The 72,089-nt window shown below is 41.8% G+C and overlaps 4 protein-coding genes across 7 annotated transcripts; 2 read left to right on the top strand and 2 right to left on the bottom strand.

Annotated features, from left to right (window-relative positions):
• Positions 1–12,736: 12,736 nt before the first annotated feature.
• fxn (frataxin) lies at positions 12,737–20,319 on the bottom strand. The gene is made up of 4 exons (XM_032516138.1): positions 20,219–20,319; positions 20,009–20,118; positions 15,332–15,430; positions 12,737–13,207 (listed from the first exon to the last, which is right to left on the bottom strand). Exons 2-4 carry the CDS (start codon positions 20,020–20,022, stop codon positions 13,069–13,071), a joined length of 252 nt encoding a protein of 83 aa, XP_032372029.1. The 5' UTR covers positions 20,023–20,118; positions 20,219–20,319; the 3' UTR covers positions 12,737–13,068.
• A 5,089-nt stretch (positions 20,320–25,408) lies between these two features.
• On the bottom strand, positions 25,409–36,761 carry LOC116689589 (3-hydroxy-3-methylglutaryl-coenzyme A reductase-like). Its single transcript, XM_032516139.1, is given in 22 exon segments — positions 25,409–26,438; positions 27,467–27,621; positions 27,732–27,890; positions 27,986–28,126; positions 28,835–29,005; positions 29,093–29,198; positions 29,311–29,468; positions 29,644–29,802; positions 30,700–30,894; positions 31,588–31,748; positions 31,829–32,082; positions 32,609–32,769; positions 32,856–32,923; positions 32,926–32,974; positions 33,160–33,230; positions 33,233–33,283; positions 33,788–33,893; positions 33,985–34,069; positions 34,154–34,241; positions 34,363–34,474; positions 35,041–35,217; positions 36,508–36,761. Coding segments are annotated over 21 exon segments (2,670 nt in total). The 5' UTR covers positions 35,206–35,217; positions 36,508–36,761; the 3' UTR covers positions 25,409–26,383.
• A 2,706-nt stretch (positions 36,762–39,467) lies between these two features.
• On the top strand, positions 39,468–54,683 carry LOC116689823 (ankyrin repeat domain-containing protein 31). Of its 4 annotated transcripts, XM_032516457.1 has the most exons (14): positions 39,468–39,814; positions 40,383–40,550; positions 42,397–42,598; positions 44,940–45,235; positions 45,992–46,153; positions 46,292–46,431; positions 47,351–47,522; positions 48,178–48,332; positions 48,429–48,525; positions 48,724–48,820; positions 49,755–50,274; positions 50,993–51,133; positions 52,872–52,986; positions 54,233–54,683. In XM_032516457.1, exons 3-14 carry the CDS (start codon positions 42,483–42,485, stop codon positions 54,385–54,387), a joined length of 2,166 nt encoding a protein of 721 aa, XP_032372348.1. In that variant the 5' UTR covers positions 39,468–39,814; positions 40,383–40,550; positions 42,397–42,482; the 3' UTR covers positions 54,388–54,683. The 4 variants fall into 4 exon arrangements, with proteins under 4 accessions (XP_032372348.1, XP_032372349.1, XP_032372347.1 ...); XM_032516458.1 differs by lacking the exon at positions 40,383–40,550 and having other exon boundaries at positions 39,469–39,814; positions 45,995–46,153; XM_032516456.1 differs by lacking the exon at positions 40,383–40,550 and having other exon boundaries at positions 39,469–39,814.
• A 696-nt stretch (positions 54,684–55,379) lies between these two features.
• Positions 55,380–57,730, top strand: gcnt4a (glucosaminyl (N-acetyl) transferase 4a). Its single transcript, XM_032516460.1, has 3 exons — positions 55,380–55,626; positions 55,875–55,932; positions 56,238–57,730. The coding sequence occupies exon 3, from the start codon at positions 56,239–56,241 to the stop codon at positions 57,526–57,528; it is 1,290 nt and encodes a 429-aa protein (XP_032372351.1). The 5' UTR covers positions 55,380–55,626; positions 55,875–55,932; position 56,238; the 3' UTR covers positions 57,529–57,730.
• Positions 57,731–72,089: the final 14,359 nt, after the last annotated feature.

Here is a 72,089-nt window from a genome sequence, read left to right as displayed (position 1 = left end):
TCCACATAACACAAAGCTTCTGTGAACCTTCCATGATGTATAATTCATTATATATATAACTATCATCCAGGTGCACACACTGCATTCTTGCCATTGCTATCTGTATGTTGGCAGTGTTTACTGTCAGGTGACCTTGCCACACCTTAGCTTTAGCTGAATCGATGCCTCTGGGCTGTGCTACAGTAACAACTACCTGATAAATAGCGCAGGATTGACGATGTGTTACTCCAGCTGTGTGTGGACAGAGAGGCTGCTGTAGTGTTTGATTGGTTTATCAGCGACAAATCTGCAGCTGCCTCTGAACTCCCCCGCCGACGCCCAGCACTGAATCTAATACTGCTCCAGTCCTGGGACAAACCCATCAATCTCTCACACACACACACACACACACACACACACACACACCACACACACACACACACACACACCACACACACACACAGAGCTCCACCTGAGTAACATTTCAAGCAGCAGTGTCACTGTTAAATTACATTCACAAATTCAAGTCTCTCTATATATCTCTGTCTTTGTCTGTTGTCTGTTTATCCATGATTCTTATGCGCGCACACACACACACACACACACACACACACACACACACACACACACACACACACACAGACATACAAATGGTCTGTCAATATGAATAAAGTCATCTCTTTATCTTCTTGCCCCCATGATCACAGATACACTCTGCATCTGTCGTTCTACACTGCTGATACTGCTGATAGACCTTTGAATTATAAACAGCCTTGTTAAGCAGCTGAGACACAAACAGGAATAATGAATATGTATTTTTACAACCAAACAACGTGTGACATCCTTTAATTGCATGCACAGATGAACTCCAGGTGGCATTCACTTCTAAACCCAAATGAAAAATTCAAAACTTTACTGGAAAACTCATCCAGCTACAGTAGCTATAGATTATACATTTGTGTTCCAGAAAGTACTGGTGACCAGCAGACCAGACCAATGTTTAATATACGTACAAAACTAACATAATATACAAAACGGTTAAATGTGTGCAATGATACAACCTCATTTAGTTTTGAAGTGGATTGAGATACATTTGTTTAAGTCTGTAGTCTGATATTTTGTCAAATAAACCCAGATGTAGTAGAAGTACAGAGTTAGTTTCAGGATGTGTTTGGACTAAAAGAAATGTAACTGTGACCATCAAGAGTCTACAGACACTGGAGTGCCTTGAGCTAAATGCTAACAGCTGAATGCTAGGCTATCCGCATGGAAACCTAGTAAATATGTATATATAATATAAAGAATGTAAATATGCTGATGTTCAGCAGGAAATGCTGCCCACGTTCACCATCTTAGTGTACACTGTTAGCATGCTAAGTACAACAAGTATAACTAACCTGATGGGAATGTCATTGGGTTGAAAAACCAAAATGTTGGATTGTCTGATATTGGCGCTGAGAGTCAGAGTAATTATAATTCATCCTGAAGAAAACTCAGCTCCCAGCAGTCATTAAGATATTTCATCCTGGACCTCCTGTTTTGACCCACAACCGCTGGGCACAGTGACTGGATGCATCATAGAGGTCTGCACGAGGACCTGAGTCAGGACCAGGTCCAACTTAATGTAATATTGCAGCGATTTGGCTTCTGGGAGTCAGTATGGTGTATTACATCATCATTAGTGATTAGGTGAAGCTAACAAGATACAAGGGGTTCATACAAGAGATTTAACTTGCTGTATTTTTCCACTTTTGACACAACTATGAACTGCAGTTTCTCTCTTTGTGCTGAGATAGACTAAAGCCATCCCAGACACCTTAGTACTGGATGCATAGAGATGAAACTGACGAGAACAAAGGTTAGCCAACTAAAACCATTTGTTTAAGGCTAAGGTAATGTCTTACTTATATTTCAACGGATAGAAACAGAAGAAGGATAGTAGGTCTATTTAAATGCAACCGTCTCCATCAGCAAATGAGGATGCTGGATCTTTTGGCTAATACAGGAACACCCCAAACTGCAGTAGCCTCTCTGAACCAGAACCCCTGCACAGCCCCTCTGTCACCACACCAGCAGACTGTCACCAAGGCAAACACACGTAGATGCACAAACTTGTTCTACATATTGTAACATATTGTAATATCAACTCAACCAATCCAATAGTAAACAGCTGAGCAAGCCAAACTTTGACAATAATGACACACAGAGCAAACTCTTAACACAGACACACACACACCTACACACACACACACAGCAGAGAAGAGCCACAGCAGCCCACTGAACATCAAGTAATTGTGTGTGTAGGTGTGTGTGTGTGTGTGTGTGTGTGTGTGTGTCCAGCAGCACCCAGAGGCCCCACCACTGTTGCTGCCTTGCTCCAGAGCACAGCAGCAGGGAGGTAGAGGGGAAGTAGCTTTGACTCTACCTTGCCCTCGGTCCAGCAGAAACAGATGTTACTGGAGGTGCTCAGGATATCCGTAATGAAGGAGGAGATGCCGAGACGCATGGTGATAGATGAACGCCGGAGAGATATACAGATAAAAAAAGAGGAGGGATAGAGAAAGATGCAGGAGCTGTTGACAGAGCAGAGACCAAGCAAGACTGAGGAGAGAGAGAGAGAGAGAGAGAGAGAGAGAGAGAGAGAGAGAGAGAGAGGCTGGAAGGGAGGAGAGATGAGAGATAGAGGGAGAGAAGGAGGAGGACGGCTGCCCTGCTACTGCTGCTGCATTCAAGACCTCTGTGAGTGGCTGTGTGTGTGTGTGTGTGTGTATATGTACCTGCATGTGTGCTCTAATGTGTGTGTGTGTGTGTGTGTGTGTGTGTGTGTGTGTGTGTGTGTGTGTGTGTGTGTGTGTGTGTGTGTGTGTGTGTGTGTGCATCTATTGCTCAGCTTTAGGATGACAAAGCAAACAGGTATACATTAGAATGAAGATGTGTCCACTGTTTCTATTCTGCTTACACCCAAAGACTCGATACACAGCAGCACAGAAACCAGCCAGGCCAGGAGAATCGCCAGAATTTCGGAGATGTGTGTTGCCGTTCTCAAACTCTGTTCTCTTCGGGAAACAACAACTAACTTCGAGCTAGCGAGCTACACGCTGAAAATATTAAGTTTTTGTCTCAAAGAATGTGTTGGGGGCATCTACTTTTTAACTGGGACGTTGTGGGACTGAATGGGGGTGAGAAACGTCCAAGACCGTTGGGACTGGTTTAAAGCAAGGGTCTTCAATGACCAAGTTAGGACCCCCTACCGCATATAGTGTATACAATTGAGTTGCATATTTAGCTGTGCAGAAGAGATGAAGAGAAATGCATATTATTTATGCATCATAAACATACATCTGAAAGGCACAGTGACGTCTTGAGTTTAACTGTATGGCTACCAGTGTTACCTATAGTACCTATAGTACGCTTATCTTTAATGTGTAAATCTTTCTTTTTTTCATAAATAGGCCTAATTATCTTTATACTCTTAAACTTTTGCATTCATATTGTTTATTTTTAAACTTATTAATTTTTAATTTTATTAATTTTAGAAATAAGAAACTTTAAAAAAAATATACGCCCAGAATGCACCTGAACACATCTCCCTGTAAGACTAGCACGCCTAGAATGCACCTGAACACACCTCCCTGTAAGACCAGCACGCCCAGAATGCACCTGAACACACCTCCCTCTAAGACCAGGACACCTAGAATGCACCTGAACACACCTCCCTGTAACACAAGCACGCCCAGAATGCACCTGAACACACCTCCTTGTAAGACCAGCACGCCCAGAATGCACCTGAACACACCTCCCTGTAAGACCAGGACACCTAGAATGCACCTGAACACACCTCCCTGTAACACAAGCACGCCCAGAATGCACCTGAACACACCTCCCTGTTAGACCAGCACGCCTAGAATGCACCTGAACACACCTCCCTGTAAGACCAGCACGCCCAGAATGCACCTGAAAACACCTCCCTGTAAGACCAGCACGCCCAGAATGCACCTGAACACACCTCCCTGTAAGACCAGCACGCCCATAATGTACCTGAACGCATCTCCCTGTAAGACCAGCACGCCCAGAATGCACCTGAACACATCTCCCTGTAAGACCAGCACACCCAAAATGGACCTGAACACACCTCCCTGTAAGACTAGCACACCCAGAATGCACCTGAACACACCTCCCTGTAAGACCAGCATGCCCAGAATGCACCTGAACACATCTCCCTGTAAGACCAGCACACCCAGAATGCATCTGAACACATCTCCCTGTAAGACCAGCACACCCAAAATGGACCTGAACACACCTCCCTGTAAGACTAGCACACCCAGAATGCACCTGAACACACCTCCCTGTAAGACCAGCATGCCCAGAATGCACCTGAACACACCTCCATGTAAGACCAGCACGCCCAGAATGCATCTGAACACATCTCCCTGTAAGACCAGCACACCCAAAATGGACCTGAACACACCTCCCTGTAAGACTAGCACACCCAGAATGCACCTGAACACACCTCCCTGCAAGACCAGCACGCCCAGAATGCACCTGAACACACCTCCAACCCAGCTAACTGTAGCTATATATAATTGCCTCAACAACTACAGCATCAAAACTCTTTATGAATGTAAGGATCAGCTCTCCTTTAAAAGACAATATGACAAGCTAGATTCAAGAGAAAGGTCCACCCCTGTGAAAACAAGGAATATAATCAGTACGGCTTGGCTGCTTCATGTTGCATGGCTACATGTACTGAAAAGTATATAATATTGATGTAATATTGCAGTAATATTTGGCTGTGTCCTGTTGCCATGCTTGGCTTGTGCACTGACAATGCTTACTGGGTTTTTGTCTTCTGTTTGTAAATTCTGTCACCATATTTGTTTCAAATCACCTCGCTGAAGACTGCAAAATTAAGCAGCTGGCTAACAATGGCGCATTAAGAGAAATGTTGATTAATGTGCGTTGACCTTGACATGAAATTGTAGTGTTAGTGAAAAGTAATAGTTCTTCAAGGTAAGGATACCTTGGTTGTGCTGTATATTATATAGCTGTTTTCTAGTCTTAACAACTACTCAAAGCACTTTTACATAGTACAGGAACCATTCTGCTCATCAGATAAACACTCACACACATTTGTGGTGATGGCGCAGCATCGGGGGCAACTCTGGGTTCAGTTTCTTTCCCAAGGACACTTCGACATGGGACTGCAGGGCCAGGGATTGAACCACCAACCTTCCAATTGGCAGGCAACCGCTCTACCACTGAGATGTGGTTTTGGTCATGGTTAAAAGAAACGGTCAACAGTGACTGTCAGTTGGAGACTAGAAATAAACAGCTGCTTCCATGTTTTTTTCCATCTACCCTACAGGGGCCCTATAATAACACCGCCTGACTTCTTTCTCGTTCCCGTAATACTTGCTGATAAGTTTTTCTTGGGAGGAACGTGTATTTTCAGCAAAGTACCATGGCCTCAGACTATGAGATGCTGACTCTTCACTCTCAGCTGCAAACTGTCCCAGTGAGCCCTGGAGGTCACGGTCTGAAGACGCCAGCAGAACCACATCATCCGCAAAAAGCAGAGAGACAATCCTCATGCCAGCCAATACTGACACTCTCCACATCTGAGCTGGGCTTAGATACTCTGTCCATGAACATCAAGAACAATCTGTGACAAGGCATAACTCGGACACTGAGAACGGGATCGACGTCCAGACAAGAATGCGGACACAGCTCTCTCCCTTTGGTTATCCAAGGACTGCCGCATGGCGCGTAGTAACCGCCCTGGCACCCCACACATCAATCTAGGAAATAACAAATGCCCAGAAATAGTGTTCTGAAAAGTGAGGGGAACATGTCCTCACAATCCCCAGAGATACAGACACAGACACACACACACACACACACACACACACATCATTATGTGCATTTTCTAAACACACATGCTAATAAATTAATCAGTTTGAATCCATTTATTATTCAGACATCACTAGCCTGAATGAGTAATGTGATGTGCCCACCACATTATGGAGGAACTATGATGCACACGCACACACACACACACATGCACACGCACTGTTAAATACATTGTTTATTTTGATATGTTATTTTGTTATTTTGAGATGTAAGTGTTGTGATTGACATTTCCCGCAATGCCTTTCAGCATGCCAGCGGGGTGTGATTTTCTTGCTTTTAATCAATGTTGAGTGTACGAGTGTATAAAAATAGCCGTCTGGCAGCAACAATTACGGCAGATAAAAATGATTACAAATGTGATATATCGTCAATAAAAACAAGGAAAACACAGACAAGACAGCACATTCTAAAAGCTCAAGAGGTTTGTTGGTGCTGCTGAAGCCTTGGAGTAAATCAAGGGATAATTTAATTTTTTTTTTTTTTTTTTTTAATTTAATTTAATTTTTAATTTTTTTATTGATTTTTTAACTGAAATTAAAACTTACACTCTGTGTCCACACTTTGTTAGTTACCACACACAGTCCTGAACTACACCACCACCACACACCACACACACACACACACACACACACAAAAACACCACACACACACACAACACAACACACACACACACACACCACGCGCTCAGGATCTGTACATGCACTAATGGAGAGATGTCAGAGTGAGTGGGCTGCCATCCAAACCAGCGCCCTGAGTGGTTTGGGGGGGTACAGTGCCTTGCTCAAGAGCACCTAACAGTGTCCAGGAGTTGAAGTGCCATCTCTCCAGCCACTAATCCACACTCCGTACTTTTTGGTCCATACAGGGACTTGAACCAGTGACCCTCCGGTCCCCAACCCAACTCCCTACAGACTGAGCTACTACCACCCCATAATAATCATATGTAGTGTTCAGTATATAGTCTATACTGTGCTGATTTTATAACTGCCATAATTAGTGTGCAGCGTGCATACTGTGCTGTACTGTATGTCATGCCATTCAATTATGGCTGTTCACAAACACTCTGTAAGGGTGGGCATCTGGCTGGGCTCCAGATGTTTAATCTACTTCTGACATGTGAGTGTTGTGAGAAATACTATATAAGAAAATAATGGATGAGGTAGAGGTGTTCCATTCATTTTATACCACAGCGATTTGGAGTGGTGTAAGACTCAAAAGAGGATCCTGAGTAGAATGTGTCCCCCGTTGTGTCAGGGTTGGAGTTTTAAACCCTGAAGCAGGAGGGCTGCTAACACTGGACGTGATAATGTGGTCAGGTGAGAGTGAGCACACGTGCAAGGAGTAGTTTCTGTTCAGGTTTTTATATTAAAATATATAAAGAAACACCCCCACCAGTCAAGTATAAAACTGCATTTACGTTAAAGTGACAAGAAATATAGAGAAGAAAGTGCTTATTTTACAAACCACTACCGGGATTTTCTATGATAGTCATCATATCAGCTCACATTTACAGAAACAATTGGAAATATATAGAAACAGATATATGAAATATTGAATATATAGTCCTTGGAAGTAGCGACAAGGCAGACCCCCACATTTTCATGGACCCTGAACGCCCCCTGTTCATTGTGCCAATCACTTTGAAGGTGATTTGATAAAGTGCAGATTTGTTTGGGGACTTGCTTCAACAAAAGCTGAGTATAAAGTGACATGAGAAGGGTCTAAAGGACGCTCCTGCAATTACTTTCACATGTGGCGCATGCCATGTGTAACTGGTTTTAATGGGATTAATTGTTCACTAAGTTTACAGTAATAATAAAGCTGTGCTGAAAATGAATCAAATCATGGAATAGTATGAGGTTCTTCTCTAAATCCTTAATCTTTTTAATAAGACATCCCATGGTACTGTAGACACTTCATAACCAGTGAGAATTATCTTCGTAAATGCATTAAAATTACAATCCTGCCGCCCTGTGAGCTAGTAATCATGCGTGGAGCTTGCATTAGCGAAAACACGTTTGAATGGTTGAATATTAATGTCTGCTTTTGATTTGAAGGTCTGCAGGGAGCTGAGGCATCATTAACATAAACTGATTCTCTTTGATTTTACATTGATGTCTTGAACACCCACTCAGGCCTGTTTCCAATGCACTCACACTCACACACACACACACACACACACACAGAACAAGAACTCACCGTGCAGGTTTCCAGAGTCTGCGTGGGGGGGGGATCAGCTCTCTCTTGTTTAGGGGGGCGACCCCGAGAGCTACCTGCATGATGGTCATGAACTTCTTGTACTTCATCTTGTTGCTCATCAGAGCTCTGTAATTAAAGCAACGCCAGTCAGTCAATCTGTTGCCATGACAACGCTTTGCTTGCAGTGGGTCCACCCTCGTTGTCAGTAGGTGTTTGCGGTCTCGGCGCTGAGGAGTGGAGTGTGTGTCGTCTGGAAGCCGAGCGCTGCACACAGGAGACAGAGCAGCGGCGGAACAAAGCCAAAGGACAAAACAGCCGTGTGCTGATCTGTGTTGAAGCATTACTGTTACATAATTCACATAGAAAATCCCACCACAGGAGGATAATAGTGGCACTAAGCCGCTGGGCGCTTAGAGTGATAATCCGCCACAACCACCTCTGTTTTCTTTTGGGGGGGTTTTGAGCTTGGGGAAAAAACTTTGGTCAGTGTTCAGTCTCTGCTATGTAACATTACAAAAAAGAGCACAAATTTCTCCTGGACTAAGAAATCTGGACCGAGCCCTTTAAAGGATGCATCCATCCTAGTGGCTTTCGTGAAAACCTCTAGAGACATCCTCAGAATAGAACATTTTTGGTAGTCATTGTGCTGTTTGCCTAGTGAACATTGGCTTCCAGGGATCTAGGCCTCATTGTGAACAGTTTTCATTGACTGTCAGTGAGGCAAAAGACAAAAGTAGCGTGACATTATTAAAGCACCTTAAAAACCAACTGGTGGTGAGATTACATAAAAAGTCAATGCAAAGAGGATGCAGAGACAAGCAAAGAGCCTGGAGGACATTTTGAAAAAGAACTGGTGCTCTCTCTCACACACACACACACACACAACACACACACACACACACACACACACACACACACGTAAGCCAGTGTTCATTAGGCAAACAGCACAATGACTACTAAAACTGTTCAATTCTGAGGATGTCTCTAGAGATTTGTACTAAAGCCACTAGGATGCCTCCTCTAAAGGGATCGGTCTGGCCAGATTTCTTGGTCCAGGAGGAATTTGTGTTCTTTTTTGTAATGTTACAACTCCACTGGCTCCCCATCTCCCACCGGATCACCTACAAAATCCTGGTCCTCACCTACGAAGCCCACCACCATGTGGCATCTGGGACCCTCATACCTCACTGACCTCCTCTCCCCCCTACCAACCCTCACGACCCCTCAGATCCACGTCAGCCGGGCTCCTCTGCACCCACGAGTCCAACCTCCGCAGTTTGGGGGACAGAGCCTTCTCCAGGGAAGCTCTCAGGTTTTGGAACTCCATCCCCCCCCCCCCCCCAGAGATTCGCACCTCTGAGTCCCTCACCATCTTCCAGTCCCGCCTCCAGACCCATCTCTTCATCTCATCCATAGCCCCACGCCCCCCTCCCTTTTCATCTGTGCCTGAATGTAGTTTGTTTTATTTAGTTGGCCATTGTTTTCATTATCTTCCTGCCCTGTAAAGCAGGTTGAGTTCATGAAAAGCGCCATATAAAGTCAATTTATTATTATATTATATTATTATTATTACACACACAGAATCCCATTTTTGTCAGACTGAATGAACAATCCTGTGTATATTAATTGTCATTACAAATCATCTTCTAACATTTTTCTCTACCATTTTTTACCTTGTGGTTTGGGGGATTTGGTCCATGTTGTTAATATAATATTAATCCACAGAACTCACTATCTACAACTTCAGCAAGAATATTTTTTATTTTTTTTGGGGGTCTGTGGATCATTTATTTGTTCCTTTATATTCTTCCCTTTGAGTTTCATTGTTATTAAATAATGCGCTGAGGGACGGGAATATTAAATTGTATTACATATAAAATAAAAAAATGAAATTCATGATTCATTTACCCACACATTTTTGGCAAAATGGATTACACTAGTACATTTCCCCTTATGATTTCAGTGTAAAACAGATGAGAAAGGACGGAGGGAGCATTAGTAAGTTGAGGAATCAAAGCAAAGATCTTTGTTCTATTGTTCCTTGAATTAATGGAAACAGGGATACGTGTGCAAACACACACAGAGACAGAGAGAGAGAGAGAGAGAGACAGAGAGAGACAGAGAGAGAGACAGACAGACACACACACACACACACAGACACACCATGGGTGAACATGTTATCTGGTAGATCCTGATCATGGAGTCTGCAGTGGGGATGATGAGGACTGGTGCTCTGTGGGATTGAGTCAGAGTTGCATCATAAGCTTCTGTGACCTGATTCACCCGTCACCATAACATCACCGTGCACACTTTGAATAAGTGATTTCTGGGAAACTGAGTGCGTAACGTCGCATCAGGAGAAACCTGCTGGTAAAAACATAGTGTAATGTGTGTTAACTATGGGAAAAGGAAAATGTCATTTCGCATCAGATCAGTATTGTCAGTCTTTATATCCTCTTTAACCGGCCTGGCCTTTAATACTGTGGTGTACTTCTGCTGATAGGAATCTAACAACATAACGGCTCTTCTGTTTCTATTCAGATGACCATATCACTTCGATATGGGAAGAAAACTCCAGCAGTCAGTTTCAGCTGTCCAATGCAAGAACAAATTCTCTGAGAAATTCCCTTATACACTAAAGGTCTTCCCAAACCGTTGCCGTAGGCGACCATATCGGCCGTGCAGCACAGGCATGGTACAAAGTGAGAAGTTGAAAACCAAAAAAAATGTGTGCAGCGTGCATACTGTGCTGTACTGTATGTCATGTCATCAAGTCTATCTTTAAATGACAAAATAGTTTGTAACTGCCCTTTAGAACAACACATGAAGCGGTCTGTGCCTTCCTCAACAAATCCGTCACTAAAAAATAAATAGGTTTTATGATTCACACTCACACCAAGATATGGTTATGTTTAGGTAAAGATCATGGTTTGTATTAAAATATATAAGGGGAGCTTCATCACTTGGTTTTGAACCAAGGACCCCTTGACTGAAAGAGATGGAGCGGGGACCCCCTACTACACACGTTTATAATAACTAGGCCTACAATAACCTGTATATCAGCCTTTATGCTTACCTTTTTATGCATAGAATACTAAGCTATTAAAATACTGATTACATAAATCATGTTTTTAATGTTATACATGCATGTGGAACAGTGAATCCTTATTACCTGTATCCGTGGATTGCCTTAGCGACAAAAAAATAATAATTTGGTTTCCCCCTGCATTGACTCCCGGACCCCCATTTGGAGATCTCCGTTTTAACCATTGCGTTTTCTTCCCATTGACCATGCAACTTTTGTTTTTCTGGGTATGAACGTAGAAAGAAAATTATTTGGTTTTCTTTTCTCAACACTTTTGTCACTTTCCTGACGTTTTTGTCACTTTTTCCGATGTTTTTATCTACTTTTGTCTGCGCTTTTTTGACTTTTTTCCCCCACACATTTTTTAAGCTTTATTCGGACATTTTCCGATTTTCTGATTATTTTACCATTTTCTTTCCAATACTATAAAATTGATTTAAACTAAATGTAATGAAAGTAGTGTACTGATCGTTTATTTTACTTGTCATGACCGTTGTAGGGAATCATCCTCGTTATTTTTTTTCATTTTTGACAATTTGGTTGACAGAAACCCAAATTTCTTATATGGAAACCTTTTGAAAAATGGGCCAAACAGGAGGGTTGAGGGACACAATCACTAACTGTGGGTAAAAAAACAGGAAATGAACAGCTGTGTCCTGTGTTGTGAGCATCCCTCCACCCCGACCTTTGCTCCGGTCATAATCCTGACGGCCACTAGAGGGCCCTGTCACTGGTTGGTCCTTCATGGAGGACAGTGTGTTGCAGAAACACTACACTGATTTGAAACCAGGGTTTTGCAGAATCAACTAGTATTGAAATGCAAACCCTGGAGCCTTTAATGTGGAAGAGCATAACAGGAAACATGTTGCTGGGCTCTGAGGATGGATAACACACGGCTCTGTCCCAACACAGGCACCATTAAAGTTCAGTGTGGCCCCCCTTCTGCAACAGGCCAGGTCCCTGTTAGCCCACAGTGCCACACAGTGGCATGCAGAGCCCAGTCCCACACCAGTCCTGCTGCTGTGTCTATGAAATATGAAGTCATTCATAAAGAAAAGTTAGACAAAAAGACAGTAAGGTTCAGGGGTTGAAGCTATATAAATGAAATTGGGCTGGCACAAAAGAAAAACTATATATTTTTATAATTTAAAGCTATATTGCATAGTGTCTGCCGCCCACATGAGTAATTTTAAGTAATAACCAAACTGTCAGCGCGCACCTCTAAATATTATCATCAATGGTGAAAAAGTTACTAAATTTAGATATATTGGAGTAATAATGGATCAAAATCTTACATTTCAATAAATGTGAAAAAGGTAAAAAGCCTTCAATGTAAAACGTGGACAAATTACAAACTTGTGGATAAAAAGCCAATTCTGTATGATACTGAAGAAACATGGTCTTCTGGGTTTTGAGAGATTTAATTGTAATATTTGATAAGCTCTATAAAAGAGAGCTGAGAGGTGATACTGCCCCCTTGGTCGCAGTCAGCTTTCTAAGGGAAACCAGACAGCATCAAGAGTCGGGCTTACTGACCAGTTTATATAGAACCACATCTACATCTGAAGGGTTGACACACATTTAATAACATTACAATATCTATGCACATATCTGTTTTATGCCTGTATACATACATATAGGTCTGTCTTTGTGAAGCACTTTAGTGCAAACCCGTTTGCTTTTAAAGTGCTGTAAATAAAATAAACTCAACAATCCGTTGTTATAGAACACATATAGATCACTCATTAGATCCAGCTGTTCCCCTCAGGGCGTTTACTGTAACGTTACTGTACAGCTGTGCATAAATACTGTGTCTTTGGCTCCTATAGGATCTGACAGTGGTTGGATGAGTCGCAGTAGTCACACTGTAGGCTGTCATTAGTGGCTGTGGTACCTCAGGAGTATGGCAAGCCACATAAGTCCATGGTTTTACTGAAGATGATGGAGAACTCTTTAGAGAGCAGCTGGTGGAGGCTCAGACCATCATGAGAGTACACCCAGCGTTCACCTGTCCAGTCGTAGCGCTTCGGTCCACTGCAAAAAGACGAGCAAGGAAATCAGCTCACAGGGGGTCATTTCAGATAATTTTTTACAGTGTCAATAAAAAGAAAGAAAGCAAACCCTTTAGAACGACCCATTTCAGTTAGGAATAATTCATACGAGACACTTGGTTTAAACTACATCAAAATCCCTACCATAGATAAACACTTCCTACGTAAACTAAAACTTGTTTTGTGCTTCTTGTCAGCGTGGTCGGGCCGGTGTGGACGGCGAGGTTATGCAACTGTGCCCTGGGCGACTGTGTGTGAGTGTGTGCAGAGGGTCCTAGCACTGAGCCATGCACCTTCAAGGTGTTGTACCAACGCAGACACAGCGTGGCAATGACTGGCTAAAGAAGACCGCGACCAGTCCTTCTAGAGGGAGTTGAGGTGGAGGCAGTTCAATCATACAGATACCTCGGGCTGTGGCTGGACAACACACACCAGCCACCTGGACAGGAAGACACAGAGCAGGCTGCACTTCCTGAGGAGACTGCAGTCTTTCAACATCTGCAGCAAACTGCTGTGGATGTTTTACCAATCTGTGGTCACCAGTGTCCTTTTCTACACTGTGGTGTGCTGGGTGGGGCAGCATCTCCAAGACGGACACCTCCAGGCTGGATAAACTGATCAGGCCGGCCGGCTTTGTGGTCGGCATGAAGCTGGACTGACTGGTGACGGTGGCAGAGAGGAGGACACTGGACAAACTGCGGGACATTACTGACAATGCCAGCCACCCCCTGCACACCGTCATCAGCACCCAGAGGAGCCTGCTCCTTCCCAAGTGTAGGACCAGCAGACTGAAGGACTCCTTTGTCCCTCATGCCATTACTCTCTACAACTCCTCACTGGGGGGGGGGAGGAAATAGAGCAGAGAGGACAGTACATATACACACCTGGACTCACATAAATACCTGGACACTTTAACACTTGACTCTACACTGACACTTTGATAATTTATTGTAAATGTCTTGTTTTATAGCCAAAGTTTTTTTTAATTGTTATTACTATTACTGTTATATTTATACTGTCTTCCTCTTTTTTCTCTCTATACTTTATCCTTCTTGCTAAAAACGGATGCTAGAAATTTCAATTTCCTTGTGAGAGTCATCCCAAAAGGATTAATAAAGAGAAGTCTAAGTTTAAGAGAAGAAGTCCATTCTTGGAGCTCTGACCGACACTGACCACCTCTTTGACCGCCGCTGTGACCAATGCCAATAATTTGACCCAAAATATGGATTTGAAAATGGTCCTCCAGAGTCTATGGTCAGACCTGCATCAACAGCAGCGGGCCTGCTATTCAGAAAAACAAACCATAGAATGTGGTCATTGGGTTAGGGTCAGGCTAGGGGCAAAGTTCAACTCTTTGAAATAATAACTAGGGAAAAAAAAGCCCTACTCCATCACATTGTTTACACTCCCATTCACAGACACAGCTGTGCAAGCTTGTGATGCTGCTTAACACAAGCTTTAATGCGATGCATGCTAGGAGCTTATAGCAGGCCTTCAATGCCTCTGCAAGTGGCCCAGTGAGGTCCATACAGACCCCCAGCTAGTTGGTGAAGCTACTGCAGGTAAAGGCAGTACCTGCCCCCACACGCCACATGCCTGGTCAGCTGCCCTCCTCACATGCTGTGCCAGACAGGCACTGGTTGCTGGGATCTGCCTGATCTGCTGTCATGAAGCAACAAGCCATTTCAGGTCCAAGACCCTCTAAAATGTCATGTGCTGTAAAGTACCAGAAATGTTCTGTTCTGGACAGTACCTTCTTGAAGTCTTGCACCACAGCAATAACGAGCACAACAACATCTAAATCACCAGTACAAATCAATATTGTCTGATGACCGCGAGTGACATTCGACTGTCAGCCTCTGCATGGCTGCATGGAGACAGAGAGGACAAATCCTGGAGGGACTGCTTAGAACTCCATTACCATGTTTGGTAACAAAATACTACCTTAACTAATAATTGTAAAGAAGCATCAAACATATGCAACACAATGCATTTGTACATAAAGCAGAATCTGCTTTGAAATCATTTGTTTATGTGCTAAAAGTGTGATTTAGGGACCTGTCTCACTAGCAATGGGAGTGAACAGAGAGAGAAAAACCAGTCTTACCTGGTGGGAGAAGACAACCAGATCTGTCTGTTTGGCGTCTGTTTGTTGATGACGTAGGTGCCGTGCTCCCTGCCCAGCTTCACTGTCAAAACGCCACTCTGTACATCCAACACAGACACAACAGAAACACATTAACGCATTTCTTGTGACAAATCAAATGTAACAAGCCAGCCTCTCAAACATACTGGAATGATCTGAGGCTTCACACGACGCTCGGATTCTATCTGCTTTGCCTTCCCACACTGCTCCACCCAGCTGTTATATTCAACATATTATTTTATTCAGAGTGTCTGTGTGTTCGGCACAGACCTCGAGTCAGGACGTGGTTAGCCTAGCTTAGCATAAAGACTAGAAACCGGGGGAGGGGGGGAAAGGCAGCACCTCTGCAGCTCACCGATGAAAATCCTGCATCTTGTTCGTTTGATCTGATGTTAAAACGATTTAAGGCATAGGAACGTGTTGAACTATTCCTTTAAGCATGCCAATACCTCGGCCATTAAAGCCACTCTGTGATAGGGGTGGTACTGTGGAAGAGGGAGGATTGCGGGCCTGGAAACCAGATGGCTCTGCCGGCTCGTGTGCCAGATAGTCTGAGAGTCATGCTTGAACCTAGTTACTGGACCAAACTAGCATTCTCTGTCCATCACAACGCACCAGCCTCACCAAACTCAGCTCAAACTGTCAAACTAGGCACTGCTGATCTAATGCGAATCAAGATTCTGTTACGTTGTTTCCTTGCTCTGATTAGTTGTAGGTTGCGTTTCATTGCTGTAATTGGTTGTAGGTCTACTCAATTGCATGCAGAGGCTTTTTGGTTTGTTCCTTGAAAATGTAATTTTTTTTTGTGATCATTCAGGATTGCATTTACAGGTTTGAAACAAAAAACACAAAGCAGAGATCTGAATATTCCATAAAGATTTACACCAGCTTCTATGAGACCCTCTGCAGTACTGCTCCTGGTATATGTGTGTGTGTGTGTGGTGTGTGTGTGTGTGTGTGTGTGTGTGTGTGTGTGTGTGTGTGTGTGTGTGTGTGTTTTATGGCCTCTTATGTCACTAGAGCCAGTTGAAAAAAGGGGTCAGCTGCCAAGATTGGAACACTGGCCAATCAGTCAGCGGAGACAGCTGCTGTCCAACCAAAACAGATTTGTGGAGGGGACATCCCAGAGGACATCTCACAGTGCCAGGACAGACATACTACAGACAGACAGAGGACAGTGCAGTGTGGTAACAGGGAGAAAACAGGAAACAAAATGCACCTTTCCCTCTACACATGCACTCATCTGTCTAAAATCATTCTGACAGACACACAGACACACAACACACACAGACACAAACTGTGCGGCGTCAGAAGGATTTATATCCAGTTCGATCTTAATGAATCAGATCCTAAACAAGAGTTCCTGAGTACGCACTGTGAGGCTCTGAGATAAATGTTATGTTTTATTTAACTTTCTTAAGTTTTTGTCCCTTTTTTCAACACTTTTTTCAATGTTCAACACTGTAACACTAACTTATTAACTTTAGTTTTACAGTTATTTTTGGAATTCATGGTCAATAAACCTCACGATACCTAATGTTTGAGTTAGAAAAGCAGAAATTAGGAATTATTTAGACTAAAATTAAAGGAATGGATGTTGATGGATAATCACAGACTGGAATAATTCAACTTTTACTCAATACCATTTCAATTTTGTATATATATATATATATATATATATATATATATATATATAATATATATATATATATTATTTTACTCAATATTTCTCACAATGACAACGCAAACATACTGATGTATAGCAGCTTACCTGTGTAAGCAAGTTAACTAATGAGAACTAAAACTATATATATATATATTATATATATATTATATATATATATATATATATATATATATATATATATATACATATGTACACAATTTAGTTGTTGAAATGTTTTTTTTTAAAAGCCAATCACCCTCATGGTGGCGCTAGAGGACAGGTCAAAGAATGACCACAGTCAGTGAAGACAAGAAGACAGACCTCTCTATGGAAGACCATGAGATGGCAGCAACGTCAAGGTGGTGTTGAGCAAGAAACACTGCCCTCCGTCCCACACGGCTGGTGCTGGTCCAGAATGGGAGATCATCTCTGTAAAGCTCCATCTTATTCTTATTTATTGAAGCTGAAGAGTTTCAGTGGGATTATCTATTAACCATAAATGATTTTGATGTCAGATTCAGACTGGCTTGTGTTATCAATACGGTGAGTGCTGTAGATCACATCAGGAGAAGCATGCAGCGCTGCCTGATGGAGTCTCATTAACACACACACTGTTCAACGTCACATGTGTATCTTTTCCAATGTGTATGTTAAGATAATATGATTTAACAGTTAGAGTCCTTGTGCACGCAGCTTTGTTTCAGAGCAAAAGAGGTGGTGAGTATCATGATACCCAAAGAGGGAAAAATAACATCGGCTGCTCTGACTTCTCAATGGCCTCCTGCTCCCCGGTTATCTCGCAGCCAGTCGGATTCTTGCGATATCACACAAATCTAGTCAGGCTTCAAGTAATGTGTTTGTGTCTGAGCCTACAGAGGTTAGCATAGCCGCTGCAGTCGCATCACTTCTATCCCAATTGGAGAGGATTTCTTCATTAAAAGAAGAGCAAAGACCACCACTGAAGATTGAAGAAAGAAAAGATGTTCTCGTTGTTACCTGACTTTTACAGTAACAGTAATGTTATCTCCCTGGTCCTCTCTACCTGTCCCTCTGTCCTGAAAATGTATCCTCCTCTCTGATAGGTCAGGCTGTGTCTCTCACTGCTTCTGTGTTACTCCAGAATTTACAGCTTTTAAGCTTCCTGCCAGATCAACTAAAGTGTCTGCCAACAAGAACAACAGTCTCTAAGTGTGTCGATTCTGCTGGCAAGAAATCTATAAGGCAGCAAAGCCCAGCAGCCAAACATCGGGGGGGAGCACATCTACAGCCTCTGCTGTAGTCCCTACACCAAACAGTCAGAGCATAAAATACATCACACTTCTTCTCTCTGGCTTTTGAAAGATTATAACTGAATTTAAACTGTGAACAGCTGTCTCAGAGTTGATTTTTTGATTATTTCTCATGTTGCTATCACTTGTTATTACCTTATGAACCCTACTGGAAGGGGGGGGTATCAGCGCATTACTCAAACCTAAAGATTCTTTATTCAGATACATTTTCCCACAGTCACACCAGCACCACCTCTCGTACCTTTACACCCACGGGAGGAGGGGCAGGGGTGGGGGAACTATGGCTGAGTTATATGTGAGAAAAGCAATTATCACCATATTTTTGTCTAAATACGTCAATATCGATACCACAACAATATTGTAGTGTTGACTATTGGTGCTTTCGCAAAATATTTACACAATGAGATTTTTGATAAATAATCATCAGTAGGGTGGATATAATGACTAAGTGGGTAAAGGCCAATGATAGAACAGTTACAACAGTCTGGTAAGTTCAGAAAATGACATCACTTTACTGTAATGCAGTCTTTCAAACCAGGAAAAGACAACACTTATGCTGTATTATGATATCCTAAATCTAAGACGATATCCAGTCTCATATCACGATATCAATATAATATTGATATATTGCCCAGCTCTAGAGGGAACACTGAGAAACACAAATTTAGAGGAAGCCGGGAATACAGCTTCCAGCGTTAATCCAACTGCAATGGGACACACTGACTAAATGGATGAAGAGCCAGGGAAAGGAGCAGTCCTTGTTAATGTTTTGACACTTTTTCGGGATGTGAATCCATTGTAGCTAGCGTAGCTCTTGCTGACCAGTGAATTAAGGTGCACTTTAATCACCAAGTGGGCTTTCTCCAGTTAGCCGATTTCTTAAACCCCTGTCATGTATACTGGTAGCCAGGTTTCTAATTGGAGATTTACATGTGAGCATGTGCAGGACAAAGACTTCAGACAGAGACGGGGTCGCTATACACGTAGCATTACATTACACCTAGCAATACATCCAAAGTCAGACTACACCTGAGAATGACACAAAAAGAAAAAGATGTGCTCTTCTTACTGAAGTCAGTCAGGAGTCATCTTCCTTTCATTTGTCTTTTATCTAATAAGAAACCATGCTTTCAAATAAGGTTGGGGGAAAGGGAGAGAGTCTGATTCCTGACATCTTGCATGTATGCATTTACTTTGTAGTAACCAGGTTACTACAGTGCATGTGAACACGTTCTCTGATCACCTTCTTAACCTGGTTTCTCTAAAAGCATTATGGCTGTCAACAAATATTTATTCCTTATAATTGTAAAAACAATCAGACATTTGAAAAAGAAAATGTATATTGATATATTGGGGGGATGGGGGTTTTTTTCCCCCCCGGAAATCGGTTGGGAATGCCCCCTAAAGGGTTCCCTCTCCTCCCGGGGTTTTTTCTGATTAAACCCCGGGCAAAAGTGGGCGGGGTTGAGGGATTTTTCTATGATGGGGCTTTTCGGGTAAAATCCTTTAGGTGATGTCACACAAAAAAAATATAACCACGATAATAAGCCAGTTACCTTGCTCTCAGGTGAGCGGCCTGATCAACTGAAGCCCATCACGCTGTTATAAGTGTGTAACAACAACAGTTACTGCAGTCAGACGTGCCAAAGTGGCAGTGAACGGGGAAAGACCCTTTGCTTCCCGGAAAAGAAGCCCATCGACTCGCTCCAGTAAAAGGGGTCATCCTCAGGTCTTCGAAATAGTCGCCCAGAGGTCCGGGTCTGTCTCCCAGCCTCGTACGTGTTTAAGACGGGAAAATGGAAAAACCGGGACACAGTTACGGGTTAGTCAAAACCATTCAAGCCCCGGCCCCGGACAGCGATGTTTGACAAAAAAAAAAAAACTGGGGGGTTTTCCCTCCCAATAAAACAGCGGGGGGTTTCTCTAGCCTTAGTGATTTTTCACAGGGGGATTTTTTTCCTCCCCTGTCACCATCAACGTTCCCTATCAAACCCGGAAAAAAAAAAAAAAACAGCTCAAACCCGGACCTGGTCATCCAACCCTTTATCAAACCCTACGGGTTTGTTTTTATTTTCACATTTTCCAAATGTACCCCCTTTATAAAATTTTTTCCACCCCTAACACCCAATGTTTTGGGATTTATAAGAAGACAGCATAAAACCATAGACTGTATATGCCACAAGGGGGTTACTGTGAGGTGTTATTAAATGCGCGATTTTTAAAGGGAGTTGGTGGGGGCCCAGAATTTACTTTTTTGTGGGCCGCCCGAGGGGTGCAGCGGTGCGCAGTGGCCGGACGAGAAAAACTCCTAAAGGGTTTTTAAATTTTAAATGGGTTAAATATGCGAGGAAATTTCAGTGTTGGGTGATAATAAATATGTGAAAACAACGGCTTTACCCACAGGGTAAAATTGCAAAGGGGCGTCGCCCGCCCGCTCCTAGGGAAACCCCCATAACTTTTGTTAGATAGACTTTGCATGCTATGTCTGCTTGCTATGAGCTAGGTCCCTGGGTAAACGGGTTTCCTGAGTGTGGGGGGGTTCCCGTGTTGAGCCGTGTTTTCGTAATTTGGGACATATCTGCCAATAAATACATGGAGATTTAAAGTGAAAAACCCGAATGAGGGTCCACTGTAGCTTGAAGGGGGTCCCCCACGTGGGGACTGGGGCTGCACTCCCCGATGTAAGTAAAGTGCAGAGGGTTTTTGTCGCGCAGGCGCCCAATTTGGACAAGTAAAGATGTGGGGTTCCAGCGTCACTTTGCGACAAGTAGCCTCAAGGCTAACGCCCGACTTTTTCCCAAATGTAAATTTCAGTAAAATTGCCCAAAACTTAACGAAGTTCTTTCCCAAGGGTTGACTAAAAAGTTACCCAAAAAACAAAAAAAGGGCTGCCAGGGAATGGCGTTTTGGGGCTAACGTTAGCAATAAAAAAGAAATTAGATAGCAAAAACGTTTTTGAAATCCCAAAATGCTAGCCAATAGCAGTCAAACACAAAAGGTGTCACTTTTTTTTGGCTTTTTTGAGCAAAGGGTTGGGCAATGAAACTCTTAAAAAGCGGGGGACTTTTTTTTGGAAATTTTTCCCATCTTCTTTTATTATTGTAAAAAAAAGGTTTTTACAAAATTTCCCCTTTGGGGGTACCAAAAATGTATTTCTGATTCTGATTTCCCTTATGGGCTTGTGCTGTGCGTCCTGCGTCGGCTTCTTTGAGCCTTATTGCCGGCTGGTAAACAACGAGTTGGCGCATTACCGCCACCAGCTGGTGTGGAGTGTGAATCACAACTTAGTTGTTCAAGACAAAAACCCCAATGAAAAATTTAATTTTTTTTTTTATTAATATTTATAACAAAAACCAAAGGAAAACCGTTTTGCTAAAAAGGCTCTGGTGGGGCTATTTAAAAAAATTAAATAAAAAACATACTGTGGAAATAATAAAATTCCCAAAGTTGTGTGGGATGATGATGGTGGGGGGGGGTTGTGGAGATGTGTGAAAAATCAAAAATCAAAACATATACTTAACTAAATGATACCTTCCCAATCATTATAATTTGTCTCTATCCTGAAATATATTCTGATATTGAAGCAATAAGTGTTAATACTCATTTCTTGAGGTCTTTTGTAGAATAACCATAACTCTGGAATAACCAATCATTCTGTAGAAAACAGCACGAGGGTGTGGAAGGTGCAAACAGACAGCGAGGCGTTCAGGTTCTGCTGCGGAACCAATCTTAGCATTGATTAACCTTTTAAATCTCTCTGACACATAACATTACGATTCTTTCTCAAACCCACAGAATATTATTTAAAATTCCAGTTTTCAGATGACACACAATAGTACAGCAGATGTGATACTGTCAGACCGAGTGGAATAAGATCCTTCTGGACAACCGTACAGCTACTTCAAAGGACATAAAGTACTGGTTGCTTTGTACACAATGAACTGCAAGGATGCATTTACGTCCAGCCCAAAATACAACATCATCAGGTGTATTCCCATGAAGGCTACTGTTAAAGCGAGTAATTCAAATTCTGCACAACAACACATAACAGTCTGTGATAATGTGTACAAAATATTAGTAGCACCATGAGTTTTCCGCAAGTCATGGGAGTGTCCAGTGTTGGACAGCCAGTGTGGACACGGGGCTGTCTGCAGGGCGCTGCCTTCATCCCCAGACAGAAGAGTTTACACGCACTGTGCATGTGGAACCAGCTCACTGAGCTCCTCAGGGCTGCTTAACTCTGCTCATGGTACCGTGTGCTGAATACTGAGCGTTGCTCACTGCACTGTTTCACTTTTCCATCATGTTCCTCAGATACAAAATGCATTCTAAATAGTGTTGTTTTTATCATCCAGGACATGCTGTGTGAGAACACCATGTGCTGTGACAATACTTCATTCAGTCCATTTCTTCATCGTGCCATTACTGAGATTTATATCAGTCTCCTAAAAGGGATCATTTCTTGATGATTCAGCAGAATATCTGAACAGCCAAAAAACAGTCTGAAGTGATGTTGCTCTGTGAGCATGCCTGAGAAGATTCAAGAAACTTTATTGTCATTGTATGAACACACCGAAATTACATTGGTGGCAATCAGAGAAGCAGCAGTAAATAAATACAAGATAAAAAAAGGCATTGTATATCGTACTCGTGAGTTTTTTTAAGTGTTATTGTGTTTTCATAATAAGTAACAGCAAAGTTTAATGACTTTTTGTGCGTATTAAAGCATCGGTGAGTCATAGTAATCATTCTTGTACTGTCCTCACATCATTAATTACAGTAACTCATGCAGTACTACATACATGTATTACATTTACTGTAACTCATGCAGCACTACATACAGTACATGTATTCAATTTACAGTAACTCATGCAGTACTACATACTTGTATTCAATTTACAGTAATTAATGCAGTGCTACATGACAGAGAAATTCATTTTTATTTCATATTTCTCTGTAGTAGTGTCTTAAAATATTATAACTTTCATACTTATTATATATATTCATAGCTTGCTTGTCATATATTCTTACATGCTTATTATATTTTATAATCTTATATGCACATTTAACAATACTGTGTTTCTCTTTGCTCTCCCTCTTTTCATGTACTGTATTTATTTTACACTAATTTATGCAGTTCTACATACATGTACTGTATTGAATTTACAGTAACTCATGCAGTACTACATATGTGTATTCAATTTACAGTAACTCATGCAGTACTACAAACAGTACATGTATTCAATTTACAGTACTTCATGCAGTGCTACATACTTGCATTCAATTTACAGTAACTCATACAGTGCTACATGCATGTACTGTATTTATTTTACACTTACTCATGCAGTACTACAAACATGTGCTGTATTTAATTTACAGTAACTCATGCATTGCTACATGCATGTACATGTATTTAATTTACAGTAACTCATGCAGTACTACATATGTGCATTCAATTTACAGTAACTTATGCAGTACTACATACAGTACATGTAATCAATTCACAGTAACTTATGCAGTAATACATACAGTACATGTATTTAATGTACAGTAACTCATGCAGTATTACGTACTTATATTCAATTGAAGTAACTCATGCATTGCTACATGCATGTACATGTATTTAATTTACAGTAACTCATGCAGTACTACATACTTATATTCAATTTAAGTAACTCATGCAGTTTTACATACAGTACATGTATTTAATTTACAGTAACTCATGCAGTAATACATACTTGTATTCAATTTACAGTAACTTATGCACTGCTACATGCATGTACTGTATTTATTTTACAGTATCTCATAAAGTACTACATACTTGCATTCAATTTACAGTAACTCATGCATTGCTACATGCATGTACATGTATTTAATTTACAGTAACTCATGCAGCACTACATACTTATATTCAGTTTAAGTAACTCATGCAGTATTACATACAGTACATGTATTTAATTTACAGTAACTCATGCAGTAATACATACTTGTATTCAATTTACAGTAACTCATGCACTGCTACATGCATGTACTGTATTTATTTTACAGTATCTCAAGCAGTACTGCATACAGTATTCATGCTATGTGTGTATTCGTGTCCCATAAGTGTTGAACAGAGACGTGAAGCCCTGCCTGTTCTCTTTCTGCAGAGCAGCTCACTCCACGTTATTCAGAAACCGTCCTACCAGGGGTTGGCCAATCAGTCCGCTCCCAACTGGTGAGATGTGTTGGGCCCTCGTCTGATTGGCTGGCAGCTTCTCTGGTGACAGCTCAGTGGAGGATCTCAGACTCTGCTGATGAGATCATTGGACAGGATGTGAGGAAAAGGGTGAGAAACTAAAGCCCTGTAATCTCATTAGAGGTGAAACTTTCACTAACCTACAGGTGTCATTCATTGATTAGATTGATCTGGGCTAAAGTTGGACTCCCGGGCTAAACCGGGCCAAACCAGGCCACTGGAGATCTCAGAGCAGGGCTACTGCAGGATTCAAACACCCAGGTTCAGGATCTTAAGAATGTTGGATTCTATTTACTACTAATATATGTATCGTTGATTGATTTCAAACAGACGGATTTCAAAAGTCAGAACCTCACAATGATAATTTAAGTCTGATAGAGTTTATGTAAATAATAAGTCATTTTTGTAAATTACTTTTACAACACAAATTTTTCTCATTAACTACCGATTTAAAAGTATATGTTTATAATGTTTAATAAATAGGAACAAGAAGGCGCTCCAGAGGATGAAGTGTTGAGCAGAGCCAGATTAATCACTCAATAGTCAATCTCAATAGTTTATGGTTTTTCTTTTCTTTTTTAGAGACATATTTTGGAATCCAATGATGTATCAGTGATGCACCATGTTAGCACAACGTAAACTGATATAAGACATTGTTTTTGAATTGAAAATTAGTTACTTTTTCTCTCTGAACATCAAAACAAAGCCATGCCACACGATTAGAGACTGCTGCTGCAATCAACCGTAGCTTCTCAGTGGTGCCTTCACTGTCACGTTATTTTACATTCCACATTCCATCTTAAGTGCAATTCATGACAAAGCATCAATAATAACCGGACAATGTGTCATTGTTAAGTCCTTTTAGATTTATTACAAAATATATCCAAAATATTTGCCATTCACTGGTACAACAGGAAGCCTCGCTATAACTGAATTCATTGAATCAGCACATCTGCAGCACATCACAAGCACACTGACATCACTTTGTTGGGATGGGTTACATCACACACACACACACACACACACACACACTTATTGAAACAGTGCAGAGGCGTTTCTTTTGTTTCTTTATGGTAATTTTAGAGTTCAATCCCAACATGAAGGGGCAATGATTTGTTGCATGGCGCCATTAGCAGTGTAGGCAACTGAAGCATTATTTGTGTATATTCCCTTCTTTTCTTCTTCTCTTTAATTAAAGGACACACTCATGATTTTGTCCTCCTCGCTTGTTCTGTACAGAGATGAACTGCCTGTAAGTGAGGCTTGCAGTCTTGGCTTTAAAGCGCCACTAGGACCCAGATAATCAATCATTCATACATTCATTCCTGAGCTCAGTCGTGGTTAATCTGTCTGTCTGCAGAGGTGGAACCAGGACTTGGGTCTTGGCCTTGTTAGCTTCGGAGAAAGTGCCCTGATGAAGAACGGTGTTGCTACAGCAACACACATTCAACAATCACAGATATTCATTGTGTGCTGTATGTGTTCACAACGCTCCATTTGGCAACAGAGCAGCAGAAATACTGTATGTCATCAGAACCCAAACTGTTTGTTTCCCAAAAACCTGACAGCATTCTTAAAAGTGGAAATAAAAGAAGTCAGTGATAAAGTGCTCCAAGCCAGCCCCATAAAACACACACAGGTACAGAAGATGAATATACTGCCACAGATTAGTCTTTCATATCCAGCAGTGACATTGGTCAAAAGACAGCAGTGTCTCTTTGAAAGCACTTTGGAAGACATCAGAGCTCTGCTTTCTTCGTGAATGATTAGTCCCTTTTCATATGGTCCATACAGTATGTTCCTGGGTCCAGCAACTGGGCTCAGGAGGCTTTCTTGGTGCATGTTCCGGGAGTCTCCTGGAGGTTCACCTTGGATCTGCAGACACAACACATGGATCACTTTCCAGCATGCTGTATGTCAAATACACACTGCTGATACATTGTGTATCTATGGCAAATGAGCTAACGTGGAAATGGCATAATGACTGTATGTGTGTCAAAGGTATATATATTTTAATTATACCAAGGATAATTACTAAGAAATACTAAGGACGCAGATACTATAGCTGAATAAGGCTTAAATAGGTGGTTTATCATTTTTATAATTTCATTTATAATTTATATTCTTTATCAATCCCCCTACTCTGTTGTTATTACACACTACACACAGGCCTGAAATACACACACACACACACGCTCAGGTCCTAGACATGTACTAATGGAGAGATGTCATAGTGAATGGGCTGCCAGTGCTGGACCAGCACCCTGAGCGGCTGAGGGGGGTTCGGTGCCTTGCTCAAGAACACCTTGGCAGTGCCCACCTTAGTTTGTAATATTGGGCCGGTTCAGACTCTCCTGGAGAGCACACTGCCAGGATCTGAGCCATAAATAAATGCATCTGGATCACAAGTATTATAAGGTCACTTAGTTTAAGTATGGTTGCCTCCAGTGTTGTAGTCAAGACCACCTAAACCGAGACCAAGTCATCACCAAGACCAGAGTGTATCGAGACTGAGACAAGACTTGAGGGGCTGAGACTGAGTCAAGACCAAGGCCAGACCGGTGCCAAACAGCCGGAACTTCTTCTTCTGTCTCCCATATTCACTTTCTTGAGAGTGTGTGTTAAAGCATGAGGAATTCAAAGTAATGACAATAATGCTGTCAGCGTCCACATGGTACAAGCCTTCTGTGATCCTGCAGCATCACTTTGGTGTTCCTTTATGTAAAGATGGTGACACTGACTGGGACAAAGGTCTCTCAGCTAACAGTTTATAGTAATAATAGACCTGGCCATATGCAATGTATATTATACATACAAAGCCTTTAGTCTGTGGCATATCTTTTGGATGTTTGTGCTAATGAACATAAACGTGTCAGTCTGTAAGGAAGGTCCCTTGCTCTCACCTGTTGTGTGTCATGTGGCTCTTGACCAGGTGTCCTGCAGAAAGAGCAGCCATCAGTGAGAGCTCTCCAGCCAGCACGGTGGCACACACCACCCGGGCCAGCTGCCGGGCGTTCTCCCCCGGACAGTCCTGACTGGCTCCCTGCACGCCAAGCATCTACACAAACACACACAAAAAAATTAATCTTGTTAGACTGAATGTAAATTACTGTTATCTGTGTGTGTGTGTGTGTGTGTGTGTGTGTGTGTGTGTGTGTGTGTGTGTACCTGGAGGCAGGCTTGCTGGGGGGGCAGGCTGGTGCCCCCTCCCACAGTGCCCAGCTCTATGGAGGGCATGGTGCAGCTGATGTACAGGTCCTCCCCTATGGGTCCGGATGCCTCCATCAGGGTGATACAGTTACTGCTGCCCACTGACTGGGCGGGGTCCTGGAGGACACATACACACAGCCACATCCATTAAGACAGGAAACACAGGAACACATGGGAACAAACAGATGCACAGTATTGTCCTCCTACTGTACCTGTCCACAGGCTATGTAGATGGCCGCCACCAGGTTGGCAGCGTGAGCGTTGAATCCCCCGATGCTCCCCGCCATGGCTGAGCCCACCAGGTTCTTACTGATGTTCACCTCCACCAGGGCTCCTGTCGTCGTTTTCAAAACCTGCAACACAGCGACACTTTGCTGTTACACAGTCGATATGAGATAGGATGGTTCGAATGAATACATACTAAAGGAACTCACAGAAAACTCAAATATTTATCTATTCAATTTTGATCACGCTATGGAGTTTAGTTTTACCATTCATCATTTCCTTCTGTGTGCCTTTGTAATATCAGTCATACAGATCAAAGTACTGAAGTACATTTTCCCTGTTGGTTTGTTTTCAGTTGCTCACACAATACAAACAGAGTAAGGTCTAAAAACATCAAGTGTGAAGTGCCCATGAAACATATTTTAAATGAAAGGATCAAAAAAATGTCAAGTCCGCCTAACAACAACCCTTACATGCCCGTATAAACGTTTGTGGCTGTCTTCCAAAGTCTTTTTTGGACAGATGTTTCAGCGTATGGACAGGAATGTACTAACAATATATAGTATAAAGTATATAGAATATAAAGTTTGAACCCTACCTGCTGAATCTTGTTAGCTACTGTTAGCACCTAGTGTCACCCACTAGTGAAAGAATGTGCAGCAATCCCAGCATGCAGTTACATCTTTATTAAAGATTTCTTTTTATTGGTGTAACTTTGGGCCTTCTCAGTGACACTTTTAGGGGCTATCCACAAGGCATTTTCTGTTCTGTTTCATTTCTGGCCACTGGTTTAAAGTAAAGCCAGTTAAGACCTTACAGAGTGGGGCTCCTCCTACCTCTCGGACCACTTTAGCAGGGATGGTGGCCTCACAGACTGCGGACTTGCCCCTGCCTTCAATCCAGTTGATGGCGGCCGGTTTCTTGTCGGTGCAGTAGTTCCCGCTGACAGCCAGCACCTGCAGCTCTGGGAAGTGCTGCTGCAGTTTGCTCAGAGCTTGTTCCGTGCCCTGCAGGCATAATAAGGAGGCTTCAAACCAGGCCACGGACATCCACACACATACACACACACACACACAGTCATTATAGTTAGTTACCTTTGAGATCATATTCATCCCCATGGCATCTCCAGTCTTGGAATGGAAGCGGATGTAGAGGTTTCTCCCAGCCAGACCAACCAGCACCTTCTGGAGCCGAGCAAACCTGCCAACAGCAACCACACACTCTTTCACACTGGACAACATGCTGACCCACAACGGACACTGAGCCCACACTCTGAATTCAGGTCCTGTCCATGTTCAGGTTCATGTTTTACCTGCTGGTGCTGTCAAAGGCCTCTTTGACGTCCTGAAAGCCGTCCGTGCTCTCCAGCCAGGCCTTGACCTCCGCAGCCTGGCAGGCGGAGGGCAGCCTCACCACGGGCCCTCGAGTCATGCTGTCAGCCAGGATACGACAGCTGGCCCCGCCTCCCAGCTGCAGCAACACAAGTTACACACAGGTTGGAAATAAGACCACATTGAAGATTTGGAGAAATCTACAGCTACTGCTCTACAAAAAGACCAGCGTCTGCAGCTCAGGGCCAATTAGCAATACTGCAAGCATATTATTTGCCCCCCCCGGTACTTTGATCAATATATGTGATACTTACAGCGATTGCTCGACAGCCGCGGTTGGTGCTTGCAACCAAGCAGCCCTCTGTGGTTGCCATGGGAACCTGGAACTGCTTCCCGTCCAGATGCAGCGGTCCAGCCACGCCTACTGGTACGGGCACGTAGCCAATCACATTCTCACAGCAGGTGCCCATAACCTGGAAACCAGAGACAGACGAAACATTGACCAGCTTGTAAAACAGGAAGAGTTGATCATCTAATTCCTTTTATATTTCGATATTTCAGTATTGTGATTCCTTATTTTCTGCATTTTTCATTATACTCAAGCAATAAATCACCCTACAGCATGACCAACCCAACCTGTGATACAGTCAACATATGTTCTGCCCATACATGTAGAAAGATGAAATGAGATGAACAATATATTTAATTTAGCTATTGAATTTTAAAAAACTTCAATCTCAGTGAAACTTCTAAACATCACGACTGAACGTTTTAATAATATCTGAGAGCATTGCAGTACAACAGCCCGGTGAGAACAATACTATATGAAAAATAACTATGAATCTTTCTGATCTCCAGTCAGTGACAGAATTGTAACCAATCAAACAAACTAACATGCACACTGACTCTCTTGTATTAAGCTTTGTTGTGAACATGTTGTTACAGTGAGGGGGAGATGTTACGCGGAGAACTTTACCGATCCTGAGGAGCTGCAGCACTTAATCAACGTGAAACCCACACACTCTATATTCCCTACCAGTCGACAACTTTACTGCTAATGTCTTCTCTGCTCGGCGACAGCTGGCTGCTCTGATCCTCCTCCTGTGTCTCCACCACACACACACACTGCACCGAGCTATTCCCCAAAAGGAGCTACGCTGCTCTTCAACAATGTCAGATGTTAACATGTGGATGGCACATAAACCGGGCCGTGACCTTATTCACACAGTAGTCTTGTAAGCATCAAAGCTTGCACAAGCTTAAAAAACTCTGACTTCACTGACTGATTGTGAAGCATTAAACAAGAAAAATATGCTCTATTACATGCAATGGTTTGAATGTGAATAATCGTTGTGTGTGTGTTTCTTCACCTTGGAGTAGTCGTAGTCGGTGTACGGCAGGGAGGAAAGCGCCGAGGGAGAGGGAAGCTTGGCAGATATCACCTGTCTGCGTATGGCCACTCCTCTCTCAGGCCTCTCCATCACGGCCTCCAGTTTGTATGCAGGGATGTGTTTGGAGCCGACCAGCCGCATCACCTCAGCGTCGCTCAGGAAACGAGCCCCCATCTGCAGGAGACACAATCACGCAGGGACTTAGTCTCAACAGTGCAGTCAGGTCGGACCAGTGCTCAGTCACGCGTCTTAAAAAGTCACTTAAGATTTGAAGAAACGGATTATGACAATATGTTTGCAGCTTTTTGCTGGGGAAGCCAGTGATGATTGTTGCTAAAGGGATCTGGACTCACTGCAGGCTGGCTGCAGACTGAAAATGATCATCATCTCATATGATAGTTGTGCATGTAGCTTAGCATCAACTTAAGTGTTAGCCAATGTAATGTCTCTGCTTCTGATAGTGTTAACAGCTCTGTCTGTCCACACATTCTAACCATTGGAAATATTGCCATATGTAGTCCTTTGCAGTGCAGCGTGGGAGCAATGTGACCTGTCTAAGAAAGTGCTAAACTGTGGAGAAGGTAGGACACACAGTGCCAGTGGAATCCCTTCTTTTCTGCTGACGTCATGCTCTAATCGCTTCAGCCTCAAAGAGAGAGTGGAGTAACTAAGCTCATTACCACGTATTAAATCACACAACCACCTCAGACCCTGCAGTCTTATTGGTGGGATACGGCTCTATGGATGAACTAGACACTTTAGGGAGCAGGGAGGATGGGGGGGGGGCAAGTGACATAACCTATCAGCCAACTGAAAGGAGGTTAGCAAAGGGATCAGCTGTGAAAGGCTTTATGTGAAATGTCTCACCTCGGGGTTGTTGAGGATGGCCACACATTGGTCCAGGTCTCTAGGCTCTGTGGTAGGGCTTGGCTGCTTGGTCTCCGACTTGATCTCCTCCTCCCCCACAACAAAGAAGCTCTTTGGCTGGGGTTCAGCCACCGGGGCAGACAAGGGCCGTATCACTTCATCTGGGGAAACAGGGCGGAGTTGGGTACCACGGCGCCGCACATGTTGCTCCGCTGCTGAGCATCACTGGGCACACACTCACCTCTCTGCGCCTTGTTGGCAGGTTCCGGGGCGACCACGCTCAGTGGGAGGGCGGGGGGTCGGGGACAGCCCGGCTCCTTCCTGCAGCAGGTGTCAGCGGGCCGTCGGGGGGGCAGGGCCGGGGCAGACATGGTGATGGGGTTCTTCAGTGACAGCGTAGACTCCATCTCAACCTGCTCAAAGAAGATGTACTTGATAGCCAGCAGCAGCGCCAAGGCCAGACAGATCACCTGCTCGATGTCCATGGTGATCATCCTGCAGGGAGGAGGCACAAACACACCTTTTAGTTTGGATTCCAGAAGACTGGCCAGGGCTGCCAACTGTTTAGTTGTGTCTTCAATATACACTGTGATGTCCTCTTTAAGCTGAGCTATCAACTCTAATGTCTTCAACACACATTTCTATTGTGTACACAACTTAAAGGTCTCATTACCTTAGCACCAAGTGGTTTGACAGTGTCAGAGTAAAAATCCTAGAGGATTAAGTGAGTATGCCTATGTGTAACATAATTTCCTATCTGGAATTTTTTAAGATAATAAAGTCGCATCAAGATTTCATGAAATAAAGAAGGTAAATAAATCCCTATCTTGGGTATGTCGAAGTGTTTGCAAGTAGTGTTTGACCTCTTATCCTGGCATATAGCCTCCATTGTTCATAAGCTATATTGCGACTTGTGGATGCATCAAATTCATTTCTGAAGACATCAACAACTTATGCCCTGAATGAGTGCAGGGTAACCGTCACACGCATGAGTTAAAAGCAAGCATATCACCAGCTTCACCTGCTTAGGTAGAACTGCCAAAGCGTTTTTTCTGGCTCAATCCTCCTGGGTGACAGGTGGTCCAGCTCCATGCCAACCTGTGGGATGCCCACTGTGGTGTTGATGGACAAGGGCTCAGCGATCCAGCGGCTGTGGGCGTGGACCATCACCAGGCCCAGAGACTGCACACACAGAGCACGGGTTAGAAATCACACGTCACATATGTTGAAATGAAACAAAGAAAGGCATAAAGCAAGAAAGGAGTTACCATGATCATTTTGACTCTCTGGGTTACAGGGTTGGGTTTGTTGTTATCCTCCTCCTCCATCACTCTGGGAAGTGGCTCAGCTGCCAGATAGGAGTGCCCTCCTGACTCTCACGGGAAAGCTGCACGAGCCAACACACAACACCGTTAGCCAGACTCACACACACACACACACACACACCACACACACACAACACACACACACCACCACACACACACACACACACCACACACACACACACACACACACACACACACACACACACACACACACACACACACACACAAAAAACGCACACAAACGCACACAAGCACTGCAGCCTTACTCCAGCACCAAGGAGACACAAGCAGGGAAGAAAGTCATGAACACAAAGTAGTGGCCAAGACAGACATGCAGCCAAAGCAGCACATGATTTCCAACTGCCGCACACCTGAAAGATCAAGTCAGAGGCTTAGGCTATCTCACCAGGATCACCAAGTCAGAGAGCCACTGTCACTATCTGCTGCAACAGTGCTGCTCTGCTTGCTATGGAGTCTGATTGAATGGACAGATATGTTCAGATAATCGTTTGGTGCCAGCAAGGTAAAGGCTAGTGTGTGTGTGTGTGTGTGCGTGTGTGCGTGGTGTGTGTGTGTGTGTGTGTGTGTGTGTGTGTGTGTGTGTGTGTGTGTGTGTGTGTGTGTGTGTTTGAAGCGTTCTGTCGCCTTAATGCTCTGTTCCGTCTCCTCCAACTCCATGATCACTTGTTTTTGCCTTAATATACATAGGTCAACACCAGAGTTGTAACTCATACGTTTGTGACTAAAGCAGTCCTAACGCTAGTTACACATTCTTAAAGAGTAGCAATATAAAGCCTGTTTCATTTCTGTGATCACACCCAACAGTGATGTCATGGTGTAATGACACGTGGAAAACGCCAAATGGCAGCAATTACCAGACATGGTTCCCACTCCGATCACTAGGCACTCCACCAGGGCGTCCAGAGTGAAGGTAGGTCCCAGTACTGCCATGCCACGAGCAATGTTGTCCCTCACTTCATCCTGAAAACATTTCAGCACAATATACCAGTCAGGGCAACTGCTGAATGTCATGTAGAGTGTTGCAATGTGACAAAGGAATATTTCTTCACACCTGAGAACTGGAGCTTAAGGCGAACTTGGCGAGAGTGCACGCTTTGGAGAGGTCGATGAGAAGCAGGAAGAAAGGCAGAGCCTCACTGGAAGACAGAACACAAGAATCAACTGAGAGTCTTTAACAGGGATTCTGGTAAGCAAGGACAGTATGCAGAGTGTGTACTTACTTGAGACCTGTGAGCTCTTTATCAAGGAAGTGAATGACCACTGTGCTGAATACAAAGCTGGAGAATATGGTGAAAAGGCCAGCAATACCTGCAAGAGAGTAGACGAGCTGCATTTTAGATTTATGTAGATGGCTCACAGCTCCACAGCCACAGAATCTTAGTTACCTTTGACATCTTCTAAACATCTTATGTGAACATGTATAATTTACCTAAAATATATTTGGAACCCAGTTGTCTCAAATTCTGGAACTGGAAGTATATATAGACAATGGCGATGCAGCGTGTGATGGTCAGGATGATGATATCACTGCTCAGAATTTGCTGTAAAAAGAGAGGAAAATCTGATCAGTGGCAAAGTCAAGCTGATATTCATTAGAAATGTATAGTTCAGTAAGGGACAACCCTCAATGAAGGACATTTTGGGAAATAGCCTTCCTCACTTCTTCACCTACCAGCACCTCTAAAGCTCACTGATTAACCTGTTAACTCAGGAGCAGTAACCTTCTGGAGTTGCGTCGTCCCGGTGAGGTTGCCAGTAAGTGATAAGGTGCCAGATAAGACCGTAGCGACTGTACCAAGTGTCATGGCGATCCGTCCAGCAGCTGTTATTTCAGTCTGGCCTGGAGCAGTGGTAAGGCGGACTGACTGACTGACTGACTAACTGACTTTCCTCCCTAGAGTTTGGCTCCACTGCAGATAAAAATGCATTATGTTTTTTAGGATTCATAGCTATTCAGGGTAATGAATATTCAGTTTTAATAGAGAAAAGGGCACTATGTCAGAGCTGTGTTGTTAGGAAACACATTCATATGCTTTCACTGCTTAAGTGTGACATATAATCTGAATTGAAAGTATAAGGAGAGGAACCGATCATCTCATTCACTCACCTCCTCTGTTTTGGGGCAGTCAAAGTTCCAGCCACAGATCTGGTCGTTGCCGGTGAACATGTTCATGGACAACATACAGATGGTGAGGGTGACTGTGCCAACGATCACCTCCCAGGGGTGGGAGGCCACCAGGAGGCCGTGCATACGGAACAGACGGGTCAGCATGGTGCAGCAGAGCTACAAATAACACAGTCAGAGACATGTCAGCTGAAGGTGAATACACCTTTACATTAGAAGTACTCCCAATGGGAACAGGGCATATCAGCGATCAGGGAACACAACCAGAATGGATATCATAAATAATCTTAGATCAGGAAATTAGGATGTTTTGGGTATTAGTGTGTCCTAGAGAGACGAGGTGGGGGCGGAGTCAACATGACACAGAGACAGGAAACTACTCTGAGTTGGGGCGCCTCGGTTCTAAACCATCTCTGCTATGGTGATACAAAATCAAGGAGAAAATGATGCCAGAAAGAATTGTAGGCTATTAAACTATGTGTAAGAAAAACATGTCTTACTTTCTTTACTGCTTAAAATAGAAGCCAATCACAGAGACTTATAAATGAAATAAAATCAATAATCACTAATTTGAAAGTGGTGGGGGGGACACAAACAGGATTTTGAAAAGTGGGGGGGACATGTCATGTAATATGTCTGGATTATTGTTATGAAGCATTATGAATATATTCATGAGTGCTTATAACTATAGTGATACGGTGCTATAAACAGATTTTAATGCATCAAAAGTATGTTTACAATGTGATAAGGACATGGGCTCACAGAAAGTGTCTAATCTCTAATTATAAAACCATTTTTTTAAATCATTCTAGGCTATAAACAAGGCTGTTTAGAAAAATTAAAATTCCAATCATAAATTTCATGAAGAAGAACAATGACAGAAGTTCCTAACTGGGCGATCTGGACCATGAAGTTTATATTACTAAATTAGATAGATATTTATTGATCCCAACAAAATTGGAAATTATAGCGTTACAGCAGCAGATAAACTATTTATAGCTGCATCAATTAAGTCTAGTAATAGATTACTACTGCCCACTGAAAAGTAGGCCTAGGCCTACTTTGGTGACTCATTTCGCTGATAATAATAATAATTCATCACTCATACAGCCTAGGCGTACTTCATTACCCCCAGGGTAAACTGTCCACCGTTGAATAATAATAGAATAGAACTATACATAATATTTCAGAGGGAATAGAAACAACAACAGCCTACACTACACGATATCGTTTACTTAAGTCCCTGTCCTATAGCGGGCCGACGATATTCTTCAGATAATGCCAACTGGATGCTTTTAGCAGAGCGGCTTTGTTGCGGCTTTTGTCCCGGTTAGCATGGTCTACTTTGACGAGAGTCCTAGGCTGGATTTAGCCGTCAGTCTTTCATATAGGCCTTCTTTAAACATAATGTAGCCTTAACTGTTAACTGAAGAGATGCGACTGACTTACCTTTAGCGGGGACTGGGGAAGAGAGAGAGTCTCCCGGTGCGGTGCACAGACAGCCGACTTCAGACACACTTGAAGAGGTATGGTGGTATCAGCTTCCCGGTGAGGAGCACAGACAGCCGGCTACAGACAAACTGAGAGAGGTATGGTGGTATCAGCCTCCCGGTGTGGAGCACAGACAGCCGGCTACAGACACACTGAGAGAGGTATGGTGGTATCAGCCTCCCGGTGTGGAGCACAGACAGCCGGCTACAGACACACTGAGAGAGGTATGGTGGTATCAGCCTCCCGGTGAGGAGCACAGACAGCCGGCTACAGACACAATGAGAGAGAGAGGAGTATGGTGGTATCAGCCTCTCGGTGCGGAGCATGGACAGCCGGCAACACACACAGACCCTGAGGGCTCCCTGTAGCTCACTAATACCGATGGAAAGATGGTCCGCTATTATCATACGACACTTCAGCCAATCACATCGGTCACCTGTCTTATAAACGCACTATCCACGCCCCGTTTCCTAGGAGACTGCAGCAATGGGGCGTGGCCGGAGTGAGGACGCCAAATCTCGCCACCGTACAAACTCAGAAGGTTGCGCAGGGAGCCTATAGCCTGATGGGGCGGGCTGGCCCGTGTTACTGTGCAAGTATCGGTGCCTAAAGATGAGTCTACAAGTGGACTGTCTGAGTCAGTTTAAATTTATATTACTGTGTACAAAATGTTTCGATATGGATTATAGAGGGGTGGATAGTAAATGAGCATGAGGTGTGTGGATGTCTCTTTTTCTTCTCTTTTTAAAATGATAACAAGTTTAATGGGCTGGAAATTATATTTGATAAAGTAGCCTAACTACTGTTATTTCAGGGTCCATTTTGACATTTTAAAGTAGCTCCATGTCTGCAGTGGTTGAAACACATTGTCTTTTTAATGGTTCAGCCATTATGATAAAGGCCTATAATATTTCCTTCCTAGTTATTTTGGAGATTTGATTGCCTTCCTGTTGCTCCAAGTAATGTTGGGATCATCTTATAGCGTTTCCCTATCTACCTTTATTTTTCAGAGTAAACTAGGCATACATAAGCTTTGGTTAGAAATGTACAATAGGCAATACATTTTCATAAATAGGCCCATATGCACATTTTGACATGGCAAACAGTCCTGGTACAGTGCCGGTTCAGGTTTCAAGGCTGAACGGTAATTCAGGCTCAAGGCTGAACCAATTATTCTGTAACTAGCTGATTTCCTAAATTGCACCTCAGAGATGTATTGCCCTGGCCCTTTGCATAGTCTGTACATATCACAAGATAGAACTGACAGAAATGGATGCACCTAAAACAACACAAAGGCTTGGTCATATATTGCAATCATGCATACATTTTAGGTGAGCTGTTGTCATATACATTTAGCCTGTATATCAATAAAAAGGTAAAAAGAAAAATATCCAGCATTTCACATCACACTATTAGTGTCTGACATGCATAGGTAAGCTTCTAAGGCCAAATCTGCACAGTCAAGCCCATTACCAAAATAAAACTTAAATTGCCTCAAAGTAAACCTAACACCTTTAAAGCTTAAATTACCTGTGTGATCAGCAGGGCATACATACTGGTAGAGGATCCACTCATACTGACTTTGCAATACATTGTCTACATCTACCAAAGGGAAACACTGGATAGTTGACTCATTATGTGTCTGCATGAATGAGGCACAGTCAGCAGACTGGTAGTTTGAGCACAGTATTTATTTACAGCACGCATATTCAATTCAGCCTGTGTGTGGTTTTAACTGCAACGAGATAACAAAAAGTCAACAATTCTTTAAAACATGAACATAAATTGACTGCATATATATATATATATATATATATATAATATATATATATATATATATATATATATATATATATATATATAACCTTTAATTGGGTTGACTGATTAAACCTGAAGGGGGTGATTCCTTTCCATGCAGGAGTGTTTGATTTTCACTTCCCTGCCTCAGGTGTGGTCAGGTCACCTCTGTTGACCTTTATTGTAATATCTGGTGATTCATAGAAACATGTTTATGATGGATTCTGCTAAGAAATGACTGCAACATTGTTTTAAAGGCCCACACCTCGTCAGATGTAGGCAATGGTGTAAATGAAAGTTCCCAATATTTTTTGGGAACACATGAAGAGGATTTTTGGGGTGCTATGGTTCAAGTACAGCTATGACTCATTAGAGTGAGGTGTCTTTTTATCAATAGAATTGTAAAACAATAAGTAACAAAACACACACAGACCGGAAGAAACTGAAACCGAACAAGACCACAGACCAGGCGGTCTAGGAGCCCATATTTATAAGAATTTTCCACACACAGAACTAAAATCATAAAATTCTCAACAATCAGGCTAGTCAGGAAAATGCAAAATGATTTTCAGCCATTTTTGGCCTGCAGCAATATTTTCCATGTGTAAAACCATAGGAGGCGTTCTGGCCAGCTACTTGATCCTCACTGTGGCCACTGTGCTTAACAGAGTTATTAACAAGCTTATGCCTCCTGAGGAATATGCCAGGGTTCTATTCATATATTTAGACTTAGTTTGTCATTCAATAAAGACACATGTTTTTCTGAAAAGTCTCATTGGATGGTTAGTCCTGTGGGCCAGACACACCCACAGAGGGTCAATGCTTGATCACTGTGAATACAGCCTTCCATAGATAGGAGCTCTGCTGTTAATTTCTTCCTTAACCAACACGTTTACATCAATGAGAAACGTTTTTTGTTTTTGTTGTTGCTCCTTGTGTTTGGTGAGCCGAAGACGACGGTCCACCATGGTGGACAACAAAGAATATTCTGTTCCGCAACCTAGCTAGAAGCTTCTACCATTGAAGTCTATGATAGTTCTCTATATAACGTATATTCTTTTTCCCGTTAACAAATTATGTATGGTCATGTTTACTTATGTAGCTGGTTGACATGGTTTTATACTAAACATATTTATATCAGCAATTTTTGAAAATGGAAAAAAACGTTCGGAACCAGAACCCTGCGTGGTACTAGCTAGAGAACCAGAGCCCTACCGGCAGCAATTTATTTTACACACGCATAATTACAAGGCATCTTTTTCTCATGTTATTCAGTTTGTTACTTAATTCAGAAAGTCTTTTTTTGAGAGCCGCCATCAGTGGACATTTTGTAGGCCTGTGTAGACACAGCGTTGGCTAATAACGGTAGCTGCGTTTGAACTGTATTTTCGCGCCACAGCTTTGTCTGTCAATTGCAAAGAAGAAGAGGAGGTGCCGGGACAGATGTTTTAACCTTATAATTATTCAGGTAATAATAACAAGACTGGTGTTTAATGTTAGCTAGAGCAAGACTTTCTTTCTCGGTGTTCTTCAACATTAACATTAACATTAACATTAACATTAACATTAACTATACCAGCATGAAACATATTTGTTACATCTAGCTAGCTAGCTAAATAAGAAGTTAACGTTTAGGCAAACGCTAGTTCACGTTAATTTACTGCCAAACACATTGCGACCGTATACCTTATTTAACTACAAATGTTTTGTCACATTTGGCGACTTTATGAGTTTATATATTTCGATAGGTAGCTAACTAAAGTTAGCTGTTACACAAAGTGCGTAGGGCTAGCTATAGTAAGACTATGTCAGACAGGTCAGTCTGGGAGCTGTCACTGTATTTAGACATGGGTCACACAATATATTAAAGCAGTAGATAAAGTTAAATCGATTTGTTTTCCCACGGAGTTTGTATTATTATAAGTGCCTAGAACATGTACACGCAACAACAAACATGTAAATACATAAGTACAGAAAACAGTGTGGTGTAAGGGGACACAACTTTATTCCTCTCACTGCATCTTACTGAACAATAGAGGAGGTGTCTAAACGGGGAGTGCCATGCACGTGATAGGAGAGGACGTGGGCGTGAACACCTGGATCAACATGTGTCTTGCTCTGTTATTGAGATCAGAGAGGCTGGGGGTTAAGATCGATACATTTGGAAACAGTGTGTACGGGACAACTTGTTCATGTTCAGCATGGTGAGTAAATAGAAGGAGCAGTAGAGTATTATTGATTGATTTTTTTTTGTAAAGGTTTTGTCTGTGTGTATATTCTGGTGACAAATAATACGGATCATAGATAGCAGTATAACACCAGTTCATTGACTGGGGTGGAATTCACACATGGTCAAACCTACTACAAGCTTATAAAAAAAAAAAAATTGGCAGAGTATTTTTCTTTTTGAATGAATGAGACAGTGGGTCCTCCTGAACAATGATGCAAAAGCAGCCTGAATGAGAAGAGGGGTTTCAATTAAATTACATTTGGTTTAAATCGTCAAATGACAACAGCAATTATCTCAAGACACTTAACAGATAGAGAGAGAGAGAGAGAGAGAGTAGATCTAATGTATGGTGACACAACAATTCCACTAAGAGTGCAGCAGCAGCGAGGAATAACTTCTTCTTAACAGGCAGACACCTTGAACAGAACCTGGCTCTAGTGAGGGATAATACAACTAATTATTATGACTAATAAAAATAAAATAAAAGGTGTAGCAGGGCGTCAAGCAGGACCCAAACACGATCTAGGTGAAGCCACAATTCGACAAACTCTGAGGAATATGCTAAGTTAGATACATTTATTCAATACAATGAGCTATTAGGTCCTTACAACTCTCTTTATAATGGGACAATGCAATAATTAATATGTGCATTACAATACGCTGTAACAATACAGAATAGGAAATTATGTGATAGAACCTAAACAATCACAATATCACGTCAGAACACAACTCGTATGATAATGACAAAGTACACACATAAGGAAAAGGTAGATAGACAGGGACAGCTCGACCAGTGGAGTCATAGGGAATTCCATACATTCATGTTTCTTAATTTTTTAAGACAGTTAAACCAAAATGCTATTATCACATGGTATTATCACATCACAGATGGAGAGTCAATATGTCTATCTGTAGGAACTCATGTCCCATTATTAATGTATTTATATACTTTTGGATAATACAAATGGCAGTGTTATGGGATTTTGCAACCTTGGCAGAGGTATGTTCTGCTTTTGTTTTATTTGGACACAGAAGGTTAGACAAATCTCTTAAGATATTGGACATAATTAATATTGGACATTAAAAGCAATATTCTGGAGTAGAGCTGAAATGATCAGTCAATCAACTGATTATTTGATCTCCAGAAAATTAATAGCAACTGTTTGATTTAACTAATTGCGAGTTATTTCATCAAAGTAATTTTGGAAGTTCCTGTTTGTTAGTTTTGAGGACTTGCTCCCTTGTAGATGTATTTGTCCTGATACAATGCAGACATTTTACTCTAAGATGTGAAAAATGGGACCAGTGAGCCCAGCTAAGACAGTATAGAGACATGTCCTGGTAGTCATAGACAAGGGCTATGAAGTATTTTTTGTAATTGTACTGTTTCTTTGCTGTGGTAAGAAGTGTAGTTTCTCCAGAGGGTGGGTTATACTCCACAGAAGGTAAAGTCTACACAGTCTTCTTCTTTCTATTATAATGATATTAGTTAAAACACAGCATGTTTTGCTTCATGAAACATGAGATGACATGTTTTATCCTTAGAGTGAAGAAAAAACATGTATCAAGGTTGGTGACACACAACTAAGCATGTCGTTTTTTTTGGGTAACATTAACACGTTTGCTTCACGCATCAAGAGCTTAAAGTAGTTTTTCTCCAGAAGATGATGGTGTGTCTAGTGTCAATGTCATGCCATGACATGTTTTAGTTTGTGCTGCCATCTAGTGAGTGGTGTTAAAATAGACCACTTAACTCAAGATAGGACACTTTGTGTTGATACAAATGATTTAATGTACAGTATGTTATCTGGTATTTACAGGTTGGAATCCTATAACCACGAAAGGAAACATCTCATTGTGAGGCTGTTAAAGAAGCCACCAGTTGTTCTGGAGCTTAATCCATTCCATGGAAGGTGAGACCAGCAGCCCCCGGGCCCACGAACCATCACAGTGTCTTTCAAGCATCACAGCAGATCATTCATATGCCACAAATCTGAGAGGGGACGTGACTGCCAAGCCCAGGTAAGTGCCTGCAAATAGCTGTCAACCATGCAACAGTGTGGAACTTCACACTGTGTATGCTGGCACATACTTTCAAGTTAGCTTTCTCACATGCTTACATACAATCAGCTCTATCTCCACAGCGCTGTGTGGTGGAGTAAGGTCTGGTCTCATCACACATGCACGCCTAGAGAGAAGAAAAAACACTCTGGGTTGTTTGGAGGCTGTGACGGTGGCTCTGCTAAATAGTCTTGGGAAGGAACTTGTTCTGGTGGAACATTTGCACTCAGCTAAAGAAAACGCCACATACAATTTTACATGAAGTTAACTGTTGACGCAATACAGTAAAGTGAGCTATTTAAATTAGCTGATACATGGTTACACCTCATTATCTCTAACCAGTGTATCTCCGTGTGTACTTCGTCCCTCACCCACAAGCACCTCAATTTCTCTGTCAGATAAGATTGACCTGTGCACATTTTCAGCGTAGACATCAAATAAAGTTTATAGACTAGAAAAGACAACAGGATACTTTCTTCACCATGCACAGCTTAAGCACTTACTGACAGTTTTGCGTCGTCCTTATTTTTTATTATGCTATTTCAGGATCTCACGTTTGTTTTGAATGTTATTCATTTAAACCTTACCATGTAACCCCAGTGTGTATGATTAAGAGGTCTAGGAGGTGCTTCAAACATTACACTTAAACTGGTCTTCGGAGTCTTGACGAGACAGTATGACACATTGTGAGAATTTCTTACTTATGTGGGAATTGTTGGCAATAATAAATATATAGACTATCACCAGACTTATCCTTACATTTGTCTTTCACTATATTTGTCAGAGCAAAGAAGAAGATACCTTATATCCTATAATGCTGGGGTGGTGTCTGCAGTTGCATCAGGGACAGTGTGTGACTAGAGCATCACTGGTTTTGCATTTCAGATCATTGCTTTATTAACATTGATTACATTTGTGATTTATGACTAGGCTAGGATTGATTGCAGTTTAAAACTCATTTATTGAAAGTACGTTTACTTGCACATGCATCCTTCAGGGGATCCTAGTTTCAATACTTTAAGTATTAATATTTATGTAGAATTCCTGTACTGCGTGTCATAGAACAAATCTCTGTTTTGCATGTGTGGAGTTGAATGAAGAAAAATTGATGTGCATCCAGTACATGCAAATTCAGTTTTAGCCCACCAGGTGGCTCTGATTGCTGCAGATGTTAATGGAGCACTTGGTTAAACCTTTCAGTTTTCATGTTGTACTAAATGTTCCTTCCAGTGGAAATTTTTGTTCGTATTAGAAGTGAACTATCTGATACTCTGTGGTCACTGATCCACACTGAAACAATTTGGTTACTTTTGCTCAAGATATTTCTAGTCATTGAAAGAAAATATGTCATTGATCCATGACTTTCAGAACATTTGTTAAGTCTACATAATTTGGCATCATGAGAATGTAGACACACAAACACTGACAACAGATACACAAAGTTCTGTTAATGCAGTGGTTCCCAGACGTTTTCTGCAGCGCCCCACTTTTGTAGATTAAGAGCGCCCCCTGGTGCTGTGTGTCCTGGTGAAACCCCATTTACGGGAAGACACCCCAGGTGACTAGGGAAACAAATAGATATCACCATGAAACTTCCCAAGTTTACTTAAATTAATTAATATAAGTTTTCGGTAATTTTATATGCAAATGATGCATTCTCTTGTAAAATACAGTATGTGCTAATTTGCACACACTTCCAGAAAACAGAACAGAAAACATTCAGTTCAGTCACTTTATAATCCCAAATGGAAAACTTGATCTGCACTGGATAAAGCCAGATTCCAAATTCTTGTTTTTCTTTTGACGTGTTAGAGTCAAAGGTTTTTACAGAGGGGATTTTGGATATCTTTATCTATCACTCTATAAAACAGAACATGATGTCAACAACGTTTTTAAGAATACAAACTTACACAAAGCAGTCTATTAAATACTATTTGAACAAATCCCTGGGTAAAAACCTTCAGAATATAGATAGGAGTGAAACTGGAATGTTTGTAAGTGCTGCTAAGTTGAGATTTGTGACTCAAAGCCTGAGAAAATGAGATTTTGAGAAAATGGAAAATAAATATGTATAATAAATATAAAGCGGAAAATCCAACTGCTACAGTGAGTTGTTAAAAACTTTCTTTTTAGTACTCTGTGAACACCAGCAACGTTCTCAATGCTGAGTTCATGTGTAGAACCCCTGGGGAGACTTGGAGCAAATTATCATGTTGTGTCGAGCCTTCTTAGTCTGTAATAGTCTGTGAGGAACTTCCTCAATTGTCTGACTGTCACCTCGGTATGTGTTTTTTTCTTCCAGAGACATTATGGAGATGACTGATATCTGTAATCAGCAGTATGAGAATGAGATGTATGGAGATGTTTTGTCTTCAGATAATGACTCTATAAGCTTGTTGTGGAATCTTGAGACCCTCCAAAGCATAGAACTAGTGGAGTACATGGACATCAGCGATTTATATTCACAATTTGCCATTGAAGAGCAGAATGAGAAAGTTGAGGTGGAGATAAACAGACTCAAACCCCCCAAGCCAGGGATAGCCAGCTGTACCAGGTCTCTAGCAGGCCCTGCTGATTCTACAACCCACTCAGGCAATTGTAAGTAAGAAACTACTGAACCATCATGTTACAGCAGTGTATTGCTGCCACCGTAACACAAAACAATTGTGAACACTTGAAATAACATCAGCGTGATCAGAAATACCTGAAATGACAGAAAACATCTTCTAAGGAGTAGTTTGATTTTTTTAGTTTGGTCCGACATCTGTTGTCAGCATGACGCACCAGAAAAATAAACTTATACTTGTCTACTTACAATGAAAAATAAGTCCATCTATCATTAGCAGATTTTTCCGTTCAAAAACTTGCATATATGCGCTAATGTTTGGTGGGAAAAGGGTTTTAGAAACAAGACTGACTTGTGATTGTTGGGTACCTCTACCTGCACACCCTGTTACTCCAACAGAATTTGCTTATGCTTTGTCCCTCGCCACAATTTCTTACTCGCCTGAAGGAAATGGATGATTGCATGGCAATTATCCTTAAACTGACCCTCCGTTTTTGGGGCAATGGCTTCCACCAAAAGGAGGACATATAGTGGGGCACACTTGACAACAAATCATCTGCGTACAGACGGTCATACAACAGTTTACTAAAAAGGAAATTATGTTATTGTTATAGATGGTGAAAAGAACTGGACTCAAGATTGAGCCCTGTGGAACACCTTTTGTGACGGTTAAAAACTTAGAATTGTAGATTCCCAATGTAACAGATTGTTATCTCTCAAAAAGTGTCAAAATCCATGTGTAAATTGTGTTGGATCTATTCCTATCTTGATTTTATTCATCTTCAAAGCAGCGAAGGCTTCGCAATGTCTGAAATTCACCAAGAAGCAACTTAACAAGCGATATGCAACGGGAGAGAATCTTCTGCACAAAGCATGCAAGAAAAATGATCTGGAACAAGTCAAAATGCTGATTCAGGCTGGGATAAATATCAACATGGAGGATTATGCAGGTTTGTCACAGCTTAGACACTTGTTTATTTTCACTAGATCACTGTATTTGGACATATATGTAACTGATGAAACAACTAATAACTGTCAAACATAAAACTCTCTCAGTCTTCTCAGTAAATGTTAATCTAAATTGTCAGGCTGGACACCCCTCCATGAGGCTTCTCTGGGTGACGAGGCAGTGGTTAAGGAGCTGCTGAAGGCTGGAGCCAATGTCAACGCCAGAAGCTGTGATGGTGTCACACCCCTAAATGATGCTGTTATGGCTGGAAACTATCAGGTGATCAAGAAACTCTAAATTAGACTTTAACCATGCAGAGTATAGTTTTCAGCAACACTCTCCACATGTCCATAGAGAACCAAAGTCCCGGCATCCCTCTCACACTAGCCTCTTTGTCTAAGTGCAGAATGCTGTCTTTTTCTTTGGTTTTTACCAAGAATACAAGAGAGACAGGTCATTACAAACAATACTTAGCCAAGACATCAAAACAGACAAAGCAGACAGTACATTTCATTAAAAAGTGACTTTACAAAGGTTACATTTACAAAAGTAAATAAGTAAATTAGATTTTGTAGGTATAGCCTACAAAAAATGCTTGCTGTGCATAAAACCTGCGACCCAGAAGTCTGCCTCGTCCTACATTCCATTTTAAGTACGGTTCCCAGTATTATTTAGCACCTTCACAGCATTGGGGACGATGGAAACCGTTTTATTCCAGTTTCCGCGTTGAGCGACAAGTTTCCTCTGAATGTTGAGAAACGGTGTGCAATGATTTTGAGATATGTTTTCTCTTCTTTCTTGGTGTGTCTCTCGTCTGTTTGCTGTGTCACGGGTGAAACAATCAGCTGAGACGTGTATGTAAACTTGTGGTAATAAAAAGACAGAGGGCTTGTGAAGACCCCATGGTTCACTCACCCCCCTTTCAGTTATAAAAAGACGTGTTGTGTTTGTCGGGTCTGAACGTGGCCTTGGTTTAAACTAGTAAAAGATCACATGACTGCCGTGCGGTCAGCTACTTTTTTTAATCTGAACATGACAATATAGGTGACAGTTGTGAAATCAGCTGTGGTTTTGTTGATCACTTACTGGAGATTGTTTTGATGAAAAAGCTATGATTCACCTGCCTTGTTACACTGCTGACGTGGAACACAGAATCATTGTCTGACGAGGTGTTGTGAAATACATGTGTGTGGTGTAGGTAGTGAAGCTTCTCCTCCAGCATGGAGCCAACCCCAGTGACAGGACTGTCGGTGGCCAGAGTGCACTGGACATGGCAGAGGACGAGACTATGAAAGAGCTGCTCTCGTTCCCAGGATCTTCTGTTATACATGAGCTGCCTCGTGAGGCACCTACTCATCAAGAACAACCAGGTGAGTAGCTCACACTTTCCATGCTGGACTTCAGTAATCAATCTCTGCAGAGCAAATGTCATGTGAGCCTTTTACTCTGACATACAGAAACTACGATTCATAGTAAATAGTCTCAGTACTGCAACAGCAGTGCAGCAAATGGATTTTGCAACCATAGCTCGTACTCCACTAAAAGACTGGGTCAAACATTCACCTCCTGTATTAAAAACATTTCTTCTTGGACTACAGCAACAACTTTGTTCATGTTTGGAGCATATATGGAAAGCATAGAAAAGGATCATGTTGGCAGGCGTTTGATACTGAAAACCAAGATTGTCAGTGGAGCACTCCTTTAAGCCTAGGACAGACTACCCAACAGTTGTCTCTCCCAGACAAATTTCAGATTTGAGACAAAATCGCTTTGAGCTGTCATGAGTCCTCACTCAGGCCTGTCATGTTGTTCAGTTTACAAGATTATGTGTGCACTTGAGTGTGGTCTATGTGGAGTACTTTCTCTGAAAACATTTTCATGTTATATTTTTGGAAACAATTTGTGTCAAAATCCATATGTAAATTGTGTTGGATCTATTGCTCATATCAAGCATAGAAAAACGTAAGACTTAGGATTTCTTAGAATGTTGAATTCAGCTGAGGTCTGAGTGCAGGATTCTTTCAGGTGACCCATCTTCAGAGGCTCGGTGCCACCTGCAACTCTCCTGCCAGAGCAGCTTTAACCGGGCAAATATGCAATCCAGGGAATCAGGTGACAGAGACGGAGCCAGAGAGCCTGGTGACATTCAGCTGAGGAAGAAAGACACCATCGCGGATCATGTGAGGGCTCGCAAGTGTGCATTTGTGTCACATTGACAAATAGGTCTTGTTAACCATTTATAGCAAAAGTCCATTCATTTGATTTCAACCTTATAGCTGAGTCATCCAGAGGCCATAACAGCGGTTTTGGAGGAGACGAAGAAGAAACTATCAGAAATATGGACTTGGCCTCTAACAGGTCCAGAGGATGCAGGTAGAGCAGCTGTTAATGTTTGATGTGCACAGAAAGAGAATTATACACCATAAATAGCCAGTAAGATCACAGCATATCCAGCTGGTAATACTCATGCAAGTAAGAGGATGTGCAAAACATGGTCAGATTGCTTTCAAATAGAGAACAACCAAGAGACTCTGAATTAGTATCATTGACTGTAGCATTGCTGTTTTTCAGGCAGATACAACGCCGCTCTAACACAAATCCAGAATGTGCTGATGGAGGTGCTTAACAAACACCAAATGGAGAAGGAGAACCTTGCCGAAAAATCCCGGTAAGTTCAGGAACTTCTCTCGTGCTGGACTCAGTGAAGCTTTGTTAGCCAGCAGCAAAATATACTGTGTTACACAGTGCTTTGATTCTCAGAACGTGGCACTTCAGAGCCACTACAACAGCCCTTGTTTTTCTTCAGACAAGAACAATCATTTAACAAAAAAATCCCAGGGCAGTCTTCTTTTAAAGCTTAAGAAAGGTTCTTGAAATGAGTGTCATTATGTTGAAGCAAGATAGAGTAGGGCAGCACTAGGATTAAAGAAATTACAATTGAACATCTTTAATGTCTTAACTTTCTGGTGGGCTCCTAAGAAGCTTTGTGCTGGGGAGAGACATGAATGGGGTTGTTGTTTATACATAGGTTTATTTGGTTTATGGTCTATTTTGTTAATGTTTTGTTGAAAGGTCTGGAATATTGAAATAACTGGCATATATGTTGGGTGGGTGGTAATAACAGAAGGATGTTTGTTCATGTTGTGAGTTGCATGAGTTGGATGTATTACTGAGATCAGAGGACATATGGTGACTATGAAACGCAGAATTACAGTTCCAGCACACAAACAAGGTCTGTTGTTTATATAAGAGGGTTTCATCAACATCATTTCATCACCAGATCCCTGCACATGATGGGTAAAATGAGTGATAGCCAAAAATAAAAACTAAAGTCAGGTCTCGCAGTGCTGGGTTTAAATTTCTCTAAAGATCATTGTGCTTAAAAGACAATAATGTCTGGTAATGTCTAACTGATTTATTGTGTTTAAGGGCATCTGAACAGTAGAAGTAGAAATTCAGTGAAAATTTAGTGATTTCTTTTTCTTTTCTGACCCTTTATGCAATCTTTTATTCAGTTCTCTGAATAACACGGCTGTCAACCATAAGGTTAGTGTTGCCGTTGTGATCTAATTAACAGTTGTGTTGTTTGATTCTCTGTGCAGCAGTGTGCCCGACTACCTTTGGCACCGTGTGTTGAAAAGTCAACTCGCCTCCCTCGCTTCACGTCAGAAGAACTTGGAGGAGATCCTCCAGTTGCAGTTGCAGTTGGTAGAGAAGTTTGTAACCATGAAGGCCAAACTTTCCACTCAGCCTCCCAACCATCAGGACAGTACAGTTGTGAGACAGCAGCCAGATCTGGTCTCCACGCCGGCCTCTCATAAAGCTAGAGAAGAACCAAATGGTCATAGAAAGGAAAGCCATGAACCAGTTACACGGACCGATGTCTTAGAATCAATCCAAACGTTTGCCACGCCTCCCGTTCATTCAGCAATGAATGCGAGAGCCGGTAGCTATCAGAGCAGTGCCCCACAGGCAGGAAACACTTTAAAACACATCAACTTTCAGATTAAAGAAAACAATGTACTCTTACAGACAAGAGTTGAAGACAACAGCAAACATCTCACTACGCTCATCCAGAGGGGAGTTTTGGAAGTTGGAAGTCTTCTGAGGTTTTTTTTTAAGGTTAGGCACAGCTCTTCTCATTAAACCATAATCCATTTGTAACAGCTTGTTGTGAACCCTGAAATATTTTTAACCCAATGTCTCGACTGATGACAGTAAAGGCAACAATTACATTTTCTTCATGCTGAATATAGATCAGACAACACCTTTTACTTTTCCTCATGAAGTTGGTTCATCCACAGGTTTATTCATATGTGGAGCTCTCGCATGTGATGTGGCATGACAGGGTGTCTGCTTAGTGCAAGCTTCGACCAATAAGATTTATTGGCTGCCATTTACATTTGACATATTAACAGCACTATGAGTTATTGCATGGTTTCAGGGTGATTTATTTTTTTCTCAAATCGTAGGCATCTCTCCTTAATCCGCTAGCTGCCTGTCTCCTGAATACACTGGGAAAAAGCCCGGTCTCGGGAGACAACACTGGGAGGCGTAAAAGGTCAAACAAACTCTAGAGGCACAGGCTGTGCACCAAAATACAACAAACCACTCCAGCCAATCACCGACAAGATGGTAGGGGGTGGGGGTTAGTGAAAGTTAGTCAGTTAGTCATGACAGTTACAGAAACATGGGGGTAGGGGCGAGCTTGCTCTGTTTTGTTTTGAATTTACTAGGAATGTCAAGAGAAGTGACCATACAGGAACTCATTGTGCACCTTGGAGCATGTGATAAAGCTTTCCACTGACACCATATGTGATTGTTTGTTTTGCCTCTGCAGCATAACTGGCATCATGCTATTGTGCTAGAGGATGGATCAGTAAATGACAAAAAAGGCAGGAAACACCCAACTCTAGAACGCTGGTTGGAGGTCATCCTTGGCAACAATATCCCTGTCAGCTCATCCTACGCCTGGGAAAAGGTTAGACACCAAGCTGCCTTCATCTTATTACGACACTAAAGGAAGGAAACAGTATGTGTTGGCTCACAACCCCCCTTAGGCTCAGAAAGCAGCACTTCGTCCTCATTCCTATCAGATCACTAAAGAGGGTTTTGAATCCTGTCTCACTGTTTTATAAACAGCTGTGCAGTGTTTTGGCATCTGGTACGTCTTAACACTCCTGCATGTTTTACACTGACTGGCCGTCCTGGGTTGGGTTTAATTAATTTTACTATCAGGACCTGAAACAACATGGCCACACTAATTCACACCTTTGCTTTAGTTTGTTGTAAGTGTTTCGGGGCATTTTGCCATTATTCAAACGGAAGGAAAGGAGAGAATGACATGCAGCAGAGGCTGCAGTCACAATATTTGTTATGCATCCTAACCACCAGCCCACAACACTTCGATTCAGAGCGAGATACATTGCAGCGACAACTGGAGGCCAGCCAGTGGATATTCTTCTCGCCCAGAAGATGACTCCAGATGTTGGGACAAAAATTTGATTTAAGCCCCTTCAAATAAGACAACACAGGTCGCCAATCAAACCGGAGCGGCAGCAAATAACCCTCGCGGGCAAGAAGACAACATGCCAACTTCACACAGAATGCAGCCTGATATTTCTTCTTCCTCAACATTGATACACACTGTACTTTATTCTTGGTTTAAAGAAATGCCATTAAACAAGAGCATGTCTTTCTTCCATCCCGGAATGCTGTGGGGACTAGCCAGACCCTTCCCTGCAGCGCCGTGAGGAAGACTACTAGAGCACCAAACACGGCTTGATGAATATAATCCCTAGAGAATGCTCTATTTACTTGAACATTTGACATAAATTCACAGCTAACAGTTGTTTAAGTAAATGACTGAAATAAAGTATGTATGCTTTGTGAAGATTTATATCTTCCGTAGGAACCAAAATGCTAAGAGCTAAGTGCCACAGACAGGAAGTCAGACAGTATTGTTTGTCTTTGTATTAGTTACAGTAAGAACAATACTGAATATAACACCATCCTTATCCTAAAATGCATATTTGCACAATTTGAACATTGGCCTTCAAGTTCATGTGTGCTCTTACAGTAGTTCAGACACACTTCATAAATCACTGACATAGATATAAATAATAAAGTTTATTATAGGTGATATGTTTGTTTATCTAGCACTTATCAAAAGCAGCAATTACAAAGTAAAGAGAAATACTTTCATCAGGTAACAAGAAGAAAATAAAACCCGCAATGGCATTTACAAAACAGGCAGTGCGGTGAAAACAGTCCACACAGTAATGTGGTAATGTCAAAAGTTGTTTTTGAATCCAGGATAAGTTAGTTATCTATCAGAGCCTTCCTTCCTAATGTGAAACGAGGTTCACGTGACTGCTGTTTCCTGCCTGCCATTAGGGGATCCTGGAGACAGGGCAACACACAGCATCAGGCTGTAAATTATTGAGCGTTCACTGTGGAGCTGTGCAGACACATAAACACACGCACGCACACACACTCCTCCACGACTTCCAAATTAAAAATAGCGTGGTGCTTCAGAGGCACTTTAATGGATGCATGATCCAGAGTGCTGCTGAAGACATTTGATAGGCCCTCAGGGCTCACATTTCCCACCCAGGACACTCTGATACTCTCATTAATAAGTAATTATTTATTAACAGACATGTCAATGGTTGGTGTTGAAGGATAGTTTTGATGAACTCCTCTCACTGTCCTTTCAGGTGCAGTTCAAAAACAAACCTTTGTCGCATTACTTGTTGAACGGGCAGACTGAAGTTCCTGAGGACAATGTCCGGTGCTGCACGGCTGCTCCTTCTCAGCAGGCGCTGACGCCAGGTCTGTATTCCTAACCACAACCTCAACTAAACTTTGACCTCACACATCCCGCAGAGAAGCTCCAACAAACACAGAGGCAGGGCGAGTGCCCACTCAAGCGTGGCTTTTTCTAAATCAATAATTAAGCATCCTCCCCCTACACCTCCCACCTGGAGATTCAAAAAGCCTCTTTAAATCCAATCGGGTTAGCCTCTCCTCTCTTAGCGTAGCTCCTATGGGGCCATTTTGATGCTAATAAGCCATCACCCGTTGTTAGCATCCCATTGACTGACATTCATTTTGGCTTCACTTTGACAGCAAATACATTTTAAATTTAATTTAATTTGTTTATTCATCCCCAGTAGGGAAATTACAAATTACACTCTGCGTACACACTTTGTTAGTAATCACACACAGGCCTGAAATACACACACATGCTCAGGACCTATACATGCACTAATGCAGAGATGTCAGAGTGAGTGGGCTGCCAGCTACCAACCTGCGCCCTGAGCGGTTGGGGGGGTACAGTGCCTTGCTCAAGAGCACCTGGCAGTGCCCAGGAGGTGAAGTGGCATCTCTCCAGCTACCAGTCTTTTAACTTTACATCTGAAGCGTTTAAAGACTCAATTTGTCCGTTGTTCATTTCTAAAGAAACACAACAGTGTATAAAAAGCTCCATTACCTTGTAGCTCACGTTATGGCTCCGTAGCAGAGTTTTTTATAAAAATAGGCCAACGATTGTGTCATAACCACGTGACTTACTGTCGCACAGTAGAGAAATTACCGTATGGTACAGGGTAAGCTCGCAGGCGGTTTGGACTTCCATTAGCTGTTTAGGTTTAATTACTAATGTTAACTAGCGTGTTATTTAGCAGTAATTAGCCTGTGTCTCTGTTATCTCCAACATTCTACGCTTCAAGCTCAGTTAGCTGCCTACGTCAGCAGCACCGAAAGAGATTCTAATGGTTCACGGTCTGTGTCCAAGCAACGGGACGTGGTCCATTCTTACGCTATTTCACTGATCGTGCCAACCACGATCTTGTCATTTCTTAACTGTCTATGTTCACTGATCTGTGTCCAGAGCCACGGGATCTGTTGGTCCATTTCTTTAACTGTTAAAGTTCACTTGTCTCCGACCAGAGCAACGGGATGTGTTGGTCCATTTCTTTAACTGTCTATGATTAAATCAATTCTATTCATTCTAAAAGGGATTTCATATGTAAAGCATGGTTTAGAATGTATTTGAATGTCTTTTCTATTTCTGCAGAGGCCGTTACCTTGAGTCTCATGAAAATCCGGATAATCCATCTGGTGGATGACGCGGAGCTGCTGCCCAACGCCATGATGGACTGTTACTGGGAGAAGCTCATTAAGAACGACTGTTCAGAGTCTGAGGACTGGGGCACTGAATTATTACAATGATCCCTCCACACACACGTTCTCCAGAACTGTGTTTGGTTTGAGACGTGAACTTGTACGGTTTACTTAATCCCAGTTTTATGATCAATTCACTGTGGGTCAAACCCACCAATGGGATTGAAAAGTATTTCCCTCTAATTTATTTATCTTCGATCCTTTCCCACTTCACAGCTGGGATGCTCTGTATGTGTAAGCTTTCTACCAGAATAATACTGTCGTTTCTTACTGGAGCCATAAACCCTCATGTCAGTGTTCTGTTCACCTGCCTGAAACCAAGGCAATAAAGATATTACAGTTGATAAAGTTGTGTGCATTGTGCAGTGGTGGAAAAATAACTAAGTATAGTAACTCCAGTACTGTACTTCAGTCCAAATGTTGAAGTACTTGTACTTGATTCTTTTCTTTTCATGCCACTTTCTACTTCTACTCCGCTACATTTCAGAGAGAAGTATTCTACTTTTTACTCCACTACATTCATCTGACAGCTTTAGTAACTAGTTACTTTAGTTAATCCTCTACATTCATCTGACAGTTTTAGTTACTAGTTACTTTAGATACATTAGTTATTAGTTACTAGTTATTTTAGTTACTCCTCTACGTTTATCTGACAGCTTTAGTTACTAGTTACTTTAGTTACTAGTTACTTTACAGATTAAGATTCCTGCACACAAAACACATGTAGTTTATAAATCTGATGTTTATTATAAAGTAACCTAGCAACAATATAACAGCCTACAGGTCCAGCTGAGATGACGAGACCAATAAACACACATCTGCTTGGGTCCTTTACGCTTTCTAACATGTTTTAGTACTTTAACTGCATTATCCTGATGATAGGCTACTTACACACTTACTCAAGTAACATTTTCAATGCAGGACTTTTACTTGTAACAGACTATAATTACAGTGTGATATTAGTACTATTACTTATGTTAAGGAATACTTGATCCAGCGCTGGCATTGGGGATGTGTCAGATATGAACTCCACAGTGCGCGCATGGATACAGCGATGGCTCGTTGTGTTAAAGAGATGAGAGGCGGGGTGCTTGGCTGTGCTGAGGAGGCTTAATGATTAGTAAGGGGGTGGTAAATGTATCGGGTGGCGGTGATGTGCGGGCAGGGGGCGGACTGTTGCCAGCCGGCCCGGACTCTCTCCCATGCCACTCCTCACTGGACGGCTCAGTCCGCCATGGAGCCCGGGACATGAGAGCACACACGGGACTCACTCTCTTCACGCGTGGGGTAAGTTCTCTGCTCCTCTGGTCCCCTGTTGGTAAAGGTAGTGTTACCGGATGTTCACAGATGTATTTCAGCTTGTCATGTATCAGATGTCTGATGCGTAATGCAGGTCATCACAAGTGAGCAAGCAAGGAGTTAGATCCCCGACACACACTTGTACTGAATGTGTTCAATCCGCGTGCTGTTGCTGTGTCACAGTGTTTCCTCTCTTTGTGTTTCACAAACTAAAGAAATGTCTCTCCTTATGAAAGGTTCTCATGTGAAGTGTGGGAGAAGTGTGCATGGCTCGACAGACCTTTAGAAAGCAAGGTAATTCAGAGCGGAAACAGCTTGGACATGACACCTGGTGTTTTTAAATTTGCGTTTTATCCACGCATGTCAAATGTTGGATTCAGTTTCAGTGCTGTGTCTTAACACTGAATGTAAATTATTTACTTGGCTTAAAGAGTGTCACTGAATGTGTACTACAGTAAACCAATAAAGACAGTCATTATGTCACTTATTTTAAACCTTATTTAACTCACATATTGCTTTTCTCACAACCAGAGGCACTAGTTAACGCAGTGTTTCCTTAACGCTCATGTCCGTGTCTTCTTTTGTCCCTTTGTTCCTAGAATGAAAATAACATGTGCCCACTACACACATAGATTGAGACACAGGTGCTTCCTGTTTTCTCTGTCTCTGCTGGCGGTCTGTCTGCTCAAGCTGGTCTACATCAAAGTGATGGTGAGGGACAGCGTCTACATCCAGCCCTATGGAATCCCTGTCAGCTTCTCCAGCACCCACAACCACAGGTATGACGTCAACTGCACAGCCATCTACGAGCTGGACCCTGTGGAGATCGGCAAAGCTCTCCAGATCAAACGGAAAGCCATTGTGGACGTCGACGATGACAGCACCGTGAGTCTGACCTCGGACTGCCAAACCTTTCTCAAAGCCCGGGGTTACCATGAGGCTCCGGTGTCGGCTGCAGAGCGCAGCTTCCCGTTGGCTTACTCCCTGGTGGTGCATAAGAACGCCCCCATGGTGGAGCGAATCCTTCACGCCATCTACTCACCGCACAACATCTACTGCATCCACTATGACCAGAAGTCCTCTCCAGCATTCATAAAGGCCATCACCAACCTGGCTCGGTGCACTCAAAATGTGTTCATCGCCTCTAAACTGGAGTCTGTGGAATATGCCCACATCAGCAGGCTAAATGCCGACCTGAACTGCCTCTCTGACCTGCAGAGGTCAGAAGTCAACTGGAAGTATGTCATCAACCTGTGTGGCCAAGACTTTCCTCTCAAGTCCAACTTTGAGCTGGTGCTGGAGCTGAAGCAGCTGAACGGCAGCAACATGCTGGAGTCCAGCCGGCCCAGCGGACTCAAGAAGCAGCGCTTCAGCTTCCAGCACGAGCTGAAGAACGTGCCTTTTGAGTACCGGCGCATGCCGGTCAAAACCACGGTGCTCAAAGACGCTCCGCCTCACGGCATCGAGATGTTCATCGGCAGCGCGTACTTTGTCCTGTCCCGGGATTTTGTGAATTATATCAGCAGCAGCCAGGTGGCAAAGGACTTCCTGGCATGGTCAGCTGACACATACTCACCAGATGAACACTTCTGGGCCACCCTGGTCAGGGTCCCCGGGGTGCCGGGACACATTCCCAGGTCCGAGGCAGACATTACGGATCTGAGGAGCAAGACACGACTAGTCAAGTGGAACTATTTAGAAGGAAATCTTTACCCAGCGTGCACGGGTACACACATGCGCAGCGTTTGCATCTACGGAGCGGCTGAACTTCGCTGGCTCCTCAACTACGGCCACTGGTTTGCTAACAAATTCGACCCCAAAGTGGACCCGATCCTGATTAAGTGTTTGGAGGAGAAGCTGATGGAAAAACGTCACAACGTGCAAACGTGACACTGACGGGAACAGGAAATGTGACGAGGAGCGCCTGCTTTTATTCTGGCAAAGGTGCAAAATGACATCAGAGTTCATCGACTCAATCATTGGACACAAGCACAGCTTTGAGATGATGGCACTTGACTTGAGTATATTTTCATTTTGTTCATTAGAAAACGTTGAATTTGTTAAGGAATAGAGCTTGACCGAAAAAGGATTTTTAAGTATTTTTAATACTGATACAAATATTTGGTAATTTAAAAATCCGATATATACCAATATATCGGCCAATATTTTTTTTTTAAATCCAGAAATTCAAAAACAAACAGATTTCCCTAACATTAGTTATTTGTGTTTATTTATGAGTTCTCACTAAAATAATATGATAATAATTTGTTTTATTGTCACAACAGAACAGAGGAACATCAAAATGTATTAAAGGTCTGATAAATAAAATGTAGAAAATACAAATTTAAGATATGAAACAAAAACAAAAACACATTAACAAAAAAAGCGCCCTCTGGTGGACAAACTATGCAACGCCAACGCTCTTAACATGGTTGACAGCCCGTTTTTTTATTTTTTATATTCAATTATCAGAATTATTTGTCATTATCAAATGATTCTTATGAATGAATACAATACAATATAAATATTTTCTTTAATTGTCTATTATAAATGCAGATACCGATAGATAGGGAAATGCCTAATATTGGTCGATATATATCGGTCGGGCTCTATTAAGCTACAACATTCGTCTGATGACTTCTAATTACTTTGCAGATTACGATGTCTCCAACAGACACACGATGAGGTCATAAAATGTCCATCGCTATGGTTTTACTAACGTCTGAACCACCTGCAGCCGTGGTGTACAGTGGGAAAGTTTTACAGTTTTACTTTTATTTAAAAAGAAAAGTACATTTGACTAATATTTCTCTGTATTGCTACACCTGTTTAGTAGTAAACAGCTGTTCCACATTATGTCAGTCTAACGTGCACGGACCACGTATAGCGGTTTACTCCTCAGCGCAGGTGACCCTGGTTCGATTCCGAGCTGCGGCCTTTTACTGCGTGTCATTCCCCCCCTATCTCTCGCCCCTTTAATGGCTTCAGCTGTCCTGCCAAAATAAAAGCCAAAAATACCCAAAAAATAATCTTATAAAAAAAATGAAACAGAAGGAAACTGAAAAGTGCCTTTGTCTAAAAGAATAATGGATTGTTTCCTTAAAACAAGTGCCACATGATATCATCTGAACACAGGCGCCATGTTGTTTTAAATACCAAAGACTCATGTTGTTCTCCTGATCCACAACGTTGTAATTTAATTGGTTTTGACATGAAGATGAAAAGGGATCTGAAAAAGTTGAGATGGCTATAAAAAGATTTCTGATGATTTATCCATTCCTGAATGAAATTGTGATGCTTCGGTAACTCTTTATAATAACCATCATTCATAAAGGGCTTCTTAAAAAACAATGAACTAATGATTTATACGCTTTACTAATTGTGTGTGGTTAATAATTGTTTTGTAATCTATAAACATTATTTGGATGGCTTTCATAAAGTCGCAACTAATGCTCAATAATTAATTCATGAAAAATAAGTGGTTTATAAAGCATAAAGTAACAATAATGTTTCCCTATTTAATGTTTTTTGTGAACAGAGATGATTATAGATTATTTGTGCTCTTATATCGCTAGAAATAATGTTGATGAGAAGTATGTATTAACCATTAACAAGCTATTATAACCATCAGTTGCAACTTTATAATAAGCATCCAGATAATGTTTATTAACAGTTTACAATTCATTTGGTCAACGTTAACAAATACTTTAGGTAATATATGAACGGTTGCCATCTGTGCAACAATAAACAGCTCATATAACTAATAACTAAATCATAGCATTGCTAATAATAGGACGGGGCAATAATTCAATATCCTAATTTATTGTCCTTTAATGGAATCATATCATATATATATGAAATCATATATCCAGATATCGTGATAGAAATTGTCTAAATTGATAATGACAAGCTCACACTAACTAATCAAGGTGCTTAGTGCTGGTTGTTATGAAGTGTTACGGCTGCTTCTCATTGGTCGATGGCCTGTACAGTAGCTTTTTGGATTGTCTGTTTGAGAAGCTTATAAGCCCCCCCCCCCCACTTGGTCCCCCCCACCCACCCCCCCAGCTTTGACTCAGGATGACTTTAATGAGCACGGCTACTCTATGCTAATTTGGACTGATAGTATTTTTGCATTAATAGAATGAACTACTTTAATTTTCAAGCATTAAATTGACTGGATTAGAAAGAAACAGACATTCCTGTCTGGTTATTTCACACAGGTGTTTCCATGTATATTAATGGATCGTATCCACAAATATTGAAAAGGCTTTGTAAAGGTGTTATGAGGTTGGAAACATGTCCAGCATGATGCTCCCAGTGAAACTGCCTTTACTCCTCGGAGCCGTTTGGATGGCTGTCAGGAGGGTAGAGTCAGTGTTTTCACTGCTGCCTCCACACTTGGCTGCAAATACTGATGACTTAACAGGATGGTGTTAGTCACATGAAATGAGTGAGGATGGGAGCCTGCGAGCTACAATACCTCAGGGTTTTCTGTTCATCAGTCTGTTACAAAGTACCAGAGAGGCATCGGAAAGCTCCACACCTCGGGGGGCCGGCGTCTTTAAAAATCGATTTCCATGAATCTATTTTTTTTTTTATTTAGTCATTTCTACCAGTGATTGACCTACATATGTTCTGTTTCTATGGTACTGCCGATGGCGACTACATCATATCTGTTTCCATCAAAAGAGAGCGGAAGCAGAAAAAGCAGAACATCCATGTTATGTTCTTCTTCACAAAGTAGATACATGTCAGACTGACATGTGATGTCATTCTTCTTAGAAAACCATCAGTTTTTAGAAATGTCTCCTGATATATTGTCTCTAGTTAGTTAGTCTAGTTAGTTAGCTTTTAATAAAGAAGGAAAGGAAAAAGCACAATACTCAAATAAATTAAATCACAATACTTCTAAAATCACATCGGGACAAATGCATATGGACCCTGTCCTTGTCCCCACACTGCTGGAGTAACACGCGTGGAGGTCTTAATAAACTCAAGCCCAAACGCTGGAGAAGAGGGAGGACACAGTGGCCTTTTGTTATTCTCCAATATCATTACTGAGATGGAGAACAAGATTCTTGAAGCAGTGTTAGACGTCTCGTGTTCGTGAATGGGCTCCTTGGAGATTTTTGTTATCCCGTTGTTTTTAGCCTTTTATATCTACTGCAGCTCTTTCTATCTCCTGCATTCCAGTCAGTGTGTTGATGAGCCTGTTCTCAGACGGGCTGAAACGGGATCAGCTGGTGGTTTATTTACAACACAAAGGAAGAGGTGCTGCCGTGTATTAGCAGCAGTAGCTCGTGTTTCTGTCCGTTTGACCGGGCGCGAAACACTTCAAGTCTTCAATCAGCTGCGCTTTTACACAGGAAGACATGAAAGCACGTCATGGGAGAGGTGTCACATGGCTAACTCCTGATCTGATTTTATTATGATGGAACTTTGTGTGCACTTTAACCTTAAAAAGGTGGCCCTGGGTGCCTATTTAGCTCACCTGCTAGAGTGCACACCCATATGCAGAGGCTCATATGTCATACGTGGGTTCGGTTCTGACCCACGGTTCTTTTGCTGCATATAATTCCCCCTCTCTCTCCCCTTTCATGTCTAAAACTGTCCTTTCAGAAATAAAGGCCTAAAAATGGCACACAAAAAAAAATATATGGCCTATATAATCAGAGTTCTTGCTTGTCATGTACTTTCCTTACCTTCCTGGTATTGTGATTTTGTGATGCTCAAACAAGACTTGGGGGTGCTACATCAACGCATGCAGGCAAACATCTCTTGAACTGTAGAATGTAGAATAACAATATTCATTTACAAATCATTCCTTAGTGTTTTAGCAACAGATTTACAGTATGTTGTGTCAAAATGCTTTCTGTCCCAACTGTCTCCGTGTCTGGGGCTGCACACCAGGAGGACCATCAACAACAAAACCGCTCATTGTTGGCAATAGGAACCTTCAGGAACCCTCCCAATCCCACAACACCAGCTGTCCTGCTGGGAGACGTGCACACACTTGGACCGGGGCGGGCTGGACCGGAACGAGCTGGACTCGAAGCTGTGGGATGGAAAACCAAAGCACGACACTCTGAGCTAGGCTGAGCTGCTTTTTATTCACTCATTCAAGCATTGGTGTGGATGCACCAGCATCCATGTTTAAGGCAGGGGTGTCAAACTCATTTGAGTTCACGAGCCACGTCCCCCTAATCTGGTCTCCAGTGGGCCAGAGCAGTAAACCTCTCCAGAAAGATCAGGAACTTTATCTGCCACAGAGTTTCTTGTTAGTTTGATGTTGGCAGCGTTCTAATCTGGGACAAAGAGGTAATATGATGAGAAAAAACTCTTAACCCTTGTGTTGTCTTCCTGTCAAAATTGAAAATTAACTCTTTTATTGATGCTTTTATCAAAGTTTTTTAAAACTTTTTCTTACATTTTTGTCCCTTTTTTTCAATGTTTGTCACTTTTTTTGACATTTAACACTACGTAGCACTAACTCATTAACTTTAGTTGTACAGTTATTTTTGGAATTTATGGTCAATAAACCTCATTTATAGGATATTATACCTAATGTTTGAGTTAGAAAAGCAGAAATTAGGAATTATTTAGACTAAAATTAAAGGAAAGTATGTTGATGGATAATCACAGACTGGAACTTTTACTTTCAACTTTTGCTCAATACTATTTCAAAACAACTTTTTTTTTCAAATGCCATAAACTTGAATAAGGCCCCCCAAAATTAATGGAAAAGTAGAGATTTGTACTTGCCAAAGAGCGTTGTGTGGAATCAATCATGTTATTTTGGGTAATTAAAAAGAACACTGAAATAGGAAAACTGGTCAATTTGACCCAAAGACAACATGAGGGTTAAAAGAACTTGGATATTCTCTGAGATTAAAGTGGTGCATCTGGAATGGAATTAATTACTTCTTTGCATTTATCACACCTCATTTTATCAAAGTCATTCAGTGGGCCTGATCGGACCCTTTGGCGCGCCGGTTCTGGCCCACGGGCTGCATGTTTGACACCGCTGGTATAAGGTGTAAAGGATTGGTCACACCACTGACTGGCCATGTGCCTTGCTGTGGTGTGTCTTGCTGAAGTCTCAGACTGTGCAGCATTCCCTCCAGGCTCTGGCCTTGTGTCCTGGGAAATGAAAATGGGGTCACAGGTAGCAGAGACAGTTAAAGGGCCACACAACAGTACATATCAAGATCAGCTTGGAGTACTCTTCAGTCTGTGAAAACTGCTGTATGCTGTTTTCTGAGGCTCTGGAGGAGTTTTGTCAAGTCTGCCATAGAAACCCTCATTGTGTCATCGTGATGTCATGTCCAGAAAAGGCAGAAAGCCTGTGTCACAAACTGGAGTTGTGCAGTTTAAAGGCGTGGGTGTTACATTACAGAAGTACTGGAGTACTCCTATAAATTGTGTCCTGAGCTTTTCAACTGAACATTGATGAGAAGCTCTTAAAGTGCTCAAGAAAATAAAAAAAACGTCATCATATACTGTACGACTTCATGAAAACTGGGCCAACTCATGATCAGAGAGGACTGTGGGATACAAACGAGCGCTCCAGTACAGCTGCTAATGGATCTTATGGTGAATGTGTTTTTTTTTGGCATTTTAGGCCTTTATTGATAGGACAGCGTAGACATGAAAGGGCGCATGTGCCCTAAGTACAAAGCCTCTGTACATGGGGCACCCACTCTACCAGGTGAGCTACCCAGGTGCCCTAGTGAGATACTAGAGAGCACTGCAGATCCACCACACTTGATGGATCTTCTTGATGCTTATCATTGGAGGGCCCCCGTAGCTGTGAGCAGCGCAGGGCTCATGGTGGTGAATCAGATGTCGTATCATGAGTGCAGACAGGGAGTGCGGCCTCACTGTCGCTCCTCCACTTCTACATCGGCCTGCTCCTCACAATAAACTCAATTCATGGCCGCTGGGCGCTGCAGAGGGGTTGTGGAGGACAGGTGAAATGTGAATACGAAACCTGTGCCCCCTCCCTGCGTGTCTGTCTATCTGCAGGTATACAATGAACAATAAGCATCATTCTTTCTCTGGGGTCTGGTATTTTGGACCGAGCCCAAGCTGAGCTGTTAGGTTTTTCTTTTCCCCTGGCTCATTAGGATCTCTTTTCCAATAAAGATGCTGTGTCATCTTCCACATTAATTTATGAATCTGTTTCAGCTAATGTTTTGGCTGGCCCCTTCAAACCCCCTCGATCTTCCCATTAATTAGTTCCGTGGCTTTAAAAAGAAATCAAGAACAACCTTCGCCACTCAGAGTAATTACATTATGACTCAGTCTTCCTGAGATTGTTTGTTATCCAAAGATGGAATCAATGGCCCGACGCCCAGCGGACTGAACCAGTTGGCTGCTGATCTTTTGACAGTGTGGTCGAACAGATACCCAGCAGGATTTTCTATCTATGTCCCCTCACAGCCTGTCCAATCTGCCTTTTACCATTCTAGCTTTTTCTGTCAAAAATCTGAAGACCATCTAAAGAAACTTCTTAAACCACTTTGGGGGGGGTGAGCGCTTTGGTCACTGTCAGACCGGAATGTGAGGCTGAGGCCGGGCTCCCTCCAACCAGACTGTGTTACGTCTCTAAGGACATATTTATCATTATTTTTACAAACAGCTGTGAAATCATAGCCTGGCATTGTCAGATTAATTTGCAAATGCACCTGGAACCTTTCAATTCATTTTTGATTTCCAAGGGCCGTCACCAACTTTCTGGCCAAAAGGCCTCTGGATGAATGAACCTACAACCAATCAGAGCAACCACATCACTTCGCTAATTACTGCACTGTAACACAAGTTAATTACTTAAGGCCTGACGAGATGGATTTTCATGTGACATGTAATTCCACGATTCCCACATGATCTTGTGATAAAGCGTAAATCCAGTGATAGGTAAAAAATGTTCCTTTTATTGATTAACTTTAGTTCTGACTATTGGAAAACTATAGTATAAACCTCCAAACAGTGAGCAGGCAATGAAAACAACAGGTGTTCTTTCTGTAAAAAGGTTGTACTGGCCGTGTGTTCTTGGAGTGCACAGAGCTGAACCTTTCCAGCGGTTAGACCCAACCAAGGGCCTCTCAGCATGTATCAAATACAGACTGTCATCGGCCCTGCCCCGTTCCTGTGGTCCTAGATGGACCAGGAGTACCTCAGGGTGAACAACCTGTCTTTGTTCTTCAAGGAAGGAAACCAGGGACCCGACTGCAGGATTAAGAATTCACGAATGTGTGGGGGATGGGATGGAAATAAAGCCGGCCTTTCCAACTGTGAATGCGTGGTCAAGGGTTAGACGTGATAATTTGAGATAATAAAGGCACCCCTCAGAAACTGCAAAACCTGGTTGTGAACACGTCTCTGCTACGGTTAGTGAGGGAAATAAGTGGAAAACTGTCAGGTTTTGTGAGGTCAGGACCCAAATGCAGGAAAGCGAGGAGATTGCAGCAGGATAAAATAATAATAGTTTAATATGAACTTAAAAAGTCTTACAAACTGGTAAGCAAAATCCAAATCCAAACTTAAGAGTCTTTTAAACAAGAGAGCTAACAGACGAGGGGACACAAGGACTAAATACAGAGGGTTTTTTTATTTAATTTTTTTATTCAAACTGATCTTACAGTCAAGAACAACACAACATACGTACAACAATTGACATTCATTACATCAAATCATACAAGGGTACAGTCACAGTCTCTGTAGGCATAGAGTGGGGCTCGAAAGTAGGGGCACCCCAGGTAAAAATGTGTATTAATGTGCATAAGGAAGCCAAGAAAAGATGGAAAAATCTCCAAAAGGCATCAAATGACAGATTAGACATATAAAATGTCACAAAAAGTTAGATTTTATTTCCTTCATTTACACTTTCAAAATAACAGAAAACAGAAAAAATGGCGTCTGCAAAAGTTTGGGCACCCTGCAGATTTTTGCCCATATACTGCCCCATCTTTTCTTGGCTTCTTTGTGCACATTAATACAAATTTTTACCTGGGGTGCACAAACTGGAGCCCCAATGGAGGTGGACAAGCTGGTAAGCAGAGAAAAAGAAGAAAAAGAAGAAAAATAAAAAAACAAAAATTGATAAATCTTCAAAGTCACACACGACTCATATAGACCCAGAGTTTTTACTGCCTTGGTATTTTTTGAGTATTTAATTGAATCAACGTCTCTAAACTCAGTCACAAAACCAGAAAAAAATGTTTTGGCCAACTGCATTTGCTCCTATGGATGTGGTATTGAGCATATAGAAATAACAGATTTATAATGAAGTATTTATCTTTGTATTCAGCTTCAAAGTCAAACATACCAAAGACAGCAAGCACCCTCAAAGCAGAATGAAAAAATCCTTCAATTCAGATGCCTTGTAAGGTTTGAAATATGAAGAGCCAGGAGTTGAGACGCGGTTAAGAACCAGTAGGGTGAGATAGGACAACATGCTTAACCCCACGAGACATTAAACCTTGGCGATGTACCAAGATTTCATTTTACTGCACTATTGCAGGGTTTTAATAGTTTCACAAAAAAGGTGCTTTGAAAATGAAGCCATGTTCAAGAGAGTCAAAGGCTTTATAGAAGTCAAGAAACATAAGGAAACTATTATTGTTAATAAGATCGTTAAAGTCTAGCACATCCAAAATCAGTCTAACATTGTTAGCAATATGGCGTTTTCTTATGAAGCCAGACTGTAACTCATCTATGACACAGTCCTAATATGATAGCTAGCACTGTGTAGATATTATTTAGGTTCCAACCAGTTATCTAAAACTTCCTTATCTTTATTTGGCTTTTGTATCAGGGTTATGGTTATGAGTCATACTGGTTGGCAGAGCTTCATTAGGAATGCTTTCTCAGGAAACATTTAGCAAAAAGGGGGAAAGTCCTTTGTCAAACATTTGATACAATTCAGACATTATACTATCACACCCTGGACTTTTTATTATTTTTATGACTATCAATCGCTTTCAGAACCTCAACATTGGAGATGTTATCGTCGCATGCATTCCTATCCTCTGTGGAAATAACTTTACAATTGTTGATTGAATCTATAAATGACTTATGTGTAGGCAGATATATTGTTTGGATTATCAACTATCAGTCATCTATTTTTAGTTTGTTGATCATAGCAAGAAGGGATCTGTTTTTTTTCCAACTTCTAACCATTTGGATCTAGATCGAATGTATGCACCCAGCTTTTTATATATATATGTACAGTAATTCATCTAGTTTATTTTGTAAGTGCATAAAATCATTCCTGTCCACTTCAGATAAGGGCTCATTTTGAAAAAGAGCTTCCAGCTGCGTAGTAATCTCTTCTTCACGTGCTCTTTTTTGTTTAGCCAAATCAGCACCAAACTTCCTAAAAAACATCCCTGGTTCATATTTTAACAGTTCCTCCCGTAAGATTTCTGGGTTTCTGTGTGTTATTATTAGATCCTTAACTTTTTCTTTGACCTGTGAGCATCTCAAAAGAGAACTATTTAATTTCCAGAGTGAAGCTTTTGGGCCTGTATGACTCCCAGGCCAAGGATATTGACAGAGAGATCGCTTTATGATCAGTCAATGGAGTATTATAAAAATGAACTGATGCGATGATATCTTTTATCAGGCATTTGGAAAAACACAAGGACTAAATCCAGAGGGTAATGAGGCAACTAGAGGCAGGTCACATGAGGGCCGGGGAACAGGTGGAAGACATCAGGTGATTGCAAGCGTGGGAAAACACAGGAAGTAAAACAAAAGACAAGAAAAGCAGACTGTCAAAATAAAACACTCACAAGAGACCACAAGACAGAAACTGCAACTTAAGAGCAACCAAGCAAACAGGATTAAACAGAACATATACAAAACCAAAAAATAACACACGCTCAAAAAGACAAAATACAGAACAAAATACCACAACCATCTCAGTCTCGGTGGCTTTAAATGACTTTTTAACCCTCAAATTGACCCGTTTTCCTATATCAATGCTCTTTTTAATTCCCCAAAATGACATGATTGGTTCCACACAACGCTCTTTGGCTAGTAAAAATCTGTACATTCATTAATTTTGGGGTGTCTCTTATTCAATTTTTTAGCATTTGAAAAAAAAAACATTGAATTGTTTTTGTAATAGTATTGAGTACATACTGCACATTCCTTTAATTTTAGTCTAAATAATTCCTAATTTCTGCTTTTCTAACTCAAACATTAGGTACCATTTCCTATAAATGAGGTTTATTGACCATAAATTCCTAATACTTTAATAACTAAAGTTAATAAGGTAGTGTTACATGGTGTTGAAAACGTCAAAAAAAGTGAAAAAAAACATCAAAAGGACAAAAATGTAAGAAAAAGTTTGTCGAAGAAAGTGTTGATTTTCAATTTTGACAGGAAGACAACACAAGGGTTAACTGTCTGGAGACTGGGTGACTCTCTCTCTCTCTCTCTCTCTCTCTCTCCCACTCTCTCTCTCTGATTTCCCACGAGAACACACATTCAGCATTAAGCACTGATGAACTAAATGCGTATTCCTGGGAAACAGCTTGTCAGTATTCTCACTTCCTTAAGTCTCTTTTTCTCTTTTTCTCTCCTTCGCTCTGTTTTTCCGTGGCGGGCTCACCTCATTGCAAATATCAGCTTGGGCAAACAACCTGAGCAAACAAATAATCATGTGACTGTAAGATAAATACCGAACGTGGCTTTCAGACGGACAGCTGTTCCGTTTCAAAGATAGTCGGTTATCCTTTGCATTTGCCTGTTTGGTTCATGTGCTGTCATGGGAACGCAGTGTGCTGACTCGGAGAAAAGGCTCCATTCTTTTCTTTCGCTCGCAGTCACTTGTTGCTCGGCTCAATCGGCCCTACAGATATGGACCTCATGTTTTCATTAGCATGAAAAGCCAGCTTTTATAGCTGATGGCCAATGAGAAACTGCCCATGGAGCGCAGCAGCTCAGCATAATGCAGGCCCTGTGTGTGCAGACAGCCGCTGGTTCCAACCGACACCTCACTACATGAGGTAATTGCCTGGAAGAACAGAGAGCACTGTATGTGATGACTGGAAGACACTCAGGATACAAATGACATGCTTTCCTTAAAAAGGACTGATTTAAGATAAACCAATCAAATATTTATAGAAAGGTCAAAGTTGCATAAGCTTTAATCACATTGCCATGTCCCACATGTAATTGCCAGTCAACACTTTACAGCATTTGTTCAGTCAGGACTATTTTTAGGCCTGATGTTTTATTACTCATGCATCTGCATTCACTCCTCTCACACATCCCTCACTTTTCAAATCAGCTGTTCTCGTCAGCTGATCTCATCTTTACAGCAGCTCAGTGACACACCTGCATTGTTAGCCCATCATCCCGCTGCATTTCCTCTTCTTAAACAGGATTCTCTCTCTGCCTTTGGTATGTTCATGCTGCTGTTACGGAGCGGGACGTTCCCCGCGGTTACACTTTTTCAGTCTATTCTCCTCTCGTTGCTGTCAGCTGGCATTACAGTGCAAATCATCGCAAATGGCTAAACACCCTTGGGTCAAATTTGACCCGTTTATAAAACCTTTCTATATCAGAACTATGACAAAAGAAGGTTGAAAAAAGTGCCAAATGTTTAAAAAAAAACTACAAAAACGCAAGAAAAAAAATCAACTAAACATCTTTTTTTTTTTAAATGCTGAAAAAGTGACAAAAAAGCATCAAAAACATTGGAAAAAGCCACAGTTTCTTTTTTAAGTTGACTAAAACATGATTTTAAAAAAACGTCAAAAAAGTGACCAAAAATTGACTAAAATGTCAAGATTGTTGAAAAAGAACTACAAAATGTTGAAATTTCAACCCAGAAAAACCCAAAGTTGCAGGTCGACGGGAAGACAACTCGAGGGTTAAGTATTTCTCAACATCCCTAATGAAAACACGGCTAATTGGATGAGATGCACACCTGGGATGTCGGGGAAGAGTAAGTCTCAGTCTCAGTGGAGTGGGGTTTCTGTGAGATCTGTAACTGCTCGCCTTTTAACTAAAACAAAAAAACCTGAACACATGACGCCAGTCTTGGCCTCCCTCCACTGGCTACCTGTCCGTTACAGGATAGATTTTAAGATTTTATTGCTTGTTTTTAAGGCCTTAAATGGTTTGGCGCCATCTTACTTGGCTGACCTCTTATGCCATCATTCTCCAGTCAGAACGCTGAGGTCGACCAATCAGCTGCTCTTGGACATCCCCAGATCAAAGCTAAAAAATAAGGGCAATAGAGCCTTTGCAGTGGGCGCCCCCACCCTATGCAACAACCTCCCCGTGCATATTAAAGCTGCACAGACCTTACAAACGTTTAAATTGCTGCTTAAGACGCTCCTTTTTGCTGTAGCTTTTAACCCTCGTTAACCTGGATTCTGATGTTTGAAAGTGTTGTTTTCTGTCTTTCTGTGATGTACTTTGGTTGTAGTCATTTTTACACTTGTTATTTATGTGTTTGACATCAACCCTGTTCAGCACTTTGGTCAACTGTTGTTGTTTTTAAATGTGCCATAGAAATAAAATTGACATTGACATTGACATTGACATTGTAAAAGTCCCTGTCCAGTTCAGAATCAGTCCAGCCATTTCCAGGCTGCTGATTTGAAACACTTAGTCAAACGTTGATGCTGTCTGTCAGAGTGGGTGTAACTTTGCCATGCTGCCCATACGATGAATACATTTCTTATTCCTCTGGCCAGTAACATCAAATGTGAGCCCGCCTCTGATATGATTACATGCCATGGCAGCCGTGTTGCCCTCCACTCACACTGCTTACACCCAGAAAGGTGCAAACACAGTCTACCTCTCCAAGTGTGGCCTTCAACATGGATTCCATCTCTGCATGTTATCTCTCTCTCTCTCTCTCTCTCTCTCTCTCTCTCTCTCTCGGTAGCCAGCTTACGTCTTTCTCTATGGCAGCCATCATGTGTCCTTTACATATTCAAATATTTCTTCATATATTTTTTTCCTATTATTATTACTATTATTATTTCATGTATATTTCATGTATATTGTATGTATGTACAGTTGTGCTCATAAGTTTAGCTTAAGTTGACTAAAAAGAGGAATAAAAAACATCTTTTGGAAATTGATCTTAATGCCTTGATTTAAAAAAAAAAGGAAAAATCCAACCTTTTAAGGACACCAACTTTCTTTGTGAATGAATAATGTATTGTAAATAAATAAAGGTTCACCTTAAAATACAGGGGGCATGAGTCTATACACCCCTATGTTAAATTCCCATAGAGGCAGGCAGATTTTTATTTTTAAAGGCCAGTTATTTCATGGATCAGGATACTATGCATCCTGATAAAGTTCCCTTGGCCTTTGGAATTAGAATAACACTTTTTTTTTTGGGGGGGGGGTTCTTAATGAGTTGAAATGAGGCCACTGTGCAAACATCTCTACGATTGACCCATCGACAAGCTTTTTGAGATCTCATCCAACTACAGTAACGTGTCTCCATCACTGCTCTGAAATCCAGTTTCTGTTTAGTCGAGGCCTCCTGTGTTTCACACTGCTGTGCTGACATATCAGAGGCTTTAATACATGTTTCTTTACATGTTTTTTTTTTGTTGGCTAAAAGCATTTTGCTGCTCGCACAAAGGTAACAATGAGGACAATGCTCTCTGCATCTTGGACGGAGACAAACTCAAAAGAATGGCGCCTGTTGGAAGTATGCCTCTCTCCCTCATCCTGCATCATGTTCAGCTTTAAGCCTTCTTCAGACAATAATCACATCCCATTCTGGCATGGCAGTAACTCAGCATTATTTGGATTAATAACTATGACATAACATTGTAAACCCTTAATTCAATCTGTTACCCACGTGTGTACAAATGGCTCGGCAACATTTGTACAAACGAACGCCAGGTAGGTGAAGTGTGGAGAGCCACACCTCCGTTACCATGGAAACACAACTCCGATGTAAGGAACCCAAGATCAGCAGCGACTGTTTGATTGTTTAATCTGATTAATAGATCTCTTTCATTGACTAATACCATCAGGGCGGAAGATAACATATCTCAGACATACTGGTTTAAAGTTCAAGTTGCCAGTTAATCAGGTACACCTAGATTAAGTAAATATAATCCAATAAAACACCCCTGCATTAATGTTTCTGTCGCTTTGGTGCATTTTTTTTACATCGTCCCTAACGTGCATTTCTTAGAGCAATTTTCACAATCTGCAATATTCAATAACTGCGTACTTTGACAGTATTACCTGATGTAAACTTGGGCTACAGTTTGGATGACAGTTACTGGATTGAAACTGCACAAGGTTGCACTTCTATGGACTATATCAATTTCAACAGTACTATTTACATATTACTGCATGTGGGTTATTGATTAAATGGGACTGGTCCGGATTTGGTTTTTCACAGATTTTACCAGTGCTACCTCATGAAAGGAAAAAATAATTGACAGTGA

The sequence above is a fragment of the Etheostoma spectabile genome, chromosome 5, assembly GCF_008692095.1.
Source record: "Etheostoma spectabile isolate EspeVRDwgs_2016 chromosome 5, UIUC_Espe_1.0, whole genome shotgun sequence".
Lineage (NCBI taxonomy): Eukaryota > Metazoa > Chordata > Actinopteri > Perciformes > Percidae > Etheostoma > Etheostoma spectabile.
This window is presented reverse-complemented; position numbering and strand designations above follow the sequence as displayed.

Coding starts and splice junctions, on each gene's coding strand:
- fxn (XM_032516138.1), bottom strand. Junction 13,208..15,331: donor TGGTTGTCTTCTCCCACCAG/GTAAGACTGGTT, acceptor GTCTTTTTGCAG/TGGACCGAAGCGCTACGACT.
- LOC116689823 (XM_032516457.1), top strand. CDS start 42,483: ATGGAAGGTGAGACCAGCAGCCCCCGGGCCCACGAACCATCACAGTGT. Junction 42,599..44,939: donor GACGTGACTGCCAAGCCCAG/GTAAGTGCCTGC, acceptor TTTTTCTTCCAG/AGACATTATGGAGATGACTG. Junction 50,275..50,992: donor TTCTGAGGTTTTTTTTTAAG/GTTAGGCACAGC, acceptor TTGCCTCTGCAG/CATAACTGGCATCATGCTAT.
- gcnt4a (XM_032516460.1), top strand. CDS start 56,239: ATGAAAATAACATGTGCCCACTACACACATAGATTGAGACACAGGTGC.